The following is a 72,089-nucleotide window of genomic DNA, read 5'->3' as shown; positions in this document are numbered from 1 at the left end:
GTTATTTAACAAACATTTGTTTCAGTCTTATCCGGATACGAATTAAATACTTGCACCAATAAATAGCTTTATATTCTTTATTTCTTCGCAACCTGATGATGTTAATTTTCTTTTAAAATGTGAAAATATCATGGGTCAACGGAATTAGGTTGCAAAGATATCTGGATTAGTGTTAACTTTTTTCAATTCTAACCAATTTCTATTTTTTTCTTCTAAAAAATATAGCTAAGTAAAAGTCAAACTGGGTTTTTTAATATTAAAATGTTTCAAACATTGCTAGCGCGGAGTAATGCATGTTGCATATAGTTTTTATTTCAAGAGAGCTCTACATACGATTTGTCACCCAAACATCTATATTTTTACAACTTTGTACTCTCAGGCGTCCATTCTATACTTTTGATTCTATAACGTTGCAAGATACAAATTTTAGATATTTGATATTAAATATTGAAATTATATTAATATTAAATATTAAAAGCATCAGACTGTTGAGTAATGTTTCCAGCGTTTATAGTTTAGAGTTGTGTTATTCTTCTACAAATACTAGTTAAAATACTTATAGGGTATCAGGGCTCTTCCATCTTTTACAAATACGAATTTAAAAATACTATAGGCTATCAGGGCTCTTGATGCACATCTTCTAGTTAAACTTTGTATAAAGTTGCTTAATCTTTAAATTTTAACGATATTTTGTAGGCTAAAAAGCCTAAACACACTTTTTTTCAGAGAAAATAATTTAAAGGTTACGAAAATGTTCTAATCTTTTTATTTTTAGTTGATTTCGATTATTCTGGGAATTATCTTCTTGGGTCAAACTATGGACCAAGCTGGTGAGTAGATTCCACTGAGTTTATTTTTCGTCATTTCGTTCGTCCCTTGCTCGTTAACGACTCATTTCATTGTCTTTTTAATCGTTCAAAAAATCATTTCGTTTGTTCTCAAAATGATCGTTAATTTTCAAAGTATTCCGTTTGTTTTCTCACTAGATGATCGTTCAATACATTTCTTCATTTAGTACGTAAACGATCATTTTTTTCAATTCGTTCAAACGATTTCAAATCAATAGGTTTATCATTTTTTATCGTACAGGTAACAAATCTAGAAGATTTACAGAAATTTTTTATACCAGAAAATTCTATAATAGGAAGACGACTTTTAGAATCTATTTCTAATTTTGAAATGTTGAACGAACACGAGATAGTAGACACAACAACATGGAACAACTAGACAGGAAGCAGAGTTGACGCGTACGGGCGTCTGATAAGCCGGTACGCGTCGTTTGAAAATGCTCAATGCCGGAACCTTTTTGTACAAGATGCACAGTGGGCGTACAGTGGGGCGCTATCTCAATCTTTTTTGCAAATTATAAACTAAGTTTGTGCAGCTATAGGTTAAGGCACTTTCTGGGTCGAGCGCTGCGGCCGGGTTTCATTTCACTAAATTAATAATTTAATAAGTGTCTAGTAAAACTTTCTCAACAAACGCTTAAATATTGCAATGCACTGTTTTCTGATTCTCACAATGCGTCTCTTTCTTCAGGAATTCAGAATATCAACGGAGCGTTCTTCATCTTGGTGACGAATATGTCCTTTGGAAGCATGTTTGCAGTTATAAATGTGTTTTGTGAAGAGCTACCGATATTTCTTAGGTAAATTATCTTATACTTTTACAGAGCTGAAACCTTTAGAATTGTGAATATAGAAATCAATACTTAATCTCCTCTTTTTATTATTCTCAGGACTACAATAGTTTCATCTTTAATTTATATATTCTGAAAATCAACAAAGAGATCGAGTTGCGTATGCAAAGAGAAAAAGAGAGGGTAGGAGTAGAAAATTGGATATTCAGATTGATTCATCGGAATTAAAGATATTCAATTCTATAGTTCCCAACTCAGCTCAGCTCAGCTCAGAGGTCAGAATTGATGAACAGTGAAAAGTGTTTGAACTAGGTAAACCACTGATCGCTGTTCATCAAATCACACCTCTAATTTTGTCCAAGTTGTCAAACCGTTATGTTTGTTGTTGTGCGTTGTCATTTTGTGAAGACATTTTGTTTCATATGGTTTGGTTTTAAATACAAATGTTTCTGAATTCTCATTTTTTTTTATTCCTGCACTTTACTTCAACTATTATTGAACTTGTCTAGCTTTTAACACAAAGAGAATAGAATATATATTAGAGTGGAATTTAGAGAATCTCTCGGTATGAATTTTGCCCAAAAGGTTATATAGCATAAATATGTGAAGTACACCTGCAGCATGGAAACAGTAAAACAAAACGGCCGTTTTACACTTTTTTCTAGTAAATTCCCCTCTAATATATATTCTATTCTCTTTGTCTTAACAGCTTTCTTGATTTTCTTTAAATCTTGACTTTTAAAGAAAATTTTCAGAAATTTTCACAAATAAAGAAATATTTTCATATTAAATTTTAAAGTGGATTATTAAAGTTCAATTCAATTAGTTTGTGGAAATTTTAGGAGAAAAGAATGTTTTTTTAAATATACAAAAGAGGTAATGAGCCATTATAAAATTATGAAATTGTGCATGTGCCGCCGAAAAAAAACATACTCTTAACTCCTATTTCCCCCCCCCCACCTCCCCTTCCCGATTTCATATTGTTGTGACTAAAAACAACTTTGTTCAATCAAATATAAAGTTGTATATTCTAGAGAACACTTTAACGGAATGTACAGAGTGGACACCTATTATCTCACAAGACAGGTTTCATCTTAAACATTTTTTTAAAGGGACAGTTAACGTAATTTTAAGTAGCTCTCTATTCATGGAGTGGTATGTCTGATTTACAACGGTACCCTTTTATATCTTTACATGGTCAATTATGTGATGATATTTTGTTGCGGCACAAATCCGCAACTTACTTTAAAAGTGAAACTCAATTGTAAAATAAACATTTTTTATGTTAAACGCATTTATACCTCAGACATCTTTAATCATACAAAGCTTTTGAGGGAACCGTTGTGAATCGGTTATGTGTCTTCATGAATGGAGGACAATTGAAAATTACGTCTACATTCCTTTTCACTTAATTTAGTCCCTTTTACTTAATTTAGTCCCTTTCACTTAATTTAGTCGGCAGCAATATTGAACTACTAAGAGAAATAAAATTAATTTTTTCGGTGTTAATCATTTTTCAAGATATAAGGATATAATTGATATTAATCTCTTAATCTCTGCGGAGTCTATCAAGGCGTCAAAAGCTGAGTTATACAACTAATCTTTTTAAAAATAAAGTCCAGTAGATATAAACTGTTATTTTACTTCATTAGTTCTAGCTCTCTCATTAAGCTTTAAATAGCATTCTTGGTCTATTTTTTGGTATTTGGAGATTTTTTAATATCTTTTTTTCTTAACTATTTAAGTCTAAACGTTTATACTTCTTAAACTAAATATTCGTAATGAACTATAAAACTTTTTTTTCATGGATATTTTGTAGATTTATTTTATTCTTTTCGTAGTGTGGCTGGCCTTTACTTTATGACAAAAATCTTTTTATAACTATCAAACAAATTCAATTTTAAAATTTGAAATTGGTCTAAACAAACTGAGGCCTTAGCTTTTTTCAGATGCAAATTTACAAGTAAACATTTAAAGATATGTATCCATGCTGTTTGAAAGCTTGGTAGAAATGAAAAAAAATAAAATCGGAAATCGTCTTCATTGTATGGATATAAACACGGACCCCTGTATGGATATAAACACGGACTGTATGTGTGCACATATTTATTTCTAGCTGGTTGATATACCTATGTCTATCATCGAACCTACAATCTTCCTCACAATCCTCTACTTTATGGTTGGGATGGATAGAACACCGGAGAAGTTCTTCATTGCTCTGGGGATAGTTCTATTACTGGTTCAAGTCATCGTATCAATGGGTAAATTATTGAAAAAAACATTGCAATAAAAAATATTTTTTTCTTTCTTTAATATTTGTTCTTTATATATTTTTGTTTTGTATGTTTATATGTATACGATAGACGTTAAAACAGCCTGCACCAATGCAAACCGAAAAGTTCACAAAACATCTCATTGTTATTATTTAATAATTGCTTGGAAACCCGGCTTTTCCGGGAGCTTTTCCCTTTCGCCTACTCAACTTAGAATATTAATACCAAACTAATAAATTTCCCGTGGTTCTCCCAAACAACAGTTTAGGCAAATCGATCCAGGAGGTTTTGAGTTTGGATCAAACATCAAAATTCCAAACCGACAAACAGAGATTACTACTTTATATTTATAGGTGTAGATACTAATTTGAAATGATTGCAAATGAAAAGCAACTAATTGCTTACATCTCCTCGCTAAACGACTAAACCGAATTGTCTGAAATTTTTAAAGAAAAAACATGGGAACCTTGGGGGTAACATAGGCTAAAAAATGATAATCGAATTTTTTTCTGCAAATCCACGGGCAACGCCGGACACTTTAAAGAGAGTCTTTTTCCATAGCTTCATCTTTCCTGATTTCATTCATAAGAATTTAAACCAAAATAAGATATGTTGTAGGTTACTTGATGTCCTGCCTTTCTCCTGATGTAAACATTGCTCTACTAATAGTTCCAGTAGTTCTTATTCCAGTCATGCTGTTCGGAGGATTTTATCTTAATACTGGGTAAGTTTCATGGATTTCGGGTAGTAACGAAAATTTAATTTTTTTTATGTAGATTTTATTTTTATTTAAGAAAACGAATGGTCCTTAAAATCAGTTAAATTATTCAAATTGACATTAAAAAACGAACTTAATCAGTCGTTAACAAACGATGAATAAACGAAATGAAAAAAAATCCGAACGTGCTCCTCTCTACTCCTAACATTTTTTTCAGAAATGTTGGTTGGTTGGTTTGGTTAAAATACCTGTCCTGGTTCCAGTATGGATTTGCTGCACTAATGATAAACCAATGGAGCGATATCACCAACATAACATGTCCCGCACCAGCTGCTAGTGACAGCTTTCTCCAAACTACAACTCTGCCATCTATGTTTGATATTGAGAACTATACTTTGCCGTTAGACTTTACTGCTCAGAACTTGACTGGCCAATCAGGACCCGAGTTTACCCTTCCATGCATCAGAACTGGGAGACAAGTACTTGATCAGCTCAATTTCGACCCAGTAAGTATCAGATTTGATAACTTTGCCATTTCCTGGTTCAAATCATAAATGTTCGCACACTCTTCTGAAGAATCTTTTTTTCTTTCATATCTTTTTATTTCAGGATGATTTGGGATTTAATATTGGATTGTTAGTGGTATTGTCTGTTGGAGCCAGACTCTTGGGGTTTGTTGCAATTTACATGAGAGCAAGAAAGAAGTGAACATATTCTCTCTGAAGTTAACCATTCCATATATGACAATTGTTCTGTTCGTTTTTCATAGTTTGTAAACATATTTCTACTTTGTTTTCATAATTTGAAATAAGTGATTATTAACCTAATCATATTTTATAATTTGCTGATTTGTCAAATATCTACCTCCAATGTTTTCTAATTTTTCCACACAAATGAAATCATAATCAAAATGTAAAATGTAATGTAAGTAAACTAAGACTTAACACTTTTTGACCTGAATAATAAGCATAATCTATAATTAGCATAATGACCTTTATCTGCATTTAGACTTTAACAAAATATTTTATCAAATAAGATCAGGGGGACTGGATCATAGTTACCTCTCCGTGTAAATTGGCCTGAGTGTACACTTGGGATAGTTTACTCTGATAAAGGATATTAACTGATTATGTCCTATTTATACAGTAATAACATCCTATATACAGTACGCTTTCGGATTACTCAGTTTTCTCAGAACAGTTTATAAACGATAATGTTGCTCTCTAATATACTGTAATGCAGGTCTTCCTGTGAAAATTTAATCCTGCACACGATAAAGGAGTATTGGATTTTAATGGTTACATGGAAAACAAATTCTCCACTTAAATATTTTCAGAAATCACCCCCGAGTACTGTAATATACAGATTGACCATTGAAAGTGGAGTACATTGCCTGTACAATTAATAAAAGAATTAGCGTACATCATCACTCTATATACTATAACCTCGATGCATAAAATTTAAAAATCGTACTAAAAAAATTTTAGCCTGATTATTTAATATCGGAAAAATTTCAACGTATGCAAAAATAAATTATGGTTTTCTTGGATTTGATGCATAATTTAAATTCGATATTAACATATTCAGAAATTATTTTACGTACGAACACAAAAACATTTTAAGCGAATTTTTTTTAATATGTAAGGTTAAATACACAAACCCAAGTGCGTTTCGTTTCTAATGTTGATAATGCCTATAACTGTAAAAACTTATATGTTTAGATGTAAATATAAATATTAACGTAAATATATGATTGGAAAATCACTGTATTGTTTTGCTACAAGAGGAAGAAATTGAATCACTGTAAGTTTCAAATTCATTTTAAATTTTGGTTTTCGCAAAGAAATGTACTCCCCTCTGATTTAACCAAAGAGAATAGAATATATATTAGAGGGGAATTTACTAGAAAAAATTGTAAAACGGCCATTTTGTTGTAATTTTTCCATATTGCAGGTGTACTTCACATATTTATGGTATATAACCTTTTGGGCCCTGGAATATCATTTTATAGAAAATCTAAAATCAATATTAAAAGAAAACCAAATTATGAAATAGGCTGGTTTCATAATTGAACTATCATCATTTCACAAAGATTCTATGCCTCTCACTTCACAAACGATGATTTTCCGTTATAACTATAAATCAAATGATCTTATTTATTCACCTAATTCATTATAAAGTTTTAGGCTGAAAGGGACCCCCTCTATGGATTTAAGCCGAAGGGCCACGTAGTACAGTTTAATCTGTACATGAAGTATGCTTGGTAAATATACATGTTTCAACCTTAGTAAGCCACAATATTTGCCAAACATACATTACACGCAAAAAATCTGTCTCATAGCAATATGGCTTGTTGAAGCTTTAACTGAACTAAATTATGATTAATAAAAACAAATATTGTACTGGAGTTCATACCTATTTCAAAGGTGCATTTTAAACATTAATACGGCGGTCTAACATCCATCTTTTACATAAAAAATCAATGAAATATTCTGGTCATAGGAAACTATTATGTGAATTATCAAAATTATCAAAATTAAATGATTCTATCCTCCATGGATGCTAGAGGAACACAGATGCATGCACAGTGTAATAAAACGAAGAGGTAAAGCTAACCTCAGATGTGCAAAAACCGATCTCCCTATTAATTAATTAATAGAGTGGTCGGTTGTGTACATCACGATATGTTTACGTATCTAATACTGTACAATTGTATAGAGAGTGATCCGTATTTCTTGGGGGGGTTTATGAATTTGACAAATTTTTAGAGTTTCTTTCTTTATTCAAAGAGAATTCGAGGATGTTGACTGCAAACATTTGACAATTTTCAAATTTGTAGGTCTTTAATTTATTAGCTAAATGTTATGTCAAAAATATTAAGTTTCTGTGGGCATGCATAATAGCTTAAAACTTGAATAACAATCTTATTTCAAACATTTTAATTCTTTTTTTCCCCTGACTAACATATCCTTCTTTAAAATGGTTTGAGCAAATACAACTTGAGGGATACATGGTGGAGTCTCCCAACCTAAAAAGGTCTAGCCATGCACAATGTTTTGGTATTTTGAAAAAACTCACATTTTTACAAGAAGAATTGTTCGCGCATTTTTTCACGATGCAAAATTTGGTCATATTTTTATCAACATAAACAAACAACTGAACTGGAATGAACTTCAGTACACAATCCATATTAAGTGTCTATCTAATTATCAATACTAATAAGAAGAAAGAAATACGATCACACTCTTTACAAGTGTACAGTGTTAGATACTTAAACATATCGTGATATATACAACCGACTACTCTATTAATTAATTAAGAGGGAGGTCGGTTGTCTACATCTGAGGTAAGCTTAACCTCTTCGTTTTATTACTCTATGGGTGCATGCATCTATTCTTGTTTACAAACATAGCCAAGAGAGAACTAGGTTCAATCGGAGATTGCAATATGTACGCAGAGAATACGCAACAGTAATTAACGTTCCTTGTCTTATTACCTTGATCTTTATAAGATTTCTCTAATTTCCATGTATAATCTATATCTAATCTCCAACGTAGGTTGCCTTGCTACCCTCTGTCTGGCGCTGTGTAAAACACAGAAAATCGTATTCTTCAAGAAAAATAAAGAAAAATACAAATTTTTCGAAAAAAAAGCATAATTATAAAAATTTATTTTCATTCATTAAAAGATTAACAGTAAAGGAAGTGAGTCTTTACCACAAACTCTGTTTTTCTACCCCGATATCTTTTCAACCCAATATCGCGTAGACCTTGGATATTTAAAACTATGAATTCTGTTAGATCAAATAATCCAAGTTTGAAATATCAAAAGTTTACACCATCAGGTTGCGAAGATAAAGGAATTACATTTTTTATTTTGTGGCAAAGACTCAATTCTTTAGTGTCGTAGAGCTTTATCTTCGATAGATAACATTTTATTGATCAATGTTGAAAACAACTCTATCATGATTCATGGCAATTGTCTATTCGGTTGTAAAAGAATTACTTTTGGATTTGCTTTACATCAATTTGATATAACCGTTCAGACCAATAAACCTATCGCTCTATAAAATCTCTGATAGGGTCCCCAGAAACCAATTCTACATCCAATTATAAATTATCGTTTTTAGGATTAATTCACATCGAGACCAGCCAGCTTACTCAATCTGTTTCCGACATTTTCTAATTTATTTTTAGATATTTTTAAATTCTATTCAGCGGGGCATTCAGTATTCAGACACCATCTTCCTACACCTTGAAGTGTCTCCATTGAATAGGTAATATATAGAGCTGAGAATATTCCCTCCCTTATTATATTTAGAGTTTTAGAATGTTTGAAAGTGAAAGTTATTAAAGTTAATATTAAAAAATAGCAAAGAAATTTTTGTCTTTGCCAACAACTCTAGTTTTAAAATCCCTATTTCTTTGCAACCCATTGCCGTAGACCAAATTAAGATTTTTTTCAAAATTGGGTTTTTTAATCAACGTTTATTGAATTCAACGGACAACGCCGGGTACTATAGCTAGTATATTATATATAATTTTTGTTATCTCTTAACCCTAAACAGACTCTAGTTTTTAGCATTTTCTCTCATTTTTGACACTTTCACCTTGATTTTCTAACTTTTAACGAATAGTAATTTTTATTTTATGAATGCGTAGGGTACAGGGCGGTAGAAAGTCCGGTCCGTGTTATAAAAAATTTAATAGCCAATAATTTGTTTGTTACTAAAGCTACAGATCTAAAAAATCTTAGATAATAAGTGTAGAAATATGTGTCACATCCTAATATTTTTTTAAAAACATTTTTCCGACAGTTTTTTGGATTTTTTTTCAAAACTTCCTAGCACCAAACTATTAAAGTTTGTGGTCTAATTTTTTAATAAGCTGGCCATAATACATTGGGTAGTGGACATGCATTGCAACCATAACTTTACTCTAAGGCCTTTGCTGGGATGCCCCCACCCACTCCCAGCAGCTGTACATAGATTTAGACCCCCCAGCATTTATAGGGTTAACCTACAGCAGCGTTATAATCATAATTTATTCATAAAAAATCTCTAATTTAATTTTTCTTTAAGTGATAAGGTTTCTCAAATATTTTATTATATTCAATTCAACTTCAGGAGAATAGGGTAGGGGGGGGGGGGAGTATTGAATGGGATTCCTTCCCCCTTTTCACAAATGTTCTTAGATCTTAATCAAGAAATACAAATTATTTAAAAACTAAGATATAAAATTGTCATTTAAAAGTTATTTAATATATCAGCATGGATATCTAGGGAGAGCTTGTGACCTAGATATAGTATATTAAGTATATGTAGGAGTAGGTGGGGGCGGTAGAGATGGGAGCGTTAGATTTTTTTCATTCCGTTCGTTCGTCGCTTTCTTCTATTGTTTATAAAAACTATTTTGTTTGTTTACTCGCTATCATTCAATACAATCGTTCGTAAAACAATAAAATTTTTTCGGTAAAAAACTTTCGTTTTTTTAAAGATTGTTTAAACGTTAAAATTTAAAACGTTCTTTTTTTAGTTGGTTTAAAGTTTTTTTTTTCATTTCTCTGAACGATCCAAGTTGTTCTTCCTTATTTCTTTTTATTTTGAACAACATCGAAAAAAAGTTTTCGTTCTCAAAAATATCGGTCGTTCACTAAAACAATGGCCGTCTCTAGATAGGAGGGAGAGATTAGGAGATGTGAGGAGAGGAGAGAGAGGGGGGTTGGAGGAGGTTTAAAAACTAAGCTGCTAGGCTGTATACTTTTTTAAAAAAGAATTTGCTTTCTTCACATTTCAAGTTCATGTTTATATCAAGGGAAAGATAGGGGAATATTTGACTTATATGCGTATGAACACAGAAGTGTGCTGGCCCCCCCAAAAAAGAGATTTTTAAAATTAGAGCTTCAAATTTGGACCAGTAAAAACTTTTCGGAACCATTTCTGTAGCTGGTGAGGATCATTAAAAAAGTTTTGAAATTAACAGCGGAACGTTTTTTTGACCGAATTAAGATTATATATACTTTTATTGATTATTGATTGGGCTAAACAAGTTGACAAAACGATTATTCCAGATCAATTCAATATGGAAAATATCCCCGTAATTTTTTTAAAATGTCACTCCAAGCTTTGTGTATTATGACAGGAGTAGATTTATTTGAAATTCAGTCAAGAAAGTTTCTGCCACCATTAATTTCCAATAGTTTAAATGATTTAAAATTCTAAACAGCTTTAGGAAAGTTTCTGTAAGGGGCCTTTCAATACAGGTCCAAATTTATCCGATAAAAATAGAAACCCTATTAAAATTGTCTTGTTTAGGCTTCGAATTAAACACTATTTTTGTTTTCACCTTGCATACTGACATAGACACATCTTTGAAAAGTGTTGAATAGTGTATACAGTATCTGCAAAACAAAAATAATGCCAAAGTTACAGAAAGCCAATATTTTAAACTTTGACAATTTAAACATCATGGATTCTTGCAATTGTCAGAAAACATGTTGCACTGACGTTCAAATTGGTAGCATAACATCAAAAATGTTCTTGTTTCGCGAGCTAATTTACTCGCTTAAAAATATCCTAGAGTTAGCGAACCTCGTCATGTTCTGCTAAAGGTTGATTGGAACTTCCACTAAGCCTCAGACTCTCCAAATCTCTTCTTTAAGACCTTCCTCTCGAAAATAACAGTGCTCTGGTTAAGGGTTACATGGTTTAATCTAAAAAAGATTGACCAAGATTATTTTTTTTAAACAAAAGTTTATTTACAAAAGTTAAATGATTATAGGACAATAAAAAGGTTTTTCATATACCAAAATAAAGAGCAAATATACATATTCGTTAATACAAGACTAAAAAATCCAGATATTTTAAAGCTCATAAAAATGCAATAATCTTCAATCAATGCAAACTCAGTTTTAATCCATACATTCGATCAAAGAAAACAATGTGTGGAATTCTTAAATAAGCTCAGTTAATTGATAAATTTGTATATATAAAGCCTTATTAGTACTTTAATGTGCCCTAAACAAATTCACAACTTGGTATATCAAAACAAATGTCAAAATATAACTGTCAAAAAAAAAGAGCCCACACTATAGTTCTAACTCAAAGTCTACAAAACAAAACTGGTTTTGTGGCTGAAGTACAGACTCATTCTCCACTCCGTCCACAGGGGCGTCACATCTTTAGTGTAGGGAACTCAGGGGCGAGGGAGTAAAAAACATGACAAAAATGTTGTGAAGCAGTTCTTAAAATTTGGGACATTTTTACATTTAGTATTGAGTAAAATGTTCAAAACAAGTTAGCTAATTGTGCATAATTTCAATAACAGGACAGAAATTCAACATTTTTCGTCTAGTTTACTTTTAGATGGACAATGTACTATACATGTACATACAATTTAATTCTTTGAATTTTGACATTTTATTTTATTTTTATTTATCTTACCTTAATAAAGTATAAAAATCTGCTTTGAAGCGAGGGGTTCAATTTAAACTATAAAGGAGAAGTAAGTGTGTAAATATACATCGAAATGAAAATTATAGTATAGACTTTTAAATGTATTTTTCCGTTATACATATATTGGATTAAATATCGTATTCCCGACATCTAGATATATGTATTAATATGTATGAATAGTAGTAATCTCTGTAATAGGTTGTTATAGACGCTTTTATTGATCAGCCTCAAAGTTTTGATTCGGGAACTGGATAAATTCAAAGGAATGTTTTTCACTTGGTTTGAAAGTTTTAAGTTGAAGAGTTCGCGAAAAATTAATATGGGATATAGGGATATAGGGATATGTCTGATTAAATTTGATATCAATTGCTGATAATTTTACTCTTATATCTGAGTCTGAACTTAAAGAATTTGTATACGTTTTTTTTTAAGATTTAAGCCGGCGCTCAATTGAAACTGGTTTTTTGGGGATTTTAGATGCGGCTTAAATTCATTAAATTTGGACACTGTTGAGTGTTTATTATTGGTGTGTCCATGCATACTGCAAAGTGACTATTTCTTACAATTCTAGAAATTGCAATTGAATGATAACATTTTTAGTTTCCATTACACATTGGGTAATTCTAGAGCTGGGCATGTTCCGATTTTTTTAACTCGTTCCCTTCTGTTCTAGAACGAGGGCCTTCAGCTAGATTGTTCCGTTCTCGTTCCTTTTTTCCAATTGTTCCGTTCTCGTTCCATTCTGTTCCGTTCCATTCCGTTCTTGGTGTTCTTAGTCTAAGAAAGGTCCATCCCGTTCCATTCCGTTCTTGGTGGCCAAAATACATTTTTCCATTCCCGTTCTGTTCTTAGTCAAGATGTTCCATTCTTAGTCAAGAACGTTTCCATCCCCCGTTCCTTGATAAGGGGTGTGTGGAATTTGTAGATTTAGAAAAAATTAATTAATTTTCTCTATCAATATTTCAATGATATTAAAAAAATATATAAATAAAATGTAGAAAACATTTCTTTTAACCTAACTCTCCCCTCCCTCACGGTAGAGGGAAGCCTAGGAAGGGAGGGGGATCGAATTAAAAAAATCTATTAATTATTTCTAGATGACTAGAAATTCAAGGCGCTTCGCGCCCTTCTTTCTAGGCTTTTAGGGCGCTTTGCGCCCATCTTCTATTTAAATTGTGAACATGTTCTTTTTTGTTTACATTTTAAAACAAGGAAGAAAGCAATTTTGCGGATTTAAAAAGAAAAATTCTCGGTTTTTAAAGAATTTAAATTTGTTTTTATAAAATGGTGTCCCACAAAAAATTTGGGCCCGATCAGTTCAGCCGTTTTGACGTTTATTGGATACAAACAAACAGACAAGCCAAATTTATATATAGATTTAGAACACATTCCTGATTTCAAATGCATTCCCAACTTAGAACGATCGTTCTTGAAAATAAGAATGCATTCCTGATTTTAACGTTCTTCACAAGCCATTTATGTTCTGTTCCGTTCCATTCTTTTACTAATCGTTTCAATATTTTTAAGAACGCGTTCTATGTGTTTGTTCTTTTTTCGGAACAAAGAGATCGTTCTTGATAGTTCTGCTAATTTTTCTGAAAGAACGATCATTTCCCAGGAGCAACGCCCAGCCCTAGGTAATCCTCAACAAACAGATTAATAGCCTAATTTCTACATTCCACAATGATGCCCTTTAAATTTTAAATCCTGTAATTAGTTAAATACTTAAACCTATTTTTTTGAAAATCTTAAGAATCATTCAGTTTGGGTAAAAGAAAAATAATCAATTTTGAAATGAAAAAAAAAATTAAAAGATAGTGCTTCAGTAAAAAGCCATTGATCGATAAATATAAAAACGAGTTTTGAATCTCATACTCAATTCTTTGCAAATACAGTGTACAAATTGATCAGAGCTGAAAACTTTAGAATGAGATATCCTTAATCCTAATTACTTAGTCTGAGTATTCAATGGACACAATTTTTATTTTCTTCTCAAACCGTTCTTTCTTGGATATAGTAGAAAAAAATCAAAAACCGATTTTTTTAAATTTAGAGAGTCTCTCCCACTTTTGTATATAATCTTAAATGGGGCGCGAAATTTCAAATTTATCGGCTTCATACACACGACTCTGATTGGTAAAATTTTTATACAATTTTCGGATACAAGATTAGGTTAGTCTCGATATTATGAAAAAGAATTAATCTCAATATCCACCATTCTAAAGTTTTCAGAGGCCGAATTTAAAGAATTGAGCGGCGGCTCAAATATGACTGGTTTTACTTAAAATTGTATTCAATGTTTCAAAATTTAAGCCGGCGCTCAATTGAAACCTGATTTTGGCGTATTTAAGACGCGGCTCAAATTCATTAAATTCGGACACAGATCAGTTTAATTTTCCTTAAAATTATGAAATCTGATTGATTGATATCTAACATATCAAGACCTATTATTGGTTGACACACACAAACGGTGTTAGATATTTTCTCAAAGAGATTTCCCCATGGGCAGCATTTTATTGTAAAGATGTTAGGTATACATTCCCAAAGACTTTCTCCGAAGGTTATTTTTACTCGTGACAATGTTGAAAATGTGCAATTTCAAAAGCTGCCTAGGTTAGGTTTGGTTGTGCCTGCTGAGGTCCCACAGGCTTCAATGAGGGCCGAGCGCTGCGGTTTGAATTGGCTAGGGGACCGAGCGCTGCGGCTAAAACAGGCCAAGGAAGCGAGCGCTGTGGTTAGGACAGACTTTAGAAGTGGCCACTTTGGAAACTGAGTTGTTAACCGGAAGTTGCCACTTGGGAAAATACCCTTGGGAATTTGCCGCTTGGGGAAAAGGCCTTTGGCCAAATACCTGACATCTTCACAAATGCTCTCCAATTTACACTTTCTATAGTTAAAGCTTAAAAGTTCTATCAAATTGAACAAATTTTGCACCAACAGAAAAGGTGAAAAAAGTTCTGTGTCCAAATTTAATGAATTTGAGCCACAGCTTAAATCTACCAAAAGCCGGTTTCAATTGAGCGCCGGCTTAAATCTTGAAAAATGCAATGAAATTTTAAGTGGAAATAACCATTTTGAGCCTCGGCTTAAATTTGTGCCGCGGCTTAAGTTCTTTATATTCGGCCTCTGATCTTCATTTTATAATAAATATTTAAAATCACGTGTACGGGAGGGTAAATTTTATTAATTTAGTAATATTTCTAATACATATTTTTCTCATTAGTAATAATTTCGTGAAATTCCTTATTGCAATTGTGTTTTTTAATCATATCAAAGCTTTTTCTCCATTATTATTTCATCCTCCCACCTCCGTACACACACAAATTCTTTTCTACATAAAAGCTGGCAAAGAGCATACTTTAGGCGTGGTCAGATGACATCATAAAGAAAGTTCTAGCTTTGTAAACAAATCTATTTATATGATAGATAGATATACAGCTATATAGTATATAGGATAGATAGATAGATATACAGCTAGAAAGTATACATATAGAGCTGACCTGCCTCCGCCCTAGTCTTATCCAATATTCAGGTAAGAGTACACATAATTTTGAAATCACTATTTTTATTTTATTTTATTCATTTGTCTGACTCGCAATAATACACATAAAGGGAGTGACCAGCTATGTAAGGTTATTTTAACTGAGTTTGCAGTGTTGTGGAAAATTTATTTCGGATTCATTTGAGACATTTTAAACTAATTCTGAAAACGTATCCACCCCCAAAGTAGGAGTTTGGAACGTCGAATTTGCACTCAAACTCAGGATTTACAGATCTTTAACACTGCATATTCAGTTCAACTACCTTACATAGCCGGTCACTAACTTTAACTAAAATGAATGAGATGTTTTTAAACTTTGAAAAAGGATTATTTCAAAGAGGATTTTGTCAGAATTGGACTCTTTTTCCCACGTCGTCAATTTGATACATATTTAAATGGTACCATGGTATCGGAAATGCAATTTTTTCTACAACGAGAGTCTTTTAAATTGGCAAAAAGGGCCTCAGTACACAAATATAGATCATCAGTTATTAATGAAAACGTTTATATGTTATGCATATTAAGTTTAATAAAAAGAAAAACTTTGCTTGCTGCTGAATATAGTTAATTAGAAACATCCTAAACTTCTTAAATTTATTAAATCAGTAAAGCGAGAAGGAGGGGGGGGGGAGGGGGGGTCTTCATCCCTCTTCCTTATCCTTATAAAAGTTGAAACCTAAACCACTAATAGAAAAACAGATTAAGCTCTATTTTGCTTCAATTACTCACTTCTAACGCTTCTGTTAAAAATATTAGTAATCTGAAACTTTAAAGAAAGGATTTATAAGAAGGCTTACAAAAACAGACAAATGAAAAGAAACACATTTAATTTAAAAAAAAATTTAAATTTGTATCCTAGAAATGTCTCGCTACCCATCAGCCTACGGACACACCCCCTCCTACCGTTCAGTAGGCGGTATGCCCGCCTACCCATCAGCACTAGGAGCTAGAGATTCTGATCTACTACTAGGGGTAACATCTTTTTATCAAATACAAAGCAATACACTGAAATTTTTTCAAACTTTTACTATTCAAAATTTGATGGAGCACAGAGCCAAAGAAATCGAGGATTTGCCACAAACTTTGATTTTCTAATATGCATTTCTTTTCAATCGAATGTGGTATATCTTAAATATTTCAAACTAGGAATTCAAAAAGTTTAAAATATTAAATGTTCACAACTCAGGTGTTAAAGGTATGATGATTAAACTATTTGTGTTTTTAACAATTACGTTTAACAAGCAAAACATTTGAAGACTAATGATTAATTTGGTGCTCCAACAAACTTCGCAGTTAAATGAAAATTTTAAATTTTGTTGTTTGAAGAATAATAAATAAATCTTTAAAGTTTTAAACTTTAATTTACTCATATTTTTTTTTTTTTTTGAAAGATTCTTTTCTTTTTAACTTTAGGTTTTTACAAAATTATATAAAGGTAAAAATAATTTTAATAATGCTAAATACTCTTTTACTAAAGTTTTGATTTTAATATTATTTATAAGAGTGGAGTTGCAAGCAGGACCTCTTCTGCTTTATCTTCAGACTTTGACCGGGAGTTCTCCTCTCTCAAGGTTAGATTTTGTTGTTGTTTTGTTAATTCATTTTTATTCCTCCAATTAATGTTGTTTTTAAATCTGAAAAGTGTTGAAATCTTAAAATGTCACTTTAGCATGAAAAACATGGTAAAAAGTTAATAAATTTAAGAAAATAAAACTAGGAGACTTTCATTGTTTTTTTGCTATAGACAAAGGTTTTTATACATATAGTACCGGTGTGATTCAAACATATGCCACATGGTAAAAAGTTAATAAATTTAAAGGGAGTGTTCGCGAAAAATAAAATGGGGCATAGGCTTAATGCGATAAAAAGATAATTGATGACTATATGATTTGTTTGAAATTAAATTGATTTTTTACGGTCTAAGTCGTATGTTGCAATTTTTTCAATTTGTATGGGTGCTAAGTTATTCGGTACTAGACGGCTTTAACAATGTTTTCCTTATAGACGCAACAGATAGAAGTAAGATTAGTAGAAATCAAAAGCGATTATTTTTCGCATTAAGCCTTTCATTTTTCGCGAACACTTCCTTAAGAAATAAAAACTAAGAGACTTTCATCTTTTTTTTTGCTATAGACAAAGGTTTAAATATAGTACCGGTGTGAATCAGACATGCCATTCTTGTTTTCTAAAAGGAAATAGGTCTATACTCTTAAAAAGACTTTACTTATTTTCTCGAGATTCAGTCTTTTTCGAAATCGTCACTAAAATAAATTTAATAATTCTTGGCAGTAATTTTAATAATGTTAAATTCATTTAGCTGAGAAGATATTTTAAAGGTAAATAAATCTAACTGTATGAATATTAAGCATATTCTATAGACAGAATTAATATATTCATAAATGTAAACTAAATTATGGAAATTGGTTAAATTAGAAACTACTTGATTGTTTACTTCATAATTTGATGGCTTTATAGACATTACAATTATTAAATGTATGTATTTAATAATTTAATGAACATGATATGTACATTGTACAGCAGTTGTGCAGTGTACTCTGTACACGGATCCATTTCACTTTTAAAGGGACTGTAATCGTAATTTTAAGTGACCTTTCATTTATAGAGTGGTATGTCTGATTTACAACGATACCCTCCTTGCATGATAAAAAATTTCGTAGATTTTCTTACTTATTTAGCGGGAAATTAAGTGCCAAGAACCCGCGCAAATAAAGATTAGTACGGAGTGTACAGTGTACACTGTAACCTCTAATCTCCCTAACTATAAAAACCTCATCGTTTTTAGGACACATGGTTTACAGGGTATTGGTGTGAATTGGACATGGCTATCTATAAATGAAGGGTCACTTACAAATTACGTTAACAGTCTCTTTAATAAGCTGATGTAAAACTATGTGCTTTATAACTTTTAATAACATCAAATAATTTTAAAGCAATAGATTGAGCTTTAAATATTCATAAATTTCTATTAGTCGAGCATGCTATCCGATCCTTTGCTGAGATCAGACTCCCTGCTGTCTGATCCCCTTCTCAGATCTGATCCCCTGATTAAGTATGATCCTCTCAGTAAATCCGCGTCTGCTTCATCTTATAAAGCATCAAACTACAGGTATATCATACAGTGGTCGACACAAATGGTGATTTATTAGACGACCTTCAATGAATTTAAACTGTATTTGCTGCTGCGGGATATTTATTGATTGTCTTATTTTTTTCAAGAGAAACATTTTTTTTACAGATTTCATTAAAACTGTGCAGTTCATTTTCTTGATAATAAAATCTTATTTTAAGCATACTAAATAAGCTTTTGAACTAATTGTGGTCCCTCTTTAGTTTTTTTTTCTGAATTTCTATAAATTAGAAGTAAAGATTTTGCAAAAATTCTTAGATCTCCTTTTTCTCAAACTCGAAAATTAAAACCTTTAATTTAAATTTTTTTAATTGAATCTACCAATTTTTACTTGGAGAATATGGCGCGTAAAAAGAATTTCACCTTAACTTTTAGATCAACATTTTCCAAAAGTTCAATATATACCGGATGTACTGCAAAGAAATTTTATTTTTAAAATGACTGTGAACGAAAAATAAAAGGTGGTATAGGCTGAAGCCTAAACATTTTAGAAGTTGATTGCGAATACTATTAGTTCTATCTTATGTTCTTATCTAGAGAAATTGATTAAAAAACTGTAATATAGTTATCAAAAGAAACATATGGCCGGCAGATCCTCGTGACCAGATACTGAACGGTCATTGGTGAAAATTCTAGCCACGTGATACATACAGAGCCACGTGACTAGTTAAAATTGAAATATTTTCAGTTCCAGTGAGGTTCGTAGTTCAGCTGATGGAGGCATTCCTCATAGAGCTTCTCATTCCGAGAATACTTATAAAAGCTCCAGGACAGGTAGTGCAGTTGATAGATAAACTAGAACTCGTATTTTAAAGGGACTGTAAATTTATATAAAGCTTAAAGGGACTGTAAAGGAAAAATGAATGGGGGTATAGACTGAAACCTCAGCATCTCAGAAGTTGAATGATACCTGTATAAGACATCAATCTGATGTTCCTGTCTTGATAAATTGACATACAACTTTGTCAAGATTATGCCAAAAACAATAATGTAAGATATATGTCAGGATCACGTGACCAGAACTTCCTCTAATGGCAGTGCAGTATCCTGTTCATGTGATACAGACAGAGATTCGTGGCAATAATACTGCGCTGCAATTGGTTGGAATTCTGGTGACATGTTCCGGACGCATAAATAGTATTATCAATTATATCTTTGAAAAATGAAAAATTATTAAATTCAAATAATAATACGAGCAAACCTGAGTTTCTCTGGCTCCTCTGTGATATCGTCGTTTTCAGAATGGTTGGGTATTTGTTGAATATGATCTGTTTAATACTATACGAATTTTATACGAAATCTTGCATTTATACGTTTTGGTAAAATCTTTACACAGTTTCATATCAATTTCTCAAAACAAGAACATCAGATAGAACGCTTATATGTCTCAACCAACTCCTGAGATTCTCAGGTTTCAGCCTATACCCCCTTTCATTTTTCCTTTACAGTCCCTTTAAAGTGACCTTCTATTGACAGTCTCATGTCCTATTCATCACGTGTATGCATAAAAGCTTTGTCTGGTCAAGGACCAGTAAATTTATCAATGTTTCTCCACACCAAGGACTTGCACATTTTTACCAACCATGGAGAAATTTTTGGAATTAAACACTTTCTAAGCTATAGTGCTAGAACATCATCATCATTATCATCTTCATCATTTTCGATCAGATAAAGGTGATTTGTATAGAGGGTCACCTGAAATTACGCCTACTGTCCCTTTACGTTTTTGTGAGAGTTATATATAAAAGTGGAATAGAAATACTATCACTGAAATGTAACAATGTGTTATTGTTCTTGTTATATTTTAGACCTTGCTCAATTCTTAGAAATACTATCTATGTAATATGCATTTATATTTTTTTATGATTTTTTTTTCATTCACAAGATTTCCCAGATTAATCAAAACTTACATTGTGTTCATCTTCTTTGTCATATGCTTTCATGATATAAGCGAAATCTTTTTTTTATGTATATTTTAACCCTATCCCTGTTGGGGTACTTAAAAACCAGGATACGCTGGGGGGAGGGCAATTCGACTCCCCCATCATCTTAGCACCATGTTTGATGTATCATTGGAAAACTCTTATACTCTACTTTTAGAATCTGCGAAAAAATATGCAAAGAAACTGAGTTTTTACCACCAACTTAAATTTTCTAATACCTATATCTTTGCAATCTGATGGGGTAGACCTTCGATATTTCAAATTGAGATTTTTTGGTCTAATATAATGATTAGTTTGAAATATCAAAGGTCTACGACATTGGGTTGCCATGATACAGGGTATAGAAAATCAGAGTTTGTGGCTAAAACTCAGTTCCTTTGCAAAAATTGTAATTTTTTTTGAAAAATCCAGTTATATAGTAAAAATGTTAAAAAAATGCCCAAAAAATGATAAAATATACATTTTTCAATAGCCCTTGACTATGCCATTTCAAATATGCAAAAATTCTAGCAAAATTTTAAATAACCTGATTCGTAATTAAGAAAAAATAAAAATATGCAAATGTCTTTTGACGGGTTGTATGCAAATAATTTTACAACTGAAAGTGGGTCAAAACAAAGATCTAGTTTGTTACAGGAAAAAGCAGTCATTCAGGCAGTGTGCCTGAGGACTCAGACAGTTAGTATCAAAGCCCGGTGTTAGACCTAAATGGTGGGCTATGGGTATTTAGGAAAAGTCAGAAAATTTNAAATTGACTTCTCCCCTCAGCAGGAACAGGGCTAATTATTTTTTTTTAAGGTGACTCTGGTATTCCACACACTTCCTATTCTCACTCATCAAACTCATTTGACTCAGATAGGTAATTCGATCCTTTTCAGTCATTATAACAAATTGATTTCAATTTTTAAAGTAAAATATTATTCAAGGAAGAGATTATTTTTGCGAAATAAACTGCAAACAGTATTTAATATCTAATACAATTTATTCACCAACTGTCATGTTTTGTGGGACACCGTGTAAATGATGTCATCTTTTGTTTATCTAAATATTGAAACCTTGCAACCTTATTTATTCATGAGAGTAAGTCGTGGATTTCTACAAACAAAATAATGTTTAAAACATAATTCATCATCCAGTGACCGAATTAAATGAATTAGAGCCGCTGCTTAAATCTGCCAAAAACCGGTTTCAATTGAGCGCCGGCTTAAATCTTGAAAAATTTAATACAATTTTAAGTAGAACCAACCATATTTGAGTCGCTGCTTAAATTTAAGACGCGGCTCAAATTCTTTAAATTCGGCCTCATGAGAGAGACACTAAAACATTTTTATGTCCGCGTAATTTCATGTGACCCTCCCGTGAAACCTTTGACTCTTGATCGAGTACGCTGTGTACAATTTGACCTAAACATAGATCAAGGTTATAAGCCAAGGAAAGTTAATTGCAGTTGCGTATACTCTGCTTACGCATTGGCACCAGTTCTCTCTGGGCGAAATTTGTAAACAAGAATAGGTGCATCAGTGTTTGTTTAGTATCCGAGGAGGATAGAAGCATTGAATGTTGATAATTTTGATAATTCACATAATAGTTTTCTATGACCAGAATATTTCATTGATTTTATTTGAAATATGGATCCCATGTCAGGCTGTGACATCCGTCTTGTGTTTACATTTCCGCCCGGAGACAGTACACTGCAGTACAAAAGATGCGTACGCCTCTGAAATAACTTTCCTTGCAAATTAACCTTGACACAGATGATGCCCTACTTTTCGCGAAAAAAATCTTGCGAAATTTCGCTTCATTTATTTTCGCGAAACGTTTCGTTTGCTGGAAACCCTAGTTCAGTCTAATAATGGTGTATAGAAAACGTTTACTAAAATAATAAAGAATGATAAACTAGTAAATGAAGGCTGTCAGGGAACTCAATGAAAGGTATATATTTATACAAGGCAGTTGGCTTGAAAGATTGAAGCTATTTATACAGGCTAGCAAACTGCTCTCCTTTTAATGAATGTTTGACAGAGTGCCCAGAAAAACATTATTCCAAAGGATTCTATGACGTCATTTTTGTTTAGACTTCATCGTAAATCCTCCAAATATATGTTGAAATCTTTGTTTTTTTTTATCTACTAGGCTTTAACTTCTAATTGTGGCTCTCTGTGAACATCTTCTCTTTGTACAGTATATAAAACAATAACAGAAAAAAAGTTTATGGTTAATTTCCAAAATTTTACAAAAATCAAAATCTTTTAGATTTAATTTTTTGCAATTTTTATCATTTAAAACCTTCCCTGAAATATGAGGTCCCAGAAAAAAATTGGGCCCGATCGGTTTAGCCGTTTTGACGTTTATTGGATACAAACAAACAGACAGATTCACAAGCTAAATTATATATAAACTAGCCTTAGAGGGCGCTTCGCGCCCATCTTCTAAACTAATTGCGAACATGTTCTCTTTGTGTACATCGTAAAACAAAACAAAAATAATTCGCGGATTTTCACAAAAAAATTCGTGGATTTTCAAAATTTTCAAAAATTTCCACATAGAAAAAGGCATTAGAGAATAGTTATAGGGTTGAATAACATGTTCATAGCCCAATTTTTCAAGGCATGCTCAAGAAAAAATTAGACCGATAACTTTAATAGTTTGGGTGCTAGAGAGGGTTGAAAAAAATACCTAAAAAAGGGTAAAAAAAAATTTAAAAATATTTTTTTGTTTTAAACAAATATCAAAGTGTAACACATGTTTCTACATGCATTTTTCAAGGGCTTTTCAAAACTACGGTTTTTAGATCTGTATCTTTAGTCACAAAAAAATTATGGGCTATTTTAGATTTTTTTTTGCAGCCCGGACTATTTTTCACCCCGTACCCTACCCTACAAATTAAAAAAAAATATTTATTTTACAAAAATTCTTTAAAATACTATTTATTAAAAGTCAGAAAATTTCACGGTGATAGTGTCAAAAATAAGAGTGCAAGGACAAAAAAAACTACAGGGGAGGGCGCCAAACACCCCCCCCCCAGCCTTGTTTATGGTTAAACTAAAATTTTAAAATTTTGTTTACTTTTCTTTTTTTAAATCTATCTAATATTTGAAAATTGTTTTAGGCCTTATGGAAGCCGTTCGTCTCACTTCTCCTACAACATATAACTCAAAACCAGGATTTAAAATTTCATCTTAAGAATCTTATTCGATGCCATTTTAACTAAATTTGGATTAAAAGGATGATATTCTATTATTGTAAAGTCAATTATCTTTAAAACTGGATGAATATCATATCCTTAAATAAACTAGAACAGCAAGACAGTAATTATTCAAGTTGTGTCTAGCTCATATAGCTATCATTTCATTATTTCGTTTTTAACTAAATATTTATATTCAATTGATGATTTTTGCGTTGATTTTTGACAGGATTAATATTTTGATTTTTAAACATATTAAAAACATTTGCTGTTATGTACAAAGTTATATTTGATAATAAATAATAATTGAGATGATTTTTTTGCTCACCCCCTCCCCCTCTCTCTAACCCATTCTCCCTCCGTTTTCCTAGTCTTCCCCCACCCCTTTTCTATCCTTTCCCCCGCCCTTCCCCTCCTTCCCCCTCCCTATCAACAAGACACCGCTCTGGCTTATTTTCAGATCTCTGAATGAAATCTACATTTTAATTAGATATATTCCTTTTGTACTCACGCCTTTTGTGTTTTTTTTTTACTCAGAAGGACTAAGGAGTATGAAATAGAAGGGAGATATAACAAACCCAGGGCCGGCTCGCCCTACCATATGATGATACATGCTTTGCAGACAGTACTTCATTTGAATAAGAAATATCTGTCTGATGACAATACCGCGTATACAATAACCTATTCTGAATATTTCTTCTACAGATGGAGTACCCGTCTGCAAAGCATGTATAATCATATGGCAGGACGGACCACGTCAGTTGTATCTCCCTTCTATTCATACTCCTTTATCAGTACTTAGCTTTAAAAACTAGAGATGGGCATAATTTTTGTGGACAAAATAAATTTTTTTTGTGAACAATGGTGTCGTTTGGAATGATCAATGAACGATTTAAATCGTTCAGAGAAAATAAAAAACTATTGTTTTTTAAACGGACAAAACACAAAACCGAACAATTTAAAATTGTTAACGATAGTTCAAATTTTTTGGATTAGCCAGACGTTAACAACATGTTCTTGAACGAACTTGAAAAAAACGATCATATTGAACAAAATTTGGAGAAAAAATATTTTTTTTCACTAAAGGCACATTATAATTTTTGAACTGAACGGACAATTTTATTGAACGATCGTTTTGTTAGAAACAAACGAAATAATATGGAAAGTAAATATAAATTCTGAAAATGAACAAAATTCAACTTTTTCTGAAAGACCAAAAAAGTGAACAAAATGGGTCGTTAACAAACGATTAATGAACGAATTAAAAAAAATCGACTCTATTTAAAACCCAGTTAATTGGAAAGATAAGAATGTCTCATTTTATATTTATTTCAACGAAGAGAAAAAAGATGCATTTAAAACCACATTAATAATGCATTCATTGATAAACACAACACATCTTCAGAAGGATATAATTAAGTGCAATGGATTATACTGATAAGATGAAATGGTTTTATTTCATTGGGTGTTCCGGAACCCAGTAAAGACTGTGCTAGCACATATATAAATGTTATATCGAAATTATATTTATCATTTTACAGTTGAAATTGCTCTAATTAGCTTCAGCTAATGGCTCCTCTTGGTTGCTGATTTTGTATCCGACCGGGTTGTATCCCAAGTAGTATGGGTTGTAGGCTCCTCGATTGAATGCAGTTGGGTTGTAAGCAGAGTATGAATAGGGATTCAAGTTATTGTAACCGTAGGGTGCTGCGCTGTAAGGAAGATGATTAAAGGGTATTCCATTGTAAGGAATAGCATTGTAAGGAACACCATTGTAAGGAACAGCATTGTAAGTTTGAGTATTGTAGGGGTAACCATTGTAGGGAAGGTTGGTTAGAGGGAGAATGTTATTCTTAAATGGAGAAACTGGTTGAAGTTGTTCAGGGACCTGTAATGCATATTTTAAATATATATGTCGTCTTTGATGGAACAAAAACAGAACAATCATTAGTTTAAAATGTCAAACTTCGATATGTTTTATCCATTTATAATGCTGAGAAAGTTAGAGCTTGTTCAGATCCTTTACTATCTTCCAATATTTCTATTTTGTTTTCATTTCATTAAAAATTTTCTTGAATTAACACAGAAATCAAAGAAATAAAATCACCTTTCAAGAAAACTTTAATTTTTCTCTCAGAAAATATTTACCGAATTCAAAATTGGAACCATTTTTACATCACTGTACACTTTTTAAAGCCTTTGTTACTCCCGGGATACTAGTAGGTTCCCTTTGTTACTCCCGGGATACTAGTGGGTTCCCTCATTATTTTGCCAATTTGGTTTAGCCGTTCGGCCAGCTGCTATAGCTAAAATATCAATATATATATTTTTGATAGAAGAACTTTATTATATAAATGGAAACATAATTAAAATTTAAAGCAGTTAGATAAATCTGAAATATTAGAGTAAAAAATACCTGGCTGCCTGGAATAGGAGCAGCAGTGTCTAGAGTAGTGATGGAGTAGGAGTAGGGGAGTCCAGTCTTAGGGTCATGAGCTGATACTTGAACATCAGTTGAGCCGTAGATAGAGCAAACCAGTACAACCAGAACTATCTACAGTACAAAAGATATATTATAAAACTATCTGCAGTATAATAGATATATTATAGAGCTATCTACAGTACAATAGATATATTATAGAACTATCTACAGTACGATAGATATATTATAGAACTATCTACAGTACAATAGATAAATTATAGAAATATCTACAGTACAATAGATATATTATAGAACTATCTGCAGTACAATAGATATATTATAGAACTATCTACAGTACAATAGATATATTAAAGAACTATCTGCAGTACAATAGATATATTATAGTCAATAGATATATCATAGAACAATCTGCAGTACAATACAGATATTATAGAACTATCTGCAGTACACTACGGATATCATAGAACTGTCTGCAGTACAATACGGATGTTATTTAACTATTTGCAGTACACTACGGATATTATAGAACTATCTGCAGTACACTACGGATATCATAGAACTATCTGCAGTACAATACGGATGTTATAGAACTATCTGCAGTACAATACTGATATCATAGAACTATCTGCAGTACACTACGGATATCATAGAACTATCTACACTACACTATGGATATTATAGAACTATCTGCAGTACATTACAGATATTATAGAACTATCTACAGTACACTACGGATACTATAGAACTATCTGCAGTACAATACGGATATTATAGAACTATCTGCAGTACAATAGATATATGCAGTACAATACGGATATTATAGAACTATCTGCAGTACAATAGATATATAATATAACTATCTACAGTACACTACGGATATTATAGAACTATCTGCAGTACAATAGATATATAATATAACTATCTACAGTACACTACGGATATTATAGAACTATCTACAGTACAATAGATATATTATAGAACTATCTGCAGTACAATAGATATATAATAGAACTATCTGCAGTACACTACGGATATTATAGAACTATCTACAGTACAATACGGATATTATAGAACTATCTGCAGTACAATACGGATATCATAGACATTTTACATTAACACTTAAAGCTCGGCCCGATCTCGATAGTTTCTGCATAATTTTCATAAGTATGTAGATGACTGTAAATCCTGTTTAGATTAAGATTTAACAGACTAATCAAGATGTTATAAGTTTAATTCTTGCCAAGACTGTATACAACATGGATGAAAACAAATGAAGAGCATCAAAGGAAGAAGTTTTGATTAAAGCAGTTTAAACTTTTGTAGACAGGCAGTAGAGGCATGGGAATAGGGGCAATCTACCCTTTTCTTGGCAACTTTAAGGTTTTTGTGTACACATTGTAAACAACTCAAGTTTTTAGTTCTAAATTAGCACTGCTTTCTGCAAACTTTATAGAAGCCGAAATTAAATAAAATGTTCATGGAAATAATTATGGTTTTTACCGACACATTTGTTTGTTTAAAACAGTTTACTTTTTCTTAAAGGGAGTGTTAGCGAACAATTGGAGGGTGTAGGCTGATATTGAATGAAATTCAATATTGATCACTTCTATTTTTACTTTTATCTGTTGCGTATATATATAGGTATCTTTTATCCAGGAGCGTACTGCTACCCATAGATCGTAAACAATTCAATTAAAATTAAATTAATTATACAGATATATGTCGAATTGAATTGATGCATTTGTAAATATAGCTGATAATTCATAATATTTTTTGTAGAAAGTATAGATAATAGTAAGTATATTAACCCTATAGAAAATGTTGGTTAAAATTTGTTTCATAAAAGACCATTGCTTACCAAGCACTTCATGTTGTTGACTGCTTTAGATCTTCTAGAGTAACTGAATGCTGTTAAGGTTACCTGGTTTATATATACACATATTTGTATTCGGAATTATGGGGAGCAGGGGGGGGGGGGGGAGTTACATACCAGAGATACCAGTGTAAAAAGAATTTGAGTTTAAAAATTAGGATTGATATTTATGTCTGTCTACCCTTTGTTCTTAAAGGGACTGTAAGCGTAATTTTAAATTACTTGTCCATTATGCGATTTACATTGGTACCCTTGGAACCTTAATCTGATCAAAAATGTGGAAAGTACCCGAAATGTACTTTTTTGAATTGCTCTATTGCTTCGAATGATAAAGGAATGCACAAGTCACTTTCGCAGAGAAACCGCAAAAGAAAATAAACTGTTTAACCCTGCAACTGCTGGGGTACTTGAAAACCAGGATTCACTGGGGGGGGGGTCAAGTTGGACCCCCCCCCCTCTAAATCCCATGTTTAATGTCCATATACAACAAATGATACATCATTGAAAAGCTCTTAAAATCTTCAAAAAAATTGTAAATCTACAAAAAAAATAGTTTTATTACAAAACCCCGTTATATATTAAAAATGTTTGTTAACATAGAATTTCCTTAAAATGATAAAATATACATTTTCGAAAAGTCCTTGACCATATGCCATTACAAATATGCAAAAACGTTTTTAACATTTTAAGTAACCTGATGTGTAATTAAGAAAAACTAAAAATGTGCACATTTTTTTCACGGGTTGTTTGCAAATATTTTGCAAAAATTGTGCAAATCGTTTCCTTATGTTGTAGGCTTTTCAAAAAGGTAAAAGTTCTCAAAATCTGACGACTGAAATTTGGTCAAGACTTAAAGATCTAGTTTGTTACTGGAAAAAGTAGTCATTCAGGCAGTGTGTCTGAGGACTCAGGCAGTTAGTATAAAAGCTCGGTTTTAGACTTTTTAAGTTATGTAAAAATAACTACGGGGGGGGGTCAAATTCCCCCCCCCCAGCAGGAATAGGGTTAAAGAAACGAAAACATTGATAACTAATTCATACTTGATATGACAAAGCTCTTACGGACACAGGCAGCCGTAGTACATATGAATTTCCGAGCCGGGTTAACCTTTCCGGACCCAGTTTGTACTGTATCCCCCCGGTGCAACAAGGTTGACACGGTCACACTTTAGGTTGAATTTACTTTTACTAAAGGGTCAGAGTTGCCTGAGGGTACCGTTGAGAATCGGGCATTGCCATCTTTGCATGGAGGCTCATTTGAAATTTCGCTCACAGTCCCTTTAATAACGATTTATAATAAAACAATCAAAATAAATGTTTTTATTTCAATTCAATTCTTAAACAAACAACCAATTTGATTTTTAAACAAGCAAAAAATAGAAGATAAAAATTTGAAAAAAAGCCCCCCGACTTCATGTGTATAGCTTATTTAAAAACTTTTAGATTTTAAATGAATTTTGTTGAAACGTAGGTGGGCATCGACAATAATATGTTAGGTTGGCTGGTTGGTAATTTGGTTTTGTATTTATGGTCAACAAGATTGTTTAACACTGTTTAATTTTTTCGGTGAAATTTATTATATGTTTCATTTAAGTGATTGTATTGGTAATTTGTATGCACTTTATTAAAAACCTGAGGTCCGCCAAATCTACAAATTGCCGCCTCTTTTCATTTTATTACTCTATCAGTTGTTTAATCTATTTAATTACGCGTTATTTGTGTATCCATGCTATTTGAAAGCTTGGTAGAAATAAAAAAAATTAAAACGGAGTCGTCTTCATTGTATTGATATATACGACGCCGACTGTTGAAAATTAAATTTGGAAATAAAAGTTTTGCAAGTATCTGAAAAAGCCATCTTATTTCAAATTTGTTTTCGTTTTTAATTTGGAGGTTCAATTTAAAGTAAAGGAATAATAATTGTCCTAAAACATTTTTTTAAAGTGAATATTTGTAAATTATCTTTTTTCCATCTGATAATCTGAGTTTGTTTCCCTGATGTCCATTTGAAAGCCCAAATTTTTATTTTGAATAATCCTTTTTGTTTGTTCATTTTCTTGTGATTTTTAACAAACATTTTTATATTTTTTTTATCGATTTTGATTGTTATGATATCGTTAGAACTGACGAGGGTCAAACCAGACCGAAATATATTTTCAAGAAATGTGGAACTAACATCTACTTTTTTACTCTACAGAGGCTGGGTCCATCACCATCACCGAATTTTAAATTTTAAATAATGATGTTTTTATATTGTGTTTGTATATACTGTGTTTGTATATTGTGTTTTTTATATACTGTGTTTGTATATTGTGTTTGTATATACTGTTATATTGTGTTTGTATATACTGTGTTTGTATATTGTGTTCTTTATATACTGTGTTTGTATATTGTGTTTGTATATACTGTGTTTGTATATTGTGTTTGTATATACTGTTTTTGTATATTGTGTTTGTATATACTGTGTTTGTATATTGTGTTCTTTATATACTGTGTTTGTATATTGTGTTTGTATATACTGTGTTTGTATATTGTGTTTGTATATACTGTGTTTTTTAAATATTTTTTTTCAATTAGAGTCTGGGAAGAAATCATCATCATTGGAGTAGCATTGGAGCCCCTTTTTCATTGGAGACCCCAAGATTTTCATTGGATACCCATATTTTTATTGCAGACTCCATATTTTCGTTGGAGACCCAAGATTTTCATTGGACTACTAGATTTTCATTGGAGATCCGCAGTTTTTCATTGGATATCTCATTTTTTTTTCGTTAAGAGGTCTCCAATATAAAATCTGGGGATCTTCAACAAGAATCTAGGTGTCTCCAACAACAAAGGGGTCTCATACGGGAATATGGGGGTCTCCAACGAAATTATGAGGTCTCCACCAAAAATATTCTCCATCGAGAATCTTGGAGTCTCCAACGAAACGTCCTGGGGGATCTCCAATGAAAGGGGCTCCAATAGTACTCCAATGATTATGATTTCTTGCCAGACTCTTACAATTAAAGATATATTGAGAAAATTTGTGCTATAGTTCCAACTGTCGACGAAAATAATATTTCTTTTATTATTCTTTCGTTTTAGGCTTTACATTTTGTGGACCAAGGACACGATTCATTTTCTTTCTATTTCTAACAATTCTTATAAATCTATTTCCCGCATTTTTGTCAAATCTTCCCTGGGTTGATTGAATTACGGCAAAAGTGGTGAAAATCTCCGAATTTTTGATTATGATTCAAAGTAGAAGATATAAAAAGGAATTGTATGCAGAAACCTTAGTTCCAATAATAAAAAACAAATTTATCATGTGTAATCTAAAATCTCAATTAAAAATTTAAAAATGTGATCATTTAGTTTTAATATAAGCACTTTATGAAAATTAAGATATTACCTCATGAATTTGTTATGGTAATAAACTACAAATTGATGTAAGATATAAAAATATATTATGACTTCATAAGACATTGAGTACTATGATCATTGAAATACCTGTATTGTTATTAGATTCCTGTATATATATATTATAAATATAGAAAACCAAATTATGAAATAGGCTTGTTTCATAAATGAACAATCATCATGTACTCTACTGCATATAATTTGTGAACATTTCCATGATTTGTACACTTTGAACTCCCTTTCAGGCTGAAAGGGAACGACAAAATTCATACCGATGAATTTTCTAAATTCCACTCTAATATATATTCTTTTCTCTTTGGTTATAAGTAATAGTCTAAAAGACGACAACAAAATCAAACAAAAATGGCTAGTTATGAGTAAGAATTAGGGATCGGCATAGTTTTAAAAACGATCTCGGATCCTTTTGGATTTTTAAAAAATAACAAACATTCGTTTTTGGAAAAACCGAATTGTTAAAACTATAACAAAGTGTTAGTTTTAAGCTTTTGAAAACGATAGTTCCATACACTACAGTTTTATAAACGATAGTTCCATACACTACAGTTTTATAAACGATAGTTCCATACACTACAGTTTTATAAACGATAGTTCCATACACTACAGTTTTATTAACGATAGTTTCATACACTATAGTTTTATAAAAAAAATTATAAGTATTTTTTTATTTTTAGATGTTTTAAGAGTTTTCAGAACTTCAACTAAACATTACTACGACTTAAAAACTTCTCTTAGGACGAACTTATTGTGTGACTAAGCCTTATTTGACTTAAATAAAAGGTTTATGGCGTAAACTTGATATTGCTGATCCCCCCCCCCTCCCCTAGAGAAACACGCAGTAAGCCCTGTTCCCATTAACAATATAAAAGTTGGGAGCTTTTACTGTTAATTTTACTCTCGGTATTGATTTTCTTTTTTAATTTGATCATAATTGTTTATTTGTTCATTTCTTCTTGTTAAACTGCATAAACTATACTCAGCTTGTGCTTGGTATAGCAACGTTTTTATTTATCAAGACACTCATATATATATATATAATACATTTATTCTCTAATACAGGGTATCCCACGAAACATGACAGTTGGTGAATAATTTAAAATGTCTTCTTCCATAATTACTTAAATTGTTTACTACCAATAAAAATATTCAATGGTAGTTATATTATAGTAAAATTGGTTTCAAAGTAAAATATATTTTAGTAAACAATTTTACCGTACGAAAAAAAATGCCAAAAGTCTTTAATATTAATAAGGAAGAAGACATTCCAAATTGTTTACCGACTGTCATGTTTCGCGGGACACCCTGTAGGACAGGTCACGAATTTTTAATTCTTTAAAATATGGCTCTCATAGTCCTACATATTAAGCAGTTAAATGTCTTAATCTTGTAAATAAACTGTAAATATTTTTGATATGATTATCAACTTGACAATGTTGTTGAACAAACCTTGTTTGAAACTTGTGACCTATCCCTTTATTTCTTAAATATTTTACAACAATGTTAGAACTTGTAACAAAATAAAGAGGCTACATCTCATATAAAGGGGTTCATGTTTACAATGTACATTCAAGAACATTAAATTCAATATTTTTCGTACAATTTCATTTTTTAAGTAGCATGGTATATATAAACAATACATATATACATTATAATTATCACAAGTTTAATTCATATATGCTAAAGGTTACAATAACACATACCAGAAACATATTTATTTTATTCAATTCCGCAATTTTACTCTTAACATCAATATGTCGGAACAAAAAGTGATTTATTTGTTTGTGCGCGGATAAAAGAAATATTGCCCAGGCAAAAAACTGTATTTACATTATTTCAAGAACTTTCATATATTTTTAGCAAAAAGAAAATTTAAAATTCTGTTTTACCCTCAAGAGAAGAGATTTCAAAAGGATTTTGTCTGGTGCTTTATAATGTCCTACATAAATTGAAATAATTGATACATTTTAAGCAACTCCATAATCATTGGCAGTCGTAGTACATTTGAATTTCCGAGCCGGGTCAACCTTTCCGGTCCCAGTTAGTATTGTATCCCCCGGACATTGGGTAGATATAGCAGACGCTTAATAGGACTAGCCGGTGCAACAAGGTTGACGCGGTCAGACTTTAGGTTGAATTTACTTTTACGAAAGGGTCAGAGATACGTGAATAGACATTCCGTTATCACTTAAAAATAGGGTCATTTAAAACCAATACAATTGTTACAACAATCTTAAAATATACAAGTGTATAGCTGAAAGCAAACGGGAATTATTATTATTTTATATCTTAGGTTATTTGATCTATCAGCATCCATAGATTGAAAAATCAACGAACTACGACATTTGGTTGCAAAGATATAATGATTAGAAAATTAGAGCTTGTGGCAAAGACCTGATTTCTTTATAATTTCTGTTTCTCTCTTAAACTTTGTGCAGTGAGTCTGCATTTTTATGATGCATTTGTTAGTTTTTCAACTTTGTGCTGAAGAACAACATTTTTTAACTCAACTTTTTAAGTTTAAAAAAATCCGCATTCAAGAAAATTTCACCTATTTTTGTATTGCAAAAGCAAGGTTGTATTTAGCATAAATATACCATGAATAAATTTGTGGAAAATGACAGCGGTAAATGGGATTTGTCACTTGTGTCATCGAATGACAATGACAGTTTTGTCAAAAATACACTCTTTATATTCAAGATAAAATATAAATCTGAAACTGACATGAACGCGTTAAAATAATTTTTAAAGGAGTTGAGTCGCAAATTTTCTAAGGCCAATTTTTCTGCAACCTGGTGTTGTAAACCTTTGATATTTTAAACTTAGATTAGATGTTTAGATATAATTTTTAGTTTGACATATATAAGTTCTACTTATTGGGTAAAAAGATATAGGAATTAGAAAATTGGCAAAGACTCAATTCCTTTAACGGATAGCAAAAAATTTACATTTTGGTTAAATATTAACAACATTATAACAATAAATATACAAAACATACTTTTTAGAAATATTTAACAAAATGTTCATAATTTAGTAAATTTCTATCAAGTTTTTAATTGTTCACTTTAATCAGAGGAAGAAGATTTACCAACACATTGTTCAGTTATCTAAAGCTCAAGTACATAGACTTAAAATCTGGAACTTTTCATCCTAAGCAAATAACTCTTGTACTTTTGTATCCTAGGTATATGTATCCACTATTTTTGTGTCCAGGACTCTCTTGTGTACTTTGTAACTCTTCCACATATTGTCTTAGAGGTTTGTCTAGTGGCCTAGAGGTTTGTCTAGAGGCCTAGAGGTTTGTGTAGAGGCCTAGAGGTTTGTATAGAGGCCTAGAGGTTTGTCTAGTGGCCTAGAGGTTTGTCTAGTGGCCTAGAGGTTTGTCTAGTGGCCTAGTCCAAGAACTCTTTTGAAGGCTTTTCTAAACTCTGGATTGAAAATTGTGTAGATTATTGGATTAACGCAGGAATTGATATATCCTGAACCATCATATCGGATTAAATAATATTTAATTTAAATCTAAAATAATGGATGGAGACAGCCAAAGTTATAGTATTTTATAGAACTGTTTTCATTGCCGTGTTCAGCTGAATTTTAAATTGTGTTGTTCAGATAAATAAAACTTGTTTTTTTTAATAATCAAGAGAATTGAGTCTTTGCCAAAAACTAAAATTTTCGAATTACAATATCTTTGCAACCTGATAGTGTAAACCTTTGTTATTTCTTAAAACTTATACAATCAAAGGCTACCAGAACTCAGAGTTTGAAATATATCAGGTCTACCTTTCGACGACATTAAGATGCAAAGATATAGGGATTCAAAATCAGAGTTTGTGGCAATGAGTCATTCCTTATGAGCAGGAACTGGTACAGAGATATTTCAATATTATTTATAAAAAGTATTTGATCCAGTTTATAAAAGCTCTATGAATGAAAAGAAAATATTGTTTTACGAAATTGGTAACAGAAAATAAAAAAATGATTGTTAAAAAATATTATTCATTCGTGAAGACTTTTGAGAGTTTTTTTTCCAAGATCTCAATTTAAAAAAGTCAATAATAAAAATTAATTATTTACATTCATGAGTACCCTCTCCAATTCATGCCAGAATATGATAACTTTTGTTGTGCTTTGATTCCAATGTTAGAATTATTCAAAAGCGAGCTAGTTGAACTAGATAGTTGAACTAGTTACGGATAGTTTCAATGACCGAGTGTGCACAAAAATTCTCAGACCAGATCCAAGAATTATCGATCTACTCAAAGGGACTGCAAGCGTAATTTTATGTGACCTTCTATTCGTTAAGTGGCATGTTCAAATTACAACAATACCCTTTAAACCGTTGTCTGATCTGATCAAGGATATTGTAGATATTCTTATTTATTAAGCGGGAAATTAAGTGCCAAGAAACCTGGCGAGTATACACTAGCACGTAGTGTACAGTGTACACTGTAACCGATCGAGTCCCCCGAGCCCAAAACTTAAGACAGGGTATCAATATGAAAACCAGTTTTGAAACCCGGGTTTCACGAATGGGGTGAGGCAGTTTTGTTGATATCAATATTTTTGTTATGAAATATTATTTTTATAGTTTCTTCATGTATTCTTCTTTTTTGTTGAATCTTTTAAATCAAAATCTACAAAATGTTAAGATCCCAAAAAGGAAACTCGGAAGTTTTGTTCACCGATACTCTTTTAAATTTCAGACTCCAGGCACTCAATATCTTCAGTAGATATACAAATGAGAGAGTATCTACCATATCGATGTGCATACAAAGGTTTAAATGGTACCGTTGTGAATTGGAAATTTCTAACTTTAATTGGAAAGTTTCTTGACATTACGCTTACAGTCCTTTTAAGTGGTTCAACTAAGTTTACGTAGTTCAACTACGTCTAACTATTTGTTAAATCTCGTCCCATAACAAATAAATACACGCTACTGACTGAAGAAAGATCTATTTTAAATGGATATGATGCCTAGGAGAGTTGTAGCGAAGAAGGCGACCTCCCCTGGACTTGTGTTCAAGTTGAACTTCATGCTGAGAGCGTCCAACAGACTGCACAGGAAGAACGGTGTCCAGCACACCAGGAAGCAAACTAAGTATAAACAGAGCTATAGAACAATAGTACGATGGATTATTCACGAGAAAACAGAAGAAAATGGAGATTTAGAAAAACAAAAATGTCAAAATATTTGCAGCTGCTGTAATCTAAATATTTATAGAATTTTGTTAAAATGAAAATAAAAAATAAATATGTTAAAAAAAACAGTTGGGAACTTTTAGAATTAGATATACCCTTAATGCAGATAGCTTAATCTGAATATCCAATGTGGACACTTTTAATGTCATACATAATCCGCTCTTTTTCTCTCTTTTTGGATATCCCTTTATTGGAGTTCTCTCATTAAATGGAATGCAACATTTCAAATTTCCCGGTTTCTGATTAGCTGTTCGGAATTCTGCATTCGCCTCTCTATTGGTTGAATTTTATAAACTTTTCAGGTTACAAACTAAAGATCTATTTAACCTAGATAGAGATTAATAAAAAGAGCTGATTAAGCATTGATCTCGATATCCGCAATTCTAAATTTTTCAGCTCTAGAATTGAAAACCACTGAAAGATAGCCTGTAAAGTTTTACTAACAAAGAATGAAACTTTAGATTTCAGAGACGACTGTACAGTGTACAGTGTGTTTTCATACACAACTTAAAGGCTTCAAATTGAAGCAAAAATAAAAAATTCAACCTTTAGATAGTTGTATTCAAAGAAATTGAAATCATCACAAAAGTTTGAAATCTTGTATCAAAGCAAAAAAGTGACGTTTTAAGATAAATGAGAAATTTTGGTGTTTAAATGATCATATACCTTTAATCAAAATCAACGTTTGTTACTTTTAGAGAAGTTTAATATATATTTTAAACTTGCTTAAGATCTTCATTATTCTTAAATATAAACTTCGAGTTTCATTTTTTTTTTCATTTATCATTGACATTTATGTCAATTTTGATATTGTAAAATGCACTTCTAACAGTAGGATGACAAATTGACCAAACTAAAGGTCACAAACCTCATTTAAAAAAAAAAACTTTAATCATAAAACAATGAAAGACATGTTTAATGGTAGCATGCCAAGAATATTCAAATAAAGACTGTTTATACCATGCAATGATGTAAAATTTAATTACATCACATTAGATTGAAATCTAAGAAAAAAATTGTAAAGTCCTTGAAAATATTTGTTTCTATTAAAATTAAAGAAAAGAAAAACAATGAATTGTTTACCAAAAGAAAATCTCAAACACAGGATCATTGTTCAAACCAGAAATGTTTTGAAATAAAAATATATTTTTTAGGAATTCTTCCTTATCAAAAGTTTCTTTATTAGTTTTCCAATAATTCTGGATTTGTGGTTTATCAATGGATAGAAGAACATTTTATATATATATATATATATATATACTTTGCTTGTATGTTTGTTTGTTTGATTGTAACCCCAAAACGTCAAAACGGCTGAACCGATCGGACTAACTCAACCTTTTTTGGGACCTCACATGACCCCAGGGAATGTTTATGGAACATCAAAACTGAAATGAAAAATCTTGAAAATAGTTGGAATTTCTTTTTAATTCGCAAATTCGAAAAATATCTGCCAAAATTTGAAAATTATTTTAATGGCCGAATCTTAAAGAACAGTTAAAAGACCAAATTAATCACAGGAGTGTGGGCGCCAAGCGCCCATGTTAGCCCATTAATAGAATATTGTTACAAATGGGAGGGAATTCTCTGTCTCTATACATTATATATTGTACTAAGGAATAAGATTGATTAAAATGAGAGATAGTAGCTAAGAAAACTCTTAATACAAAAGATTTGATTAACTACCTGGAAGTTTGAAATTTTGGTTTATCAAACTTTAAATGATTGATCCAATAAAATTCGAATTTAGTATGATAAAGCTAAACCAACTCGGCTGAAAGGACTTGAAAATTAAAATACTTTGAGATTAATAAGTTCTATTATTTTATGATTATGTGAAAACAAAAACAGTGATTTATCCTTATTTCTAATTTGTGCCGTCTCAAAAATAGCTATGTAAAGGAATTGATTCTTTGCCACAAACTTAAATTTTCTAATCTTTACATCTTTGCAACCTGATGGTGTAAACCTTTGATATTTATATTTATATACAATACACAGATATACAGATTAGAAAATAAGAATTTGTGGCAAAGACTAAATTCCTTCATAAAAAATTTAAAAAAATAGTATTTCAACCCAAGATTCATACTAATTTCTTAACCGTTAAAATCTCTATCAAATTAAATAAAAACTGTATATTATAGAAGAAATTGTTTAAGTCTGGAAAAGACGCCAAAACACGAAAATTATAAAACTTTAAATGGCCCAGACAAAAGGATTTGAGTCTTTGCCACAAACTCTGATTTTCTAATCCCTATATCTTTTTCATCCAATGTCGTAGACCAAGATATTTCAAACTATGAATTATGTAAAATCAAATATTTCAAGTTTCAAAATATCAAAATATCAAAGGGATAAAGGGATTTGAGTTTGTGGAAAAAACTCAGTTCCTTAGCAGACGACTTTCTGCATGCAGGGATTGTAAAGACTCAAAGGTAATACTAAAAAAAACTGCAAAAACAGACTACATTCGTATTATTGGCTTAAAGAAATAAAAAATTTCAATGAAATATCTAAACAGCAAACATTTTTAATTCGCCTGCTTCAGATTTTTTTTCTGTAAATCTTATATTTAGCTATTACTACTCTATTGTTAGGTAAAATTCAAAAATTACTTATCTTTGCTGTATTTTTTTTTGACATTGAAATTTTTGTCATATTTATGTTTATAAACCTAGATAATTAGGTCGTATTGAATTTTAGACCTAAATCCAAGGTTATAATGCAAGGAAAGTTAATTGGAGTTGCCTATACTATGCGTACATATGTGAAACCAGTTCTCTCTGGGCGGAATTAGTAAACAAGAATAGATGCATCAGTGTTCGTTTAGTATCCGAGGAGGTTAAAAGCATTGGATTTTGATAATTTTGATAATTCACATAATAGTTTCCTATGGCAAGAATATTTCATTGTTTTTATTTATGTAGAAGATGGATCCCATGTCAGGCTGTGACATCCATCTTGTGTTTACATTACCGCCTAGTGACAGTACACTGCACTACAAAAGATTCGTACACCTCTGAAATAACTTTCCTTGCATTATAACCTTGAAAAAGACGATCAGATACAAGGACACTTGAAATGTTACATTCCATTTAATGAGAGAACACTCATTCAGCGGAATCTGTTAGGTATATCCAAAAAGAGAGAAAAAGAGCGGATTATGTATGGCATTAAAAGTGTCCACATTGGATATTCAGATTAAGCTATCGGGATTGAAATTTTAACATATTTATTTTTTTAAATTTCAATTCTATTAATATTTACATTATAGCAGCTGCAAATATGCGTACACCTTTGAAATAACTTTCCTTGCATTATAACCTTGTCTAAATTCATTATTACCTAGAACTATTGCTAAAGTTTTGGTAGCTTTCTTTTCCTTCCTCTGTGCAGATTTATCTTTTTTCTTCTTTTTCTTCTTCTGTTTCTTTAACTAAAATTTTACCATTTAAGACTTTAGAACGAAAGCATTTATGCCAAACATGGATTGGGAGACAAGCTTTTTTGAAAACAAATATTACACTATTGAATCCCTGATATTTACATTGCATCAAGGGTTTCCAATCGCAATTCCGGTGCGCGGAATTGCGCGCAACTGTTCTCAAACTGCACACCTTTGTGCGCAAGTAAAATCTTATTGCTTTGGAAACCCTAATTGCATCCCTAGGGTTGTAATTTTCCATTATATTTCTAGAGTTGCAAAGTAACATTGAATTCCTAAGGTTACAATGTTAAATTGTATCCTTAGGGCTGAAATTGTATCCTTAGGATCACAATGTAACATTACATTCCTAGGGTTGCAAAATTAAATTATATCTAAAGAGTTGCAATATGTTACATGGAATGGCCCTGGTTTTAGGGTTGCAATTTGTGACAAAGTTGAAAATTTTCATATCTCTTCATTTACTGAATATTCCCTGCCATATTTTATTGCATCCCTATTGCGTCTCTGTAATGAAGACTCAAAGCGAAAGCTTTGTATTGAATTTTGCTGAAAAAAAGTTATGACATTCTCTTAGATTAAATATTTTTCCATTATGATATAGCAAGGGGGGCTGGGGAATACTATCACATCAATGATACGATATTGATAATGGATACTGGATAGACGGAAATGCAATGTGCACGGATTCTTGCAGATTTGATGGATAAGATTGATACATTTATTTTCTATTAAGAGCATATATTCGGAAAAAAATTTATATGAGGATTGTGAGGAAAGAGCTTAAGGGTTGAAAGCTTCAAAAGATCAAAAGACTTTTGATTTGTTTATTCTTTTAAGCATTTTCAACTTTTTAATTGTGTTTTGCATTTAAATGCATTGAATTTTTATCAAAAGCTATGTCGTACTTTTATAAAAACTATCAGAAATATGAATGCTAGAACAAACTTGCATGACTAATTTGAAAAATCTAATCAAAAAGTATTATTTGCTGTAATTGCTGGAAACATTATTCGAAAAAAAAGAATTTGAAAAAAGGTTACTTTATCCCATCTTTTAAAAATGAATAAGAATATGGTAATTGTTTAATCATGTCAGGATGATTTATCAAAGAAATTAAAGAAAAAAATCTTATAGAATTCAAAGACAATGGTTCACCAAATTTTTTTTAAAGTAAAATCTTTAGTAGTGATTTCTATTTCAGAGAAATACATATTTCAGTAAGAGAGTACCAGAGTATATTTCTCATTAATCTGTTTCTTTATAGACAAAAATCAACTCTGTGTTTGCATTAAAGTGCCATCTGTCATAACTGATAAAGCACAGTTACAAATTGATCTTTACTATAATCCTTCCTGGGTATTCAGTGCATACAATTATGCATGAAAATAAATAAAAAAGAACCGAAGGGAGGGAAAAATAAGCTTTAAGTTTGAAAATGTTGTCCATGAAAAAAGATTAAATAAAAGCTTGCAATAATTAGTTAAGGAGAATGTAAAGGTACTTCAAGCGACCCTCCATGCACAGATTAAAACAAAATTGTAGTTTCTCTGCGAAAGTGACTTGCGCATTTCTTGCTTATAAAAGGCAATGAAGAAACTCACAGAAAAACGACGATATCTTTTGTCTCATGTGAATCGGACATTTCCATCTTTGCAAAGATTGTCACCTAAAATGCCGCGTACAGTCCCTTTAAGTCCAAACAATAAAAACTTTATTTTGTACTTAAACCAATTTCCTGTAAAACTGTTAGAATTTGTAAAGTCAGGCAAGAAAACGTAAAGTATGCAAATCAATAACCAGCATGCAACATTGCAACATGAATAATTGGAAATTCCAAACAAAATAGGTTCAGACATTGCTTACATTCTTCTTCTTCTCCGTAATAACTTGAGAGCACTGACAGCAAACCTTCCTACAAGATATATTGGGTTTTATTACATAAAAATACCATCATGTTCAAATGTGTTAATACTAGTCTAGGTTATTTGATTATGTTTATACGATTAAAAAGCAAATGAATTCTAGAAAGGTTAAACAATTTAGACATAAAAATAATAAATATTTAAAAATGAGATTTACCTTAAATTTTCTTATCTTCATATCTTTGCAACCTGATGTTGTAAACCTTTAGTATTTTAATCTTAGATTACTGGATCTAACAGATCAATTCACAGTTTAAAATATCTAAGGTTTACGACAAGGGGTTGCCAAGGATTACAAAATAGAGTTTGTGGCAGATGAGACTTTAAAAACGACTATAGGGAAACTGTAAAGCAAATCTAAACTTTAGTGCATAACATTTAAAGATTATAGGTCGTCATTAAAATCTTATTGTTTGAGGTAAACCCTGTAAATACCTTGATTCTTGGGAACTGGATGCTACTGGTAATATAATTTCCTTAACATCTGCATCTTGCTCCTCAACTCCCTAGAACAATCATGTAATTAACATAAAGAGACTGTACTAGGGTTTCCAGCGAAAAGGAAAAATCGTTTCGCGAAAATTTTTTTTTAGAGACCATTTTGCTTAATTTTCGCATTTTGTTCGCTTGCGAAAAATGCGAAAATTTTTAATTCTTTCGCGAAATTCCGCTTCAATCTGTTTCGCAAAAAAATGCGAAAATTTCATAAAAAGTAATGCGAAAATTTCGCTTCATTTATTTTCGCGAAAAAAGCGAAATTTCGCAAAACGTTTCGTTTGCTGGAAACCCAAGACTTTAAGCGTAATTTTAAGTTACCCTCAATGCAATGACAATCCCCGATTTACAACATTTAAACCTTTTTGTGCTCAAAAATGTAGAAAATAATGTTGTTTTTCTGACTCTGCAGTGTTTAATTCTTTTAATTTCTCCATTGCTTTTCCTAAGCAAGAACTGCGTGAGTCACTTTTTCAGAGAAACCGCAAATGAAAACAGTTTTAAGAAACAAAAACATGAATATCAAATTCATGCTTGATCAGAAAAAGCTATACAGGGTACATGTTGTGAATCAAGGATTGTCATCTTTACATGAAGGATTACGTTTACAGTCCCTTTAATCAAAGAAGGTTTGGTTCATCAGTTCACATTTTCTTTACCAAAATCCACTTTATGTCAATTTAATGGAACCAAGCCAGAATAAGTTGGGGCGGCGATCCTTCTGAATATCTAAATCTCTCTATTTATGCGAAATAAACATTTTTTTGAAATAAATCATACAAAATGTTCGATTGAACTGCCACAGAAATTGCATTTGACATAAAGATGAAGTAAATCTATATCTGTTATTTGGAAAAAGAAACAGCTAACTAAACTCAATAAAATATAATACTCAAAAGATTGTCATTGTAATTTTAAGCGACCGTTGCTAAAAAAAGGCATTCCCTAATAACGTGCACTTTTTAAATCTTATCTGATCAAAAATATGGGAGATAATGTCGTTTTTCCAGGGTTTAAAAGTGCTTTATTTGGACATTTTCTATGATATGATTTATGATATGATTTATGATATAAATTACTTGTTTTGGGAAACCTAAATTTTATTTAAATCACCCCGGACTAGCCAGAGTGAGCAGGATTCGGTTTCTTCTGTAATGTTTGGTCTTAAAACGGATTTGTTTATTTTGTACTTTTTTATTCAAATATATATATGCCGACAAAAAAGTATTTTAGAATTAAGACTAAGAATTATGTTTAGTTTGTCAAATTGTAATCGAAAGTCACATGCAGCTTTCTGGTATATATTGACAGAACCGTTAAATCCACGTGGAATTTTCAACTCTAATTACGTATACAGTCCCTTTATTCAACTCTAGATACGAATACAGTCCCTTTATTCAACTCGTATTACGTATACAGTCCCTTTATTCAACTCTAGTTACGTATACAGTTCCTTTATTCAACTCTAGATACGTATACAGTTCCTTTATTCAACTCTAGTTACGTATACAGTTCCTTTATTCAACTCTAGTTACGTGTACAGTTCCTTTATTCAACTCTAGTTACGTATACAGTTCCTTTATTCAACTCTAATTACGTATAAAGTACCTTTATTCAACTCTAGATAAGTATACAGTCCCTTTATGTTACTCTAGATACGTATACAGTCCCTTTATTCAACTCTAATTACATAAAAAAGTACCTTTATTCAACTCTAGATAAGTATACAGTCCCTTTATTCAACTCTAGATACGTATACAGTCCCTTTATTCAACTCTAATTACGTATACAGTCCCTTTATTCAACTCTAGTTACGTATACAGTTCCTTTATTAAACTCTAATTACGTATACAGTCCCTTTATTCAACTCTAGATACGTATGCCGTCCCTTTATTCAACTCAAGTTACGTATACAGTTCCTTTATTTACCTTATTTTCTGTTCCTGGGGCTTTAGGGTAATCTGCTTGCTTGACTATGAAAGTGCTTTCCTAAACAAAATTTCTTTGAGAGTTTAATGTTTTATTATAGTTATAGTATTTATTTTCAAACACAAAATACAAAATAATAGTGTATGATGGCTCAGCTTAAAATAAAACACATAAGAAACTTTATTATGAGCCAATTCAAAATATAATGTTTGATAATTTTGTTTAATAGTTTTTGTTGAAACAAAGTATACATATTGAAATCTCAACTGAATATACATTCATTGTGCATTTACAAGTAGATAATTAGTCAGCACTCAAATAATCAAAACATTTTCAGGAATGCATTCATTGAACTTATAAATACATATTGATTCAGCAAAAGTAGAAATTATTCTCGTTGACTATAGTAGACTTGACATCTATCATTAGCAAAGGGTGTAAACCCATTCTTTTTGACTGTATTTTGATTTTATATTTTTATTGACAATTTTCTTTTTTGTTTTTAATTTGATTCAGTTTTACCTTGATATTTTCATTATGAGAATTATTACACTTCAGACGTTTCTTTAATTCTTTCATCTTACCACGATCATGCAATGTCTATAAATATCATAATAACAATCAAGAATATAAAGTTTCTGCAATTATGTCAGTACAGGGTTACTCGCAAATTATCAGACTGTGTCCGAATTTAAGGAATTTGAGCCGCGGTTTAAATCTGCCAAAACCCGGTTTCAATTTTGCGTCGGGTTAAATTTTCAAAAAATTAATACAATTTCAAGTAGAGCCAACCATATTTGAGCCGCGGCTTAAATTTAGGACGCAGCTCAAACTCTTTAAATTCGGCCTCTGTAAAGACAACCCTAAATATAAAAATGTAACGATTTTAAGATTAATTTTTGGTTTCAGGATGCATTCAATTGAGTATTTTAATGGTTTATTAAATGATTAATACAGAAATAAGCCAGTTTTTGCCTTCAAGGAACCCTGAATGCAAGTCCCATTTTTTGTGGGTATCCCTGTATCAAAAAGTTGTATCCGACATTATTTTTATAGTTTATTTTTTAGATTTAGTGAGACAGAAGATATATGTTACAGAACTGTGTATTGGTAGGTGATAAGTTATATTAATATTCAACGTTACAAGTCAACATCATTAATATTTATGCAGGGTGAGTGAGAAAAATAACCAGAATTTTATATAGCGCTGTTTAGCACAACATTTTCAAAATTTTTGTCTACTTTGAATTTTATTTAAAATTTTAAACATAAAAAAAATTTTTTGTGACAAAATAAAATTTCTTGTTTTTGAATTATTGGAAGATATGTTTAGTCTATTGTTTTCTAAAATTTAATAAAAATTCTAAAATAAAAAATAAAAATATGACAACAAAAACTAAACAAAAAAGTTCAAATTTAAGAATATAAATTTTGAGGGACAACGCACACTTTTTGTTAAATTCCTAAAAATTTCACATTGAAAACCTCTTTTTACCTTCTGTAAAAGGTAAAAGATATCCGCTGATCTTATAAAAATTAATGCGCCTTATTAAAGCCGCAGATTTCTACTTCACAAATTTTTGCGGATTTTTGTAATTTCTTTAAAGATTTTTAAGAAACTTTGGAAAATAATAAAATAAGCATTTCCTCAACAGTTTTTAAAGAAATTTCATTATTTCATCAAAAAAGATTGGTTTCGTGGACTTTTTGTACAATGTTCCATAAATATATCGTATTTTTGACCCATTTCAATTTTGTGCAAAACATCGCTATTCCCGTTTTTTTACTCACCCTGTATAGAAACATACATATATGTAGGTATATATATATATATATATATATATATATATATATATATATATATATATATATATATATATATATATATATATATATATATATATATATATATATAAGTCATTACAGTATACACTAAATCATATCAGAAAGCGAAGAGCAATAGACTCTGCCAATTGAGAGTATAATCAGTGTTTTGTGTCAGCTGCAATTCACACAGATTTTTATGAAAATCGTCATGGAATGCTCGATAGGTGAAAGTGTATTGATTTGTTTTGATCTTCCCTTGGGATGATAAAAAAAATTGTTCAATTCATCAATTTTTACTTCGTTAATTCATGCATTCAAAATCTTATTGATGGAATAGATAAGATAAGAAATATAGAATATTAAATTAGAAAAATTGGTCGATACGGCTGCAGAGGATGCAGTTTGCAGCGAAATATCAATTATTTCTTTGGTTGTAACTCAAATGCATTCAAACTTTCTTTCAAGATTTCATTATTTAGCTCAGATCTAAGCCATCTGATTCTTGTGAAAAAATGCATATCTTTCTTTCTCAGCATCCTTTTCTTTTTATAAGATTAAGATTTTCATATCAAACCATTAAAACTAGAATTAAATAGAAGAAAAATAATGTAAAGTTTTTAAAATCCTTATTTGGAACCAATTAAAAAAAAAATATTTGAAAAATTCACAAAAATGCCCTCTAAACTTAAAAAATTCACAGCAAACTTTTCCGTGTGAGAATTTGCAAAAAATAGTAAGAAAAATACTTCAAAATTTTTTCATAAATTGTGTCTTATGTTAAAAAAAAGAGAAAAAACTTTTCCTCGTGAGATTTTGTGAATAAGTTGAGTATCCATTAACAACCCTAAACTCATGCATGTGAATTTTTAAATTAGAAGAAAGTAGCACAGATTAATTCATATACAGGGTGTCCCACGAAAAATGACAGTGGCTGAATGTTTTAAAATTTCTTCTTCCATATTTTGTTAAGTTGTTGGATACCAAAAAGAATAATAATAAACATTATATGTCAGTTTTATTATAATAAAATCCCAGATTAAGATATATTGGAGTAAAGATTTGTCTACCGAACTAAACTGCAAAAAGTCTTTAAATCTAATCCAGTATTTGGAAAATGACATTCTAGACTATTCATCAACTGTCATGTTTCGTGGGACAACCTGTAGTTCCCGTGGCTGTAACCCTTTCCTCTTTGGGCAAATCCATTGGATGCTTACTGAAATTAGGATGCAACATTTTAAATGAAAGAGACCTAGCGCAGATACCAACGTTTATAATTTGTAAAACCGATTTTTTTCAATTGTGGTTTCTCTACAGACGTGACTTGCGCATTTCTATAGCAAGAAAACATATAGGAACTATACGAATTAAATACTTTTCAAGCTATAGAAAAAAATGCAATATCGTGATGATTTGCCATTGCAATCTTTGCATGGAGGGTCACTTGAAATTACGTTTGCAGTCCCATTAATGAAGTATACCTTGAATATTCTGAAGTAGAGAATGATCATGACAAAGCATGGAATGTAGAAAGAACCAATCCCTGAGTAAAGATGGGCGCGTTCGACTTTTTTCATTTTGTTCGTTCATCATTCGCGAAAGATCCATTTTGTTCGTTAAAAAAAAATTCGTTCGTCGATTGTTCGAGTTTTTCTGAACGAAACCCTTTTTACGAAGAATTTCGTTCGTTCTAAAAAACGATGTCCATCTCTATCCCTGAGTATATGATGTAATCAGGGTTGTAGAACGCACAGACAAACGGTGCTTCCTCTTCAGGGTGCAGAGCATCAGTGGAGTTCAACTCAGTCATATTCTGATAAAAAGTAAAATAATAATTTTTTTATGAAAGAAAACAAATAAAAAATGCAAAATAAAGAAGGAAGGAAGAACTATTCAAATACCTCTAAAAATATTGGCTACAGGAATATATCCACCCTATTCTATAGTTCTTAACATTTTTTAAATAACTGACACTGGATTGTTAACATTTTTCGACGATGAACTGATAGGAATTCGAATTGTTAATTGAAAAGATAAAATAAAGTTTAAAGAGTGTAAAAAAGCTATAGGCTTTTCACAGATAATGTATTTTCACTAAAAAAAATTCCGCAAAAACCATAAGTGTTGTAGCTGCAACAATTAATTGAGCAAAACAAACTTGTGGAATTCTCTTCTCTGAGAGCTCAACAAAGATGTTTTTATCACAATTAATAAGATGAAAAATTCGAAAAAAATTTTACGAATCGATTTCCCCTTTTCACTTGAAACCCTAGTTAACTGCAATTTTACAGTCGGTAGATTTTATGACAAATGTGTATGAATCAAAATTTTAATTTTCAGGATACGGCTGTTTGGATTTTATTATCATCGTTAAAGAGATTATTAATTTTACTTTGAACATTATTCAAATATCAAACAAAAACTATGCACAAGATCTTTTCTCTGAAATAAACGTATAATTCTATATGGTATTTATGTTTCATGCTTTGTGCTCTAAATTGGCCGTCTTTATTTTACGTCTCACCCTTTCTTGCTGTGAGGTTTGAGATTGTGTTAACATCACAGTAAGGTTTGAGATTGTGTTAACATCACAGTAAGGTTTTTAATATTTTCCTAAAGGAATTGAGACTTTGGCACAAACTCTGATATTCTAATTCCTATAAATTTCCCAAATCTTCCTAAATTTATAAATTTTAAATAGAAAAGAGAGGGGAGGGGGGTTGTAATGGAAATGGAATTTGCATTTGTTTCAACTTTTACTAGCTTTAAAAAGAGGTATTTTGCAATCCTTGGCCAAACTTCTTTGAAGTTAGATTTTTTTAAAACTTCATTGACTTATTCTAAATCTAAACTAAAACCTCCTTCAGAAGTTTTGCTTATTATTATATAAATACTCGTTGCTTCATTCATTTTGCAATACAAAGCAAACATGACATCTAGGAGAAGACGACAGTTTTATACCTTTATTATTGTAACTCTTAGTTTTTAAATATTTCATTATTCAATATTATTGATACAACAATGGGCGCCCTGAGCTGGGAACTTTAGAATGGCGGATATCGAGATCAATACAATTAGTCTTACGATTAACTTCAAGAGATTAGAGATGCACTCTTTAACTTTAGAAAAACCGTTTAATTTTCTCGCTTTTGTGGTGTCATATCAATTGGACTATAGTGATCGATGGAACGAACATAAGTTTTGGATTAATGTTTTTTTAGACAAAAGTCTCAAAAGGACTATAGTCCTTAAATGTGATAAAATATGTTTTTAATAAGTTCATATTAACATGATTAAGTTTATATTTGTTTAAATGCTCAAAAACCCGGCTTGTGAACAGCTGAGTTTTATAGTTCAATAGGATATTAGTCCAATCGATAAAGCATCGTATCTGTATTTGTAATCAAACGTATCTTTATTACATGTAGTAGGAAATGTGACATCCAACGAGAGCGGATTAGAAATAAAATTAAAAGTTTCCATGGTGGATATTCAGATTAAGCAATCAAGATTAAGCACGACATCCAATTCAAAATTTATCAGCTCAAAGTAAATCATTTAAAACTTAGAAAACGTATGTATGAATTTGAATATTTTTTTAATCTAGATTTTTTTATTTTGTTCCTTTCTTAAAATCTGAACTGTAGACTCTGAAGTATAACAAATCTTCTGGACATGCATGTATTTTTAATATTGAAGTCACGAAAGATTTACTTCAACCGTATACCAGCCGGTGTAGGGGAGTGCAGGAGGCGGTTATTTGATGCAACCCCCTCTCCCTCTAAAGTCTACGGCATAGCTGGTTGCAAAGATATAGGGATTTGAAACTATGTGTTTGTGTCATAAATTTTCTTATCTCTTTATCTTTGCAAACTAATATCGTATATTTATATACCTTAAGTGAAAAGGAGGTATCACAGAAATAATTGCCAAGCAAAGAAAAAGATATTGTTTACACATTTTAACGAAGTTTATCTAAACACTCTCCACCAAACCCTTCTATTTTTTCGGTCAATGTACTGCACATTACTGCAGAACACACCGAAAGCATAGTTCATTGTGTAAAGTTCTAATATGTCCAAAACTAGATATCAGACAGAGCGTGTCCCATATCATATTGGATTCTTACAAAGCTTTATCATTAGCCATTATACAATTTTTCAAAATGATTCATTCTTCTTGAAGTTTCTTTAAATAGTCCCGAAAATCGTAATTCAAAATGAAAATCAAAAGGAAGCAAAAACAATGCGGAATTTCGTGATTTCGTGAAAAATCTAAATATGCGACAATTTCGCAAAAAAATGCTAAACAATTAGCTTTTTCTTCGAAAATGTAATGTCGAAATTGTGAATTAATATTTCGACATAAGCCTAATTAAAAAGAGTTTAAACAGACCGCTAAGCCAGTTTCTAGCTACCGAAACATGGTTCATAGTGTATTTCAAAATAAATTTAAGTTACATTAAATAAATTCTCTTCTGATGACCTGTTCCCCTGTTATGAATAAAATACGACTAAATTTTGTGTAAGAAACTATGGGATAAAACTGTCAAGAACAGTTTTTAGTATTTATCTCACATATCCTGTTATGAAAAGTACGTATTCTAGGAATTCTCAAAATCTGTTTTTTAAGATACGAGCATTTCTTTTCGTTTATGGCGAGATAAAAAAGTTTTGAAGTTCAAATATTTGAAGTTACAAAGAGATATTCAATGTTAAGTGTGTTTCTTTTCTTCTTTGGCGTTTTTAAAAAAATGATTTTAGATTTAAAAGTTACAAAAAGTAATTGTTTTTGGAGGCGTTTACAGGCTTTTATTTAGGGTTTCAAGCGAAAAGTAAAAATCGTTTCGCGAAAATTTTGCGTAAAAAAAAAAATTTCGCGCACATATCGCTTCATTTTCGCATTTCGTTCGCTTGCGAAAAATACGAAAATTTTCGCTTTTTTCGCGAAATTTCGCTTCAAACTGTTTCGCTCAAAATGTGAAATTTTCGCGAAATAGATAATGCGAAAATAACGAGAAAAAAAAATGCGAAAATTTCGCGAAAAGAAATAATGCGCAAATTTTGCGAAAAAAATAATGCGACAATTTTGTGAAAAAATAATGCGAAAATCTATCTATCTATTTATTTACAATTCTTATTCGCTCATAATGGGTCAACCAATATAAACAACCAACTCTGGTTAGGCGGGTCCAAACTACACAGTAAATTGTGATTTTTTATTTGTATTATCTCATGCTTTGTAGTTGTATAAAAATATAAAATAAAATATGAAATATGAAAATAATGCAAAAATTTCGCAAAAAAAAATAATGCAAAAATTGAACGTATGTTTTAAAATTAAAAAAATTATTTCTTTTAAGATCAAAATGGAAGTCAGATCGAAAGAAGAGTCTAATGAGTGGTTTAAAAGTATAAAAATTGTATGTAAACCTTTAGATCGGTTAATTTTTATCTTTGAAATTATCATTTTTAGCCACAACAAAATAAGTTGCATTTTGTGTGGTTTTTTTACTAACACCCTTTAATAGCTCGAATTTTTCATTCGTTAGAAATTTTACAAATAGTTTTTTAATTCGTAATTAAACACTAATTAAATCACTGAGATGAAAACACATTAAATATTCATTTAGAAAATATTTCTACAAAAATTAGAACACTCATTTATTTCAATAATTTGAATTAATTCCAATTATAATTATACGTTTTTTAATTCTATGAAACCTGCGACTTTATATAAATACTCAGTTTAATAGAAAATAGTCTATCGTTACGATGTTTTACATTTTCACTGATTTTTCAATTTTAGATTTATTAAATTCAAAATTTGAAATATAAATCCAAATCATTAGATCATTGGATCATTAGTCCCACTCCCAACCCTAGAGTCCAAACTCGGAATCATTACTCCCAACCCTACGATCATTACTCCAAACCCTGGGATCATTAACCCAAACCCATGGATCATTACTCAAATCCCTGGGATTATTACTCCAAACCCTGAGATAATTACTCCAAACCCATAGATCATTATTCCAAACCCATGGATCTTTACTCAAATCCCTGGGATTTTTACTCCAAACCCAGGGATAATTACTCCAAACCCATGAATTATTACTCCAAACCCATGGATTATTACTCCAAACCCATGGATCATTACTCCAAACCCATGGATCATTACTCCAAACCCATGGATCATTACTCCAAACCCATGGATCATTACTCCAAACCCATGGATCATTACTGCAAGCCCAGGGATTATTACTCCAAACCCATGGATCATTACTCCAAACCCATGGATCATTACTCCAAACCCATGGATCATTACTCCAAACCCATGGATCATTACTCCAAACCCATGGATCATTACTCCAAACCCATGGATCATTACTCCAAACCCATGGATCATTACTCCAAACCCATGGATCATTACTCCAAACCCATGGATCATTACTCCAAACCCATGGATCATTACTCCAAACCCATGGATCATTACTCCAAACCCATGGATCATTACTCCAAACCCATGGATCATTACTCCAAACCCATGGATCATTACTCCAAACCCATGGATCATTACTCCAAACCCATGGATCATTACTCCAAACCCATGGATCATTACTCCAAACCCATGGATCATTACTCCAAACCCATGGATCATTACTCCAAACCCATGGATCATTACTCCAAACCCATGGATCATTACTCCAAACCCATGGATCATTACTCCAAACCCATGGATCATTACTCCAAACCCATGGATCATTACTGCAAGCCCAGGGATTATTACTCCAAACCCATGGATCATTACTCCAAACCCATGGATCATTACTCCAAACCCATGTATCATTACTCCAAACCCTGGGATAATTACCAAGCCCATGTATAATTACTTTGAATCCTGGAATCAGTAGTCCAGACACTGGGATTATTACTCCAAACCCTGGGATCATTACTCCAAGCCCATGGATCATTACTTTGAATCCTGGAATCAGTAGTCCAGACACTGGGATTATTACTCCAAACCCTGGGATCATTACTCCAAGCCCATGGATCATTACTTTGAATCCTGGAATCAGTAGTCCAGACACTGGGATTATTACTCCAAACCATATGATCTTTAACCCAAAAACCTAGGATCTCTACTTCTAAACCCAAGATTTTATTTTACTTTACAAAGCCATACTCAAACAGAGTTAAAAACTTTAGAATGGTGGATATCAAGATTAATGCTTCAACTTCTGGTTTTACGAAACCCAGGATTATTTTAAAACGCATTCAATATCCAAGAAAGAAGTTAAAAGTTTAACCAATCAGCGTGTCAAGTTAAGATGTACTCTTTAACTTTTGAAAAACCGGTTTTGATTTCCATGGTGTTGATGGTTTCGTAGATTGTAGATTGTACGTACTAGGTTGAAATCTTAAACATAACTCCTGTTTTAGAATTAAGCTATTAGAAAACTTAAACTTTGGTATTTTTTAACATGGAACCAGATAAATTTTCTCTTCTAATGCTTGTGCGTAAAATCAAAGCTAGAGATGTCGTACGTGTCAAGGTTATAATGTAAGGAAAGTTAATTGCAGTTGCGTATACTCTGCTTACATATTGAAACCAGTTCTCTCTGCATCAGTGTTCGTTTAGTATCCGAGGAGGATAAAAGCATTAAATTATGATAATTTTGATAATTCACATAATAATTTCTTATGACCAGAATATTTCATTGATTTTTTATGTGAAAGATGGATCCCATGTCAGGCTGTGACATCCGTCTTGCGTTTACATTACCAACCAAAGACAGTACACTGCAGTACAAAAGATGCGCACACCTTTGAAATAACTTTCCTTTCATTATAACCTTGATACGAGTAAAGTTATTTAACCTGATTGTTCTCCACGCTCTCGCGCTGGTTTATGCCCAGAAGTATAGGGGATCCTATAGCTAAGGATGCTGCCCAGCAGATTGTAATCACTAGGTAGGCTCTTCCTAAATTATTTTCTATTTGATAAAGATATTCGCTCATGTAGAAATATGTTCGCGATAGCTGGCAAATTTTTTCAACATTAAAAATTTGTCCTCTAAACTTTTTTTCCCACGCGCAACGGTTAAACGGTTAACTCATCTATATATAAATTTGGCTTGTTTGTTTGGGTGTCTGTCTGTCTGTTTGTATCCAATAAACGTCAAAACGGCTGAACCGATCGGGCCCAAATTTTTTGAGGGACATCACGTGACCACAAGGAAGGTTTATGAATGATAAAATCTTTAAAAAAATGTGTTTTAGAGGTTTTTAATTTTGTAAAAAATTAAATTCTTGAAAATCCGCGAATTTTTTTTTTAAATCCGCAAAAATTTTTTCTTCTTGGTTTTAAAATGTAACAAAAAGAACATGTTCACAATTTAAATTGAAGATTGGCGCGAAGCGCCCTAAAAGCCTAGTTAATAAATATTTATGTATAGCTATACTATTGCTGGTTGGAACAAATTGGCAAACTTTATTGATGGAACATATAAGTACTTCAGCTAGTATCTAATACTATTCCTGACCTATACTATTGAAGATGGTAATGATTGAAAAACGACTATAATAATAAAGAAATTTATCAAATTTAATAATCATGCTCAGCTTCCTAAAATTTAAACCAAAATGAATATTGTTTTAATATTCCATTTTTAAATTCAACATGAAGGGAAAAGGTGGAAAACCAATTTGCATAAATAAACACACCAAGCATCTTGTTTGAAGGAAGATTGAAAAATGAAAAAACAAATTTTGTTTCGTTTATGAGTTTTACTCTGATGTCTTAAAAATAATTTCTAGAGAAGTTCCATTTTAGTTTCGGGGTTTTCACATTTTCAAAAAAGACAAAAAAAATTAGATTTGTTTCCCCAATTTTTATACAAATCCAGCTGTTTGGGCAGCTATAGCTATGCATATAAATTTGAGCGAAGAGTTTTATTTTATGAATTTTCAATTGCTTAACTTACTAAAAGTTTGAATTCAAATTTACCAAAATAATTAAAATAAGCTTTAAATGTTACTTTATATTTTAGGTCTATTTAAAAAAATTTGTTTTAGTTTTCAATTTTCTTCTTTTGTACAAAAATTTCTAAATTATTGGGACAGCTTAAGGTAACATGAACGGTAATGCTAAACGTTAATACTGCTTCCTGCAAAAACTATAGTAATTGTTTAAAGAATGCTGAGAACACAAAACAAAACTTTAAAATTCAATTTGAACCTACAGATTCCTTAAGAAACATTACACCTATTATATGTTTTTAAACCATTTTCATTTTTAGTTATTTCCAAAATCACTCTGTTTTAGTATTATTTTATTCACAAAATTACGCAAGGAAAACAAATTTAGTTTTGTTTCCTTTTTTTATACGAATTAAATATTTTTATGTAAATGGCTTATTGCATGGTAGTGCTGTAGCTAGAAGCTGTACAGTTCTGCAGGTCTTTCAAATAAGATATTTTAATTTTATAAGATATGAAGACTGTTCACTTTCAAAAAAAATGTTATGTCTTTATCTTTATTATACCCAATGTCGAAGTCCTTTAATTTTTCAAACACAGAATTTTGCTAGATCAAATTTTCCAAAATTAAAATATTAAAATCGCACAGGTTGCTAAGATATATGAACAATAATATTAGAGTTTGAGGCAAATATTCCGTTTAATTGAAATAAGAGTGTCCATTTTTTGGTGGGACCCCCTTGACTCCAGAGCTGGTTGGAATTGCAATATGTTCCTAAATTTGTTTGTTTGTTTATTTTGTAAACTTGTAATTCGAAAAAAGCTTTTTAACAATTAAAACAAGAATAAAAAAAAGTATTCAATATATTGTTATAATCGCCTACCACTGCAATAAATCAATGTAAATGGAGTTCTTTTATGAAGAAACGAGCAAATATGATTATTAAGTAAAGGGTATAGGGTAGACAAATATACCAATTAACTGTTTGCAACATATTTGTTGGAAACTTAGTTAGAGAACCAAGGTTATAATAATGCCAGGAAAGTTATTTCAGAGGTGTGCGCATCTTTTGTGCTGCAGTGCACTGTCTCTGGGCGGTAATGTAAACACAAGACGGATGTCAAACCCTGACATGGGATACATCATTCACATTAAGAATCAATGAAATATTCTGGTCAGAGGAAACTATTATGTGAATTATCAAAATTTTCAAAATTTAATGCTTTTAACCTCCTCTGGTACTAAACTAACACTGATGCATCTATTCGTGTTTACAAATTCCGCCAGAGAGAACTGGTTTTCATGATGTACGCATGAGTAAACGCAACTACAATTAACTTCCCTGGCATTATAACATTGCACAGAACTAGGTATGGAAAAACTTGATAATCTCTTTCAAACCTGTGTTTTTTCTGTGCTGACTGTAGCTAATGGGAGATGTCACGGCGCAGAATCTAGAAAATAATAGTTATTTTATAAAATAAATATTACTTGTAACACGGCAAACTACAATGACATCCAACAAAATTCTTTCTTTTTATTTTCAAAATTAGCCGAAGTATGGTTGAAGGATGGACCAACAACAAGAAAAAAATGAAGAACAAGAAATATAGAAATCTCAAAATATTTCCATCTGATATCATAAAAATATTTAAAAATATTGTAAAATAAAAAAATTATTTAAGTTAAAAAATAAGTACTTAACAGGGAAGTTATGGGAATTTTTCGCTACCAAGGGTTCCTAAGACCATATTTGGGCGAGGGACCCCGTGGTTAAGGAAAATTTGTAATATCCTGAACAAGTTGTTGTGCACAATTTCATCGTCTTTTCAGCATGAAAAAAAAACAAATTTTCTCACGAAAACTTTGCAGAGTGGGTGGTAATTCTACGCATTTGTTGGTTAAAATGTAGTAAAAGGTTTTTGTGACTAGCGTAAAATGTTAACGTTCAGATACAGGGTGTCCCACGAAACATGACAGTTGGTGAATAGTTTAAAATGTCTTCTTTCCTAATTTTGTTGTTTGATACCAAAGCTAGACAATAATAAAAATATTATATAGGAGTCATTTTACAGTAAAATTGATTTAAAAGTAAAATATATTCAAGCAAAAGATTTTTTTTAACGAAATAAACTACAAAAAGCCTTTAATATTTAATACAGTATATGGAAGACGACATTCATATCTGTTTATCAATTGTCATGTTTCGTGGGACACCCTGTAGCTTGAAGACATGGTCTGAAACACGCATGAACTGAAAGATGGAGCCGCCTTGCGCCCATAATGAATTCTAGGATAGATTCTGTGCCTTTACATTTTTCGAAGTGTATAATATTGCTAAATAACCTGTCTAGACTGATGGCTACAAGGTTGAATATACTAGATGTACTGCAGACAACATCCATAGCAATGTAGAAGTCGCAAATCCCAACTGGCAGGGCCCACACTCCCCAGTTTACCTAAATAAAGTGGCGTTGGGACATATAAAATAATTTCACAAATTGACATTTTATACGTAGGATATATCCACTATTAGAATCTCTCTAGAAGGGGAAGATTCATTTGGTGTACTGTACCGGTTTACCTGTATGTGTACTGTACTGCAGCTATGGCTGGTTAAACGTCGCGTCGGCCCGGTCGCGGTATATGAAAATTAACCAGAATTTATTGTGTATCATAAATCTTACATGCCATGAAGAATTATTAAAATATTGGGATTGTAAAGACATTTAAAAAAAGTGAATTTTTAAATAATAAACATTTCCTTGCTAACAATTGATTTGAGCAGATTTTCGGATGTCCTAGCCCAGGAGGTATAACATGTATGATCTTTAATTGAGTTGAGTTTTTGCCACAAACTCAAATTATCTAATCCCTATATCTTTGCCACCTGATGGGTTGAACCTTTCATATTTCAAAATTAGATTACTTGATTCAACAGAAATTATCACTTGAAAAAGCAAAGCTCTACGATATACGGTTGCAATTAAAGATAAAGATATTAGAAAATCGGAGTTTGTGGCAAAGACTCATACCTTTTTCCATAGAACAGCTGTAAACATTTATCTTAAAAATTACTCATAGTTTATTCGAACGCATTTATTTTTTCTTAAAAATAAACTATTTATATATTTGTCGATGTATCATATCCACACATAATTCCCTCTCCACACATTAAATATTCTGGATCTGACAAGGCATACATTATTTACCAATTACAGTATATATCTATATTCTCTTATAATTACATTTTTCATTTTCCTTAATATTTCATATAATCTAATTTGGTTTAAAATTTAAAGTACCGGTCCAACTTTCAAGGAGCTAGCTCAAGCTTTGCAGTACACATACTTTATAAGGCAAAACGGGACTGTACGCCAAATGAACAATCCATATCTAGGGAAATTTATGTAATATCCAAGGTCTGCAACCAGAGGGTTGCAAAGGTTAAAGAAAATAAGAATGTGAGGCGATTAATCATTTCCCATATTTTTTTCTTGTAAAATTTAGAACTTAAATAAAAACAAGAAAATAATATATTTCATGATGTCTAAAAGCTTATAAATAGAGAAAACAGTATATATTCAATGAAAGCTTATAAATAGAGAAAACAGTATATATTCAATGAAAGCTTATAAATAGAAAAAAAGTATATATTCAATGAAAGCTTATAAATAGAGAAAACAGTGGCCGAATTTAAAGAATTTGAGCGGCGGTTTAAATTTAAGCCGCGGTTTAAATATGATTGGTTCCACTTAAAATTGTATCAAATGTTTCAAGATTTAAACCGGTGCTTCATTTAAACCGGGTTTTGGCGGATTTAAACCGCGGCTTAAATTCTTTAAATTCCATCTCTGTATATATTCAATGAAAGCTTATTTATGGAGAAAACAGTATATATTCAATGAAAGCTTATTTATAGAGAAAACAGTATATATTCAATGAAAGCTTATCTATAGAGAAAACAGTATATTCTATGAAAGCTTATAAAAGGAGAAAACAGTATATATTCAATGAAAGCTTATTTATAGAGAAAACAGTATATTCTATGAAAGCTTATAAAAGGAGAAAACAGTATATATTCAATGAAAGCTTATTTATAGAGAAAACAGTATATTCTATGAAAGCTTATAAAAGGAGAAAACAGTATATATTCAATGAAAGCTTATAAATAGAGAAAACTGTATATATTCCTCTAATTGTATGTCAGGTCAGATAAACTTTGTCTTATATAAAGTATATATTATAAAAAAGAAAAACATATGATATTAAAAACAATTTCTTTTGTAGATATGTACTTTCCACAAATCTGTGAAAAACATCAGCATGTATATCTAAAAAAAATACAAAGTTAACCGATAATGACGCCCCCCCCCCCCAACCTCCCCCCATAGAGATGGAAACGTTAGAGTTTTTATCATTTTGTTCCTTAATTGTTCGTTAACGACCCATTTTTTCGGGTTTTTTTTCAATCGTTCAAAAAATGATTTCTTTTGTTCTCAAAATTATCGTTCATTTTCCATTTATTTCGTTCGCTTTCATACCAAGCAATTGTTCAGTAAAATTATTTATTCAGTAAAAACGTTCGTTGAAAAACCCGTTCGTTCCTTCAGTAACTAAACCGTTCGATATTTTTGCAAGTTGGTTCAAATGATTTGAAAAATCGCTCGTCTTTTTTGTTCGTTTTTAAAACTTGATAATTTTTCTATTTCTTTGAGCAATCCATTTCGTTCCCCATCGTTCGCTTTTTCCTGAACGACACTCTTTTACGCGAAAAATTACGTTAATTCAAAAAAACGATGCCCATCTCTAGACCTTAGACATACATTGCTGGTGTTGGTATGTACTATGTATTGGATACAGTACACTTCATAGTACATAGTTTACATAATGTCTTAATGTGTTTGCACAGTAAAGTGGTTGTATGACATTTATTGGCTTCTATTACGAGTGTGCAAAGCTAAAAGTTAAATATTAATGGGAATAAGATCCTGGAAGCAGGCCAGTAGCTTGGGAGGGAGGGGGGGGGGGACTTTAGGTATGTACCCACCTACCTAAAAAAATTAAACCAAGAACAAAAATAAAAGGAAAAAAAGTAGGCAAGAAATATATTTTATTAACTATGGTATGTATTAATGGCCAATTTTTTCTTAAATATATTGTATTGCAATTTTTATTTTTACTGAAAGATTAAAGTTTGAAATATTGACTTGCATTTTGAGAAACGTATGCTTCTCTTCTTTTGATATGTGAAGGATTTTTTAACTATTTTAGAGTAAAAAGTATCAATATGGAGACAAGTTGAAATTTTAGATAAAATATAGGTTAGGGAGATGATGTTTGTTCTCATCTCCAGCTTGCAGGGGTAGTGTTCTAAAATTCAGTTTTCAAGGGTAAGCTAAACATTTTTATATTAAAAAAAATGTTGCCAGGTTTTTATCAAAAAGTTAAATTGTGCATGATAATCTATAATACGAGGGGAGGAAAGCCAGCCACAACAATTTCTCGTCCGAGCCACATTCTCCTCATTTTCTCGTCTGAGCCACCTCGAAATCCTCGTCCTTCGCTTATTATGTGTTTTTAAGTTTCTAAATCTTGAAGATAAAGCTATGTTTTACGTTAGGGCATAAAATATGTCGATAGACTAAAGTATTGCAATGATTACATCATGTTGAAATCTTCAAAGCCGTGAGAATGATGTCAAACTTTATTTAGGTGAAACTTAAATCTCTTCTGTCTCCGTAAGTCTAGGTCTAGTCTAGTCTAGGCTAGTCTAGTCTAGTCTAGTCTAGTCTAGTCTAGTCTAGTCTAGTCTAGTCTAGTCTAGTATATTCTAGTCTTGTCTAGTCTAGTCTAGTCTAGTCTAGTCTTGTCTAGTCTAGTCTAGTCTAGTTATAGTCTAGTTTAGTCTAGTCTAGTCTAGTCTAGCCTAGTCTAGTCTAGTCTAGTCTAGTCTAGTCTAGTCTAGTCTAGTCTAGTCTAGTCTAGTCTAGTCTAGTCTATTCTAGTCTAGTCTAGTGTAGTCTAGACTAGTCTAGTCTAGTCTAGTCTAGTCTAGTCTAGTCTAGTCTAGTCTAGTCTAGTTTTTATATTACCAAGGTGTATGTATAGAACGGCATAACTATACCGGCCACCATAAGATCAGCTACAGCCAAGGAGACAATAAAGTAGTTTGTTATATTTTGTAGCGCTCTCTCCTGGGCATTCAACCGTCAATATATTTAATTCATAATATCCTTTAAAGGGACTGTTAGCGTAGTTTTAAGTGACCTCTCATATCATGAGTGGCATATTCGATTTACAAACATTCCCTGTAAACCTTCCTTTGATCTATGATTTGGTAGATATTCTTATTTATATTGCGGGAAATTAGGGACAAGAAACCCTGCCAGTGTATTCTAGCACGGAGTGGACATTTAAAAGCGACAATTAAATCATTCTGATCTTTAATTCTACCCATCAATCAAAAAATTAATTACAGAAATCAATTAGAAATGCTACATTGCAGTTAAAAATTAAACTATTTGGTAAAAGATATTTAGGACCTAATCCAAATACCAGAACAATTGATTAAAGGTTATGATTGTCAGTATACAGTGTTAATATTAAGATTAACATTAACATTGAAAGAATTCAATGAAGTTTTTTTTTGTCAGTACATAATGTTAAAATATGCATTAACAAGAACATTAACCTGTAACATTAATGTAATAATATTGATTAACATTAACATTTGTATGTTAATATTAACATTAAATAAACATTAATGGTCTCATATGTATCCTCTAATGTCAAATCTAATCGTAATTTAAAATTTTTAGAATTTGACTGTTTCCTTCGCCACAGAGAGAATAACAAGAACATTCCCGAAAACAACCATTGTGCACAGCAATAACAGAAGCAGCGGCCATAAGTTCTTCTTTTCTAAAAATAAAAAAATAATCATAAAATACTTTTTTAAGGAAAAAAGTTCAACATCACGAAATGTCTTATAAATGCACTTTTTGTGCTGGTTGTCACTTTCGTACTAATTATTTTATGTTGCGGAAATATATTCTGAATCTGTTTAAACTATTTTGCGGAAAAATATCCCGAATCTGTATAAACTATTTTACTGAAATATATTCCGAATCTGTTTAAACTATTTTGCGTAAATATATTCCGAATCAGTTTAAACTCTTTTGCAGAAATATATTCCGAATCTGTAAAAACTATTTTGCTGAAATATATTTCGAATCTGTTCAAACTATTTTGCGGAAATATATTCCGAATCTGTTTAAACAATTTTGCGGAAATACATGTCGAATCTGTTTAAACTATTTTGCGGAAGTATATTTTGAATCTCTTTAAACTATTTTGCGGAAATATATTCTGAATCTGTTTAAACTATTTTGCTGAAATATATTCTGAATTTGTTTAAACTATTTTGCGGAAATATATTCTGAATCTGTTTAAACTATTTTGCGGGAATATATTCTGAATCTGTATAAACTATTTTGCGGAAATATATTCTGAATCTGTATAAACTATTTTGCTGAAATATATTCCGAATCTGTTTAAATTATTTTGCGGAAGTATATTCTGAATCTGTTTAAACTATTTTGCGGAAGTATATTCTGAATCTGTTTAAACTATTTTGCGGAAAAATATCCCGAATCTGTATAAACTATTTTGCTGAAATATATTCCGAATCAGTTTAAACTATTTTGCGGGAAAATATTCCAAATATGTATAAACTATTTTGCTGAAATATATTTCGAATCTGTTTAAACTATTTTGCTGAAATATATTTCGAATCTGTACAAACTATTTTGCGGAAATATATTCCGAATCTGTTTAAACTATTTTGCTGAAATATATTCCGAATCTGTTTAAACTATTTTGCGGAAATATATTCAGAATCTGTTTAAACTATTTTGCTTAAATATATTCCGAATCAGTTTAAACTATTTTGTTGAAATATATTCCGAATCAGTTTAAACTATTTTGCGTAAATGTATTCCGAATCAGTTTAAACTATTTTGCTGAAATATATTCCGAATCTGTTTAAACTATTTTGCGTAAATATATTCCGAATCAGTTTAAACTCTTTTGCAGAAATATATTCCGAATCTGTATAAACTATTTTGCTGAAATATATTTCGAATCTGTTCAAACTATTTTGCGGAAATATATTCCGAATCTGTTTAAACAATTTTGCGGAAATACATGTCGAATCTGTTTAAACTATTTTGCGGAAGTATATTTTGAATCTCTTTAAACTATTTTGCGGAAATATATTCTGAATCTGTTTAAACTATTTTGCTGAAATATATTCTGAATTTGTTTAAACTATTTTGCGGAAATATATTCCGAATCTGTTTAAACTATTTTGCGGAAATACATTTCGAATCTGTTTAAACTGTTTTGCGGAATTATATTCCAAATCTGTTAAAACTACGTTGCGGAAATATATTCCAAATCTGTTCAAACTATTTTGCGGAAATATATTCCGAATCTGTTTTATTAACTATTGAAAACTTTGTTATCCAAATAAATCAACTCTTTTTTTCAATATGTTTACAAAGGTCAAATCAAAGGCTATTTTTTGTTTTGAATAAAGATTGTAACAAATGTCGTCTTCTCTAATGATTAAAGGTATTTTTCTTTTGCATGTTTTTCCAATAATTAAGTCGTCTTTTGCATGTTTTTCCAATAATTAAGTCGTCTTTTGCATGTTTTTCCAATAATTAAGTCGTCTTTTGACATTGATCAAAGAGTTGTTTTCAAGCAAAAAATGAAGAAAATACTTTTGATTTTCATATAAATGCACTTTTTTCCTGGTTGTCAATTACGAACGGATTTTTTCCGGAAGTTTTTTAAAACTATTTAAATATTTTATCCAAATAAATCTACCCCTTATAGGAATAATCGAGCATAATATTTTTTCCAATATGTCCCACAGTGTCACATTTTTCTCATCATGAGGCTAATTTTTCAATAGTTTGATTACTTAAACAAATTTATTGATGTTCCAATTGGAGCCAGGCCATGCATGGAAAGTTCAGAATTTACAAGAAAAAATACAAGAATGAATAATATATATGTTTCGATTCGATAATAATGAATAACTAAAATAATAAATATGTCATGCAATGAGTACTGATCAATGTCGCCTATTTTTGCATAATTTAGCATATTTTTTGTAAAACACTATATATTCGAAATATCTGAACAAAAGTAAACTACACCATTAATATATGTATGTGTATCTTTGTTTGTAAATAAATTTTTATACATCATATATAAAGTTGTAATCTCTGTTTGGGTGTATGTTTGTTTGTTCGATCATAACTCTGGAAACCCTGGAGTGATTTGCCTCAAATTTTGATTGGGGAACCCAGAAGGCCCACGAGAATGTTGTAGCTTGGTTTTATGATTCAAAGTTGAGTGGGTCGACTTAAAAAGAGAAAATTTAGTTTTCCGATTAAAATCGTTCAAGTGCGGGTAAACGGCGGGAGTAACTTTTAGTTCCCTTGGCAGAGCTGGGTTCCCAAGCTAGGACATAAATCAACTTTAATGGAAAAATATCATTCCAGTTTGATGATCGCGCTCTACAAAGAAACTTTTTTATTGATTTTGTTGGCAAGGCAAAGTTTGACACTTGAACCATGGTTTGAAAAGAAAATTATTGCATTTCAGCAAAATTTCTCACAGTTACCTGAAAATACACAATGTACATTATTTTAATTTTTAACGTTTAAAAAATACTTAAATATCGTGTACACTTTTTAAATAAGAATTGTTTAGTTATTAATAATTGGCGAAAAGATCATGGTAGAATTACTATTTACTTGATGTGCATTATCCATACAAATCAATTATTTACATCTAATTGAATTAGATAAAGGATAATATCAGAATTTCCTCCATAGTTACAGTGTTGGGGGGGGGGGGGATGGATATTTATAATGTACACAAATGTACTGTAAGAACAAATATCATAGAGAAATGAAGCGATGTACACAACGGACCTCCCTATTAAAGGGAGTGGCCGGCTATGTATGGTAGTTGATCTGAGTATGCAGTATTGTGGAAAAGTTCTTTAGCATTCATTTGAGACATAAAAAACGTTTCTACGATGTATAATCACTGAGTTTGTCCGCAAAGTCGACTTTCAAAATCATGAATTTGGGTGGGTACGTTTTCAGAATCTTTTAAAAAAATTATTAAATAACAAAAAATATAGTAAACATTCCACAATAAACTAATGACAGATTGGAGAAAAATATTGGAGCAACACTGTTCAATTTAGCCTCATTTTTAAAGTTTTATAAGATTTCTCAATTGAAATCTACATGTATTAAGACAACAATTTTAAAATCTAAAAAAATAATTCTAAGAGGCGAAATGTCCTCAAAGCGTCATTTTGTTTTGATTAAGATTTTATCAAGAGAAAAAGGCCTTCTCCTCCTCTTTATAATTGTGACTTCAGGAGTAAACTTGATTATGCACCAATATGAATTAAATTGAATTATTTACGATTTGAGTGAAATATTATAACTCTTTGAATTTGTATGGACGCTACGCTATACACTCTTTGGTTTGAGTTGTGTTGAACTATCTTCTCCTTACAGATGCAACAGATAGAAATGAGATTAGTAGCGATCACCATCGCATTCATTCGACGTTAGCCTATGGCCCCTTTAATTTTTTGCGAACACTCCCTTTAAAGGTACAATATTGGAGTCTAAAAGCAATAGTTTTGTTTGTTTTTGAAATACGACCGTACTGCGATTCTTAGTAGGTCAATTTCTATTTGTATCAAAGGATAAATCCAGGAACAAATCCGAATTCGGTCAGTGACTCCCTTTCATCTGTTTTATTCATCAAAGCAGAATATAAATATAATTCTATCAAAAGTTGAAAAAGATTACAGACAGAATTATGAATAAGCTTAACTCCAAAAAAACTTTGCTAAGGCGTGAAAAAAATGCATATAAAAACTATAAAATATAATCTTTTATGGGGAACTAAGTTTTTACTATAAACTCAAATTTTCTGATCCCTATATCTTTGTAACTTAATTAATGGTGTAAACCTGTGATATTTCTAACCTAGCTAATTTTATCTAACATGATCTAACATGATCTATTATGATCTAACATGATCTAACATGCCGAAATATAAAGAAATATAAAGAGTCAACTACATTGAATTGTAATGATAAAGATTTAAAAAACATTTAAAAACTCAGTTCCTTTATAGAAATATCAGATAGCATTAATATTGAATCGATTCAAAGTCTAAACTAATGAGAAAATACATTTTTTGGTCAGAAAACCCGAGGTTAGAAAACATTCAGGTTATTTGTCTCGATAAAAAAACCATTTAAGACAACATTCAAAACCTCATCTTCCTGAAAAAAAATTGAAATTAATTGTCATAAAACTGAGATTCACTATCAAAAAAAATTTCATAACGATAGTTTTTCGTTTTTTGAAAGTTCAGAACGAGTGGTTCGTTTTCAAAACTATCGTTTTTGTCTAAAAACGAAACGAAAAACGGTCGTTTTACATTGAGCAAATCACATTAGGCTTGCGCGGGTGATGAAGATGATGAAAACATATAAAATCAATCTTTTATCGAAACTATTAATGATTTTTGTCAATCATCATTCATTTCTTGTCGCATTATTTGACAAACTATGAAGAAGGATATCATAGATAAATAAATAAACATAGATAGCTTATGTACGCAAAATCACCAAGAATTGTACAGTCCGCGATCTCATACTTCTAGGGGTCAAAGTATACTTCAATGATAAACGGGGTGGTTTGGTGTTTTAATGGATTTCATACTTATTAAACCACTCAGGAGTGAATTTTATTTTGAGAATATCAAATTATTTCACTGAGCAATATATCATGTTGACGAGAACTGAAGAAGGACATGAGAAGGACTAGACTAACTTAAATTTCTCCCTACAGAACTCATGTACACCACAAGTACTCAATGGCATAAGAACAGCCAATGTTCACAACCGACCTAGTTAATCTATATAATAGAAATATCTTTAAAACATCTCTGTACATTTACTTCTTTCAAGATGAAAAATGTCGTCTTATGCGCAATCTATCTTTATCTATGAAGGATATTCAATGCTTTTAACAATACTTTGGCCACTAAAAAATATTCCTGTTGTCTGCACAATATTTACATCTATAATCCTCTCTAGCTCCCCTCTTTTCAACTTCCAGGAATAAAATTAGTTCTAAGATACTTTTTCTCAAAGGTCTCATGCTTACTCATGTGTTAATCTACTTTCTGAAAAGTTTCTGACTTGGAACAAATTAAATGAAAGAGCCAATATCTCCAAGATAATTCAACTTTTTTTCAAATCTCATCGCTAAAGGAGAAATGCCATGTTATCTGTTAAATTTATTCAGTTTATTCCATATCTGTCCATCTTTCCATAACGATTTCTAAACTGTGGTTGGATAATTTGTTCTGTATTTTTCCATAATGTTTATTTGAAAAATGATAAATTTTGTTCCACAACTTTTATAAATCTTATAAATAAATCATTTATCCATTTAGATACCAGCGTATTCGATCAATTAATTTATTTGATGGAAAACTAGTATAATAAGGCAAAAACAATATAATGCCTTTTTAGTTCAAGACGCTTTAAAATTTTACTTCAATGCATTAACCATATTAAGGTTGGGATTTTTTTTTGTCTAATATANCCCCAAGATTTAAGACAGGGGAGTGTGATACATGTCTCTATAAGTTCAATTTTTCAAGGCCTGCTCGTCAAAAGAAAATTAGACCTCTATCTTCAATGTTTAGGGTGCAAGGGAGGATTTTTTCTAAATCAAAAAGCTCTAGATCTGAAAATTACATTCTTGAAAAGCCCTTGAAAAATGGATGTAGAAACAAATGTCACACCTCAATATTTGTCAAAAAAAAAAAAATTCCGCCCCTTTCTTGGTTTTTTTTAAAACCTTCCTAGCACCAAAACTATTTATATTAGCGGTCTCATTCTTTTTCATTGAGCTGGTCTTGAAATATTGAACTTCGAATTAATATCGTATTCGTAGAGAGGTTGCGTGATTTTACTTCCGGGTTATGGCTTTCAACGTTGAAGTCTCTTGTGTTTTACAAATTATTTTCAGTTTAATATAAATTGGGAAACAGTAATATAACCGGAGAAAATTAGGTGAGAAAAATTCATATTTTTTTTTAACATAATATTTCTATTTCAGTTCATTAAATACACTAAATAATTAAAAAAGGGACCATTCCATCTTTTTTTTAAAGGGACCATTCCCTCTTTTTATTTAAAGAGACCATTCCCTCTTTTTTATTTAAAGAGACCAGTCCCTCTTTTTATTTAAAGGGACCAGTCCCTCTTTTTATTTAAAGAGACCATTCCCTCTTTTTTATTTAAAGAGAACAGTCCCTCTTTTTATTTAGAGAGACCATTCCCTCTTTTTATTTAAAGAGACCATTCCCTCTTGTGGTAATAAATAGAACGAAACACTGTGTCTATGGATAAAATATATATATGCTCGTTTAGTCCGCTAAACTTGAGCACTCTGTGGTAATAAATAGGACGAAACACTGTGTCTATGGATAAAATATATATATATGCTCGTTTTTCCGCTAAACTTGAACACTCTGTGGTAATAAATAGGTGTACTAAGTACCATTATCCAAGGCCCTCAACTTATAATGAGTTGGTTGAGCTCTCTGGTCCCTATTTCATTACCCAATAATCAGGGTTTGATGGAGCAGTGGTTAGCGTGTTTGATCTATAATCTAAGCCCCAAGCCCCAACTGTTAGAATCAAGAACTGATAAAATTCAGCCATACTGATGAGTCCTGATAGGACAAAAACCTGTATCAATGAATAATGTATATATATATATATAAATATACCAGACACGGGTAAACGGTGGGATTAACTTTGACTATGAATAATAATATAATCATGTGCAACACCGGGCAGTTCTACCATTAAATATTAAATGCTTACCCAGCGATGTCAAGAAGTCGTCTTCGTCTTCTGCGGAGATGTTTTGACTGCAATTTTAAATGAAATAATATCCAATTATTTGTTAATATTGTGCTCATACAAAAAAGTCATTAATTAAAATGATTTTAAGATTGATAAAGATAACCTTTAAAAAAACATTTTAAACGTTTTTACTATTAATCTTTGTAGACTTATTTTACAGTTTCATTATTTATCGTAAAATTTTTTTTCTTCGTAAAATTGGATATTTTTTGATCCTACCTAAAGTTGAAGCTAGAGGGAAAACTCATTGTAGAATTCTAAAAAATTCTAAGAATATATCATGCGCGCATTGTAAAAGAGACTGTGAGCGTAACTTCACATTACTCTTAATACAACAATAGTTTCAGTGGAAATAAATATTTCCATTTACTGATACTATTTCTATTGGTTCAGAATAGACAACAAAAACATGACTGAACCCTGATTGGATCAGGCGCGCTAATGGACTCGGCATATAGCTTACTTGTGCCTTACATCCGAAAAAAAAACATTTTACAAAGGCACTGAAATTTTTTGTCACAAACTTTGAATGTTTATAATCCTATATCTTTTTAACCTGATATATTAGAATTTTTGTAGAAATTTTGATGTTTCAGTGTACAGTGTACAGTGTACAGTGTACAGTGTACGCTATATATTCTGTTAAAATTAGGAGTCTAAGTTTGATCAGGCTTTCATCATCAGATTGTACAGATAAAGCGATTTGTAAATTCGAGTTTGTGGCAAAAAATCCGTTTCCTTCCGTGAAATAAAAATAAAATTGTGTAATTTAGAGAAAAGAATAGCCGTTGTTTTACTAAATTACTAATTAATTATCGGCTGAGTGCCTTAGTTTACATTTTGCTTGTGAAAATGATAAAATTTTTGATGCTCTTCCTGACTATTGACTAACAAAAATCTCGTATTAACAGATTTTTTTGTTTGTAAGATATTTAAACTTTTTTATCTACTTTTAACAAAAAACTACACTTTCAAAAACTGTGATCAAAGGTTACTTTTACCAAACTTTGCAATATTTGTATCAGAAATAAAAGAAAAACGATCGTTTGAACACGTACGTTTTTGGTCGTTTTTGCATATATCTCAGATTCAAAAATTTCCTTCACTTCTCAAATTTTGACCCTGAGATAAAGTATTTGCAAAAACCAAACCAAACGCGAACCAACCGATTAAAAACATTAATCAAGTATAATATAAAATAAAAGGGTACGCGAAAGATATATTTTTTATTAAATTTTGATGGAATTTATCACACCTAATATTTCCCGTTGTAGGGTGATTAAGTGACTTTATCGCCCTACAACAGGGCGAAAAGGTAACTTTTTCCTGCTATTAAAATTTCAAATTTCATACCTAATTTGTCTCATTGTAGGGTGATAAAATTACTTAATCACCCTACAACAGGGTAATTAAGTAACTTTATCGACTTGCTTTTAAATAATTTGACTAAAACTGAATAAAACTATATATGTTATTGAAATGGATATCATGCGAGCGAAAAACAAACTAGAAAAAAAAATCCCGCCAAAAACTTTTTGCACTTTCCATTACAATGACATAAATAGATATAACATGTCGATCAATATAAATATTCCAATTCAACATTACAGTATCTTCTAAACTTCCTTCGAAAACTTTCCTTCAATATGATATAAATATAAACTTCATTACAGATTCAAGTTTTAATCAAAATAAAAAATTTATCGATAAAGTTCGGACATGACTTTGTCCCCTCAGTGAATTATCGTTCAGGCCAAACTTTAGAAAAATACCAATGAACGGGACTCTTCTTGTAATTTCATGGGACCCCCTATCAATAGCTTTTAAACGGTACTCTTACAAGATGGTGCTGGTTTTGTCAGTTTAAAAAGTGTTTCATTATCTGAAGTAAAAATGCACAAGTGACTTTGAGGAGAAAACATAGTTTCCGTGAAGAAAAAAAAGATATCTAGTTAATAGAGTTGACCGTTATGGAATCAGACATGCTAGTCTCTAGTAAGGATCACTTGAAATTACGTCCTGCAATCCCTTTAAGTAATCAAATATGTTTATTTCTGACAATATTCTATAATCTGAACATAGATGCAAGAGTGTTTGAGAGAGATCTAGGTTTGATGATGTTTTCTCCGTTGGTTTCATCAAACTGGAACTAGAAGATGTATTTCTCCCGGCTCCTCTCCACCTCTCAACCTACCTCGATCCTCTCTCTCATCCCGCCTCTTCAGTTTTACCTCTCATTATTTCTGTCATCACGCTTAAAGGGACTGTAAGCATTATTTCCAGAATAGAATATGTATTAGAGGGGAATTTAGAAAATCTGTAGGTATGAATTTTTACAGTCCCTTTCAGCTTGAAAGGGAGTTCAAAGTGTACAAATCATGTTAATGTTCACAAATTATGTGCAGTAGAGTACATTAATACAGTATGTTCCCAAGACTATCAATTTCAATTTCGAATTTTTTAAAGCTTACAAATAAACTTCATAATGATTTAGGTGAATAAAAAACATCATTTGATTCATAGTTATAACGGAAAATCATCGTTTGTAAAGTGAAAGGCACAGAGTCTATGTGAAATGATCATTGGTC

General features: G+C 31.2%; 4 protein-coding genes across 4 annotated transcripts in view; 2 read left to right on the top strand and 2 right to left on the bottom strand.

Annotated features, from left to right (window-relative positions):
* The window catches only part of LOC111704535 (protein white), an 11,710-nt gene extending 5,316 nt beyond the window's left edge, over window positions 1–6,394 (top strand). The window contains exons 7-13 of the mRNA XM_023476792.1: window positions 776–830; window positions 1,540–1,648; window positions 2,674–2,725; window positions 3,756–3,900; window positions 4,531–4,636; window positions 4,848–5,136; window positions 5,240–6,394. Coding sequence (XP_023332560.1) covers window positions 776–830; window positions 1,540–1,648; window positions 2,674–2,725; window positions 3,756–3,900; window positions 4,531–4,636; window positions 4,848–5,136; window positions 5,240–5,338 — 855 coding nt within the window. The 3' untranslated portion in view covers window positions 5,339–6,394. The remainder of the gene's footprint in view (window positions 1–775; window positions 831–1,539; window positions 1,649–2,673; window positions 2,726–3,755; window positions 3,901–4,530; window positions 4,637–4,847; window positions 5,137–5,239) is intronic.
* Window positions 6,395–16,463: 10,069 nt separating this feature from the next.
* LOC111704534 (uncharacterized) lies at window positions 16,464–24,021 on the top strand. The gene is made up of 6 exons (XM_023476791.1): window positions 16,464–16,596; window positions 17,127–17,195; window positions 18,615–18,751; window positions 19,461–19,546; window positions 21,514–21,574; window positions 23,825–24,021. The coding sequence occupies exons 1-6, from the start codon at window positions 16,486–16,488 to the stop codon at window positions 23,865–23,867; spliced, it is 507 nt and encodes a 168-aa protein (XP_023332559.1). The 5' UTR covers window positions 16,464–16,485; the 3' UTR covers window positions 23,868–24,021.
* A 1,191-nt stretch (window positions 24,022–25,212) lies between these two features.
* LOC111704533 (uncharacterized) lies at window positions 25,213–28,247 on the bottom strand. Its single transcript, XM_023476790.1, has 3 exons — window positions 28,201–28,247; window positions 26,316–26,453; window positions 25,213–25,787 (listed from the first exon to the last, which is right to left on the bottom strand). Exons 1-3 carry the CDS (start codon window positions 28,210–28,212, stop codon window positions 25,452–25,454), a joined length of 486 nt encoding a protein of 161 aa, XP_023332558.1. The 5' UTR covers window positions 28,213–28,247; the 3' UTR covers window positions 25,213–25,451.
* Window positions 28,248–34,609: 6,362 nt separating this feature from the next.
* LOC111704532 (dopamine D2-like receptor) lies at window positions 34,610–69,779 on the bottom strand. The gene is made up of 16 exons (XM_023476789.1): window positions 69,721–69,779; window positions 69,460–69,506; window positions 62,272–62,360; window positions 61,532–61,633; window positions 57,783–57,895; window positions 56,838–56,890; window positions 54,335–54,438; window positions 48,171–48,267; window positions 47,936–47,997; window positions 45,150–45,227; window positions 44,628–44,687; window positions 42,639–42,709; window positions 42,145–42,193; window positions 40,179–40,269; window positions 36,609–36,728; window positions 34,610–35,110 (listed from the first exon to the last, which is right to left on the bottom strand). Exons 1-16 carry the CDS (start codon window positions 69,747–69,749, stop codon window positions 35,016–35,018), a joined length of 1,260 nt encoding a protein of 419 aa, XP_023332557.1. The 5' UTR covers window positions 69,750–69,779; the 3' UTR covers window positions 34,610–35,015.
* Between the last annotated feature and the right edge of the window lie 2,310 nt (window positions 69,780–72,089).

The sequence above is a fragment of the Eurytemora carolleeae genome, unplaced genomic scaffold, assembly GCF_000591075.1.
Source record: "Eurytemora carolleeae unplaced genomic scaffold, Eaff_2.0 scaffold613, whole genome shotgun sequence".
In the NCBI taxonomy this organism is placed as follows: domain Eukaryota; kingdom Metazoa; phylum Arthropoda; class Copepoda; order Calanoida; family Temoridae; genus Eurytemora; species Eurytemora carolleeae.
Note: the sequence above shows the minus strand (reverse complement) of the source record. Positions and strands in the feature narration are given on the sequence as shown.

What these genes read in the sequence shown, in the direction of transcription:
- LOC111704534 (XM_023476791.1), top strand. Translation starts at nt 16,486, where the DNA reads ATGTCTCGCTACCCATCAGCCTACGGACACACCCCCTCCTACCGTTCA. An exon ending in ATTCTGATCTACTACTAGGG is followed by an intron (nt 16,597 to 17,126) that starts GTAACATCTTTT and finishes ATTATTTATAAG; the next exon opens with AGTGGAGTTGCAAGCAGGAC. An exon ending in AACTCATTTGACTCAGATAG is followed by an intron (nt 21,575 to 23,824) that starts GTAATTCGATCC and finishes AAATTGTTTTAG; the next exon opens with GCCTTATGGAAGCCGTTCGT.
- LOC111704533 (XM_023476790.1), bottom strand. An exon ending in CTCCTATTCCAGGCAGCCAG is followed by an intron (nt 25,788 to 26,315) that starts GTATTTTTTACT and finishes TATGCATTACAG; the next exon opens with GTCCCTGAACAACTTCAACC.
- LOC111704532 (XM_023476789.1), bottom strand. Translation starts at nt 69,749, where the DNA reads ATGAGTTTTCCCTCTAGCTTCAACTTTAG. An exon ending in CCCTCTAGCTTCAACTTTAG is followed by an intron (nt 69,507 to 69,720) that starts GTAGGATCAAAA and finishes TTAAAATTGCAG; the next exon opens with TCAAAACATCTCCGCAGAAG. An exon ending in TGATTACATCATATACTCAG is followed by an intron (nt 47,998 to 48,170) that starts GGATAGAGATGG and finishes ATCTTTACTCAG; the next exon opens with GGATTGGTTCTTTCTACATT.